General features: G+C 41.2%; 1 protein-coding gene across 2 annotated transcripts; it reads right to left on the bottom strand.

Moving 5' to 3' along the window:
• Window positions 1–30,406: 30,406 nt before the first annotated feature.
• LOC106834828 (metalloproteinase inhibitor 1-like) lies at window positions 30,407–67,838 on the bottom strand. 2 transcript variants are annotated; one of them, XM_044761580.2, is made up of 6 exons: window positions 67,624–67,838; window positions 32,938–33,060; window positions 32,689–32,762; window positions 32,143–32,257; window positions 31,753–31,874; window positions 30,407–31,480 (listed from the first exon to the last, which is right to left on the bottom strand). In XM_044761580.2, the coding sequence occupies exons 1-6, from the start codon at window positions 67,799–67,801 to the stop codon at window positions 31,463–31,465; spliced, it is 630 nt and encodes a 209-aa protein (XP_044617515.1). In that variant the 5' UTR covers window positions 67,802–67,838; the 3' UTR covers window positions 30,407–31,462. The 2 variants fall into 2 exon arrangements, with proteins under 2 accessions (XP_044617515.1, XP_044617513.1); XM_044761578.2 differs by having other exon boundaries at window positions 30,407–31,413.
• Window positions 67,839–72,089: the final 4,251 nt, after the last annotated feature.

Genomic DNA, 72,089 nt, shown 5'->3' with positions numbered 1-72,089 from the left:
TTTGTCACATCCTACCAAATCCTTTCCTAACCCAGGGCCTCCCAAGGGCTCCCCACAGTCAATACCCAGGAAAAAGTCCTAATATATCCCAGCCAGGGACATGCTGAGCCTACCAGTAAAGTAAGAACAATATCTCAATATAATGGTAGCGCCTAGATGTCACGAACTGGCAAGAGCCTCGGAGTGGACACAGGACCAGAATCTGAGGTTGCTGGCCAAGTGGTACATATTGAGGATTACATTTGGGTGGGGGTCCCGAAGGATATAGGATTTAACACCATGACAGGAACTGCATTAGATGGTGTGGACATGTTTCCACACGGAATGACTAAAGTACTTAAGGGAGAAATGCCAGAATCACTATGGTGGACAGTAGAAGTAGGAAGTATAGACCCATAGAAGTAGGCATGTTAGAGTGGATAAACTCCATAAGACCAGGTAATTTCTTCCCCCATGCATCTGAGGGTTGTTATGAGGCCTTGAAGTGCTTTTGAGCAATACCTGAGACTTTTCTGACCTGCTCTCCTATGCTGACTTCCAAGTCAGATGAAACAGAGATGAACAACTTGCATCAGCTGTTCAGGTAGCCCCCACGCTGGTTTGAACAGACACCTACAATAAGATCTCCTCTGTTCCTTCCTGATTCAGGCACCAGGGTGCCTCTCTGGGAATGCAGGTTGCTACTGCTTTAAAACCACTGCATGGCTGGGGAGGGGTGGAACAAGGCAAGCGAAATCACCGAAGAACTTTTCTATGATTTTGAAGTCACATTTTTTTCTTGATTCAGCATTTGCTTGCTTGCTATAAGTTGTTGATTGTTTTGCAGAGTTCCGATAAAATGGGTTCTGACATAGTCTGCTTGTTTTGTGATGTGTCTGTGAGGAGATGAGAGCTTGGAGCTGGCTATGCTGCCATTTTGCTGACATTACTTCTCTGGATATAGGTTTTTAAATACCATTCTCTGGTTTAAAAAAATATAGGCTTTGCAAACTGGTGCAGAAGCCAACCTGAAATTGCTCCCAACAGGCAAAGTTGGAACAATTTGAGCAAATACCCAAATAATAATAGTACTGGATTATAACTCAAGAAACAAAATAAATATCCACGAGTCCACAATAATATAGATGAATAATCGAATAAATAAATAGATAGGGGAAAAGGGGTGGATCTTCCTTACAGAACAACTTGAATTAATTCCAATTACCTTCTCTCCCCTGGAATGTGGGCTGGATTCAGTGACTCACTTCCAAATGAGGAAGGGAACGTGAAAAGTGGCTTTACAGTGGTTGACATCACCAGAGAGATGTGCAGAGATAATGCATCCCTGATGTGATTTGAGAAGGGCACTTGTTTGTGGTACTTTTTTCCATAAAAGCCATAACCTCAGCCTAATAATGAGAATACAGGAGACAAACAAAAATTGAGAGACATGGTACAAAATACATGAACAATACTCTTCAAATTTTCTAAGCTATGGAAAACAAAGAAGGACTAAGAGACTGTCACAGATCAGGGGGAGGCATAAGAGATATGGTGACTAAATGCCGTGATATTCTATATTAGATTCTGGCACAGCAAAAGGACATCAGTAGAGAAACTGATAAAATCTGAATAGAGTCTGGCATTCAGTTAATGATACTGTACCCAAGCTAATTTTTCGGTTTTGACAAATGTACCCTGGTTATGTAAGATGTTCTCATTAAGGAAAACCAGGTGAAGGGTATAAAAAATTCTATGTATCATCTTAGAATATTTTCTGCAAATCTAAATTTATTCTAAAATCAAAAATTGAATAGAATAAAAAATAGAGAATACACTGTTTCTGACGGACTCTGGAAAAGTTCAATGTTGATAAATTATGTTAAAAGGATCAGTTCAATCAGCTCCCCCGAACATTCGTTGTTCACACCTCATTTATGCTGTAAATCCTCTTCAGTTCCAACTTGCATCTTATAGTGTTTTCACAGTGTTTAGGTGCTTTGTTTTGCTTTCGGAAATGTTTTAAAGTAGTCAAATTTATTAATGACTGCCTTCATATATTGTACCTTATGTATCTTGAAGTCCTAAAGATTCTCCTTTGCGTCATCATGAAAGTTTAGAAGTTTTGTGCTGTGGGAACTAGAACAGCCTCCCCTCTCTCACCCAGTGATTCTTGCTTCAGCAAAGCATCTAGCGAGGCTTCAGAGAATGTCAGGTGGAGTTTGACCCTGGGTCTCTCCGGATCCACTTCTTCATCTAGGCTCTGCTTTGCTTTGGATGGAGTGAGGAGATAGGAATTTTGGAAGGAGAAGGGTTAGGGTCAGGCTTGAGGTTGCTGTATGAATAAGAGCTAAAAGGTGAATAAAGAATTCAGAGGATCAAGGGTATTTGTCATCAGGGTGGCGTTTGTCACCCTGAGATTTATTTTATTTTTGTAAATTTTATTGATGCATATACTACTGGCAGAAAGTGAACAAAAATTAAGTGTGCAACTAAATAAACTTTCATAAAGTTATCCCAGCTTGTCACCACATCAAGGAACCGAACACTATAACCCAAGCAGTCCTTGGGTTCAGAGTTGTAAACGGACTGGCTGGAGGAGTCTTTGGAGTGAAAGTGAAGTGGGCTAGGGGAGCTTCTGCATTCAGAGTTGTTATTTGTGGACTGGATGGAAGAAGGGTCATTGGATTTAGAATTGGGTGGGTTGGTGTGATCATTGGATGGGATGGTGGACTGGTGTCCAGAGGGGTTATCAGATGGGGAGGAATTGTTGGAATTCAGGTTGTAAGCGGGCAGGTATGTATCAGGATTCATCACTGGAGGGGGACCATTAGGCTACACCTCAACTTGCCTCAGTGAACAGTGATCAGATTCTGAGGGGCCACACATGGAAGATATGGACTGGCTTTCTTCCCATATACTATAGTCACAGTCTCTTTGTTTCCACACACACTCTGTGAAACCAGGTTGAAGGCAGGGGCATACAGACAGCAGAGGCAGGGTTGAACCTAGGGATGGAGGGAGATACAGGACTTGTTGCCACTCTTTTCCCACCTCTAGTTCACAAGCCCCATCCTGAAAAGACAAGGGCAACAGGGGTCTAAATACAAGTAGAGGCTAAGGGGGGACAGTGAGAGGTGCCAGGGAACAGGAAGGAAGCAGAGGGGAGGCCAGGGAACAGGAAGGAAGTGGGGGGGGGCGGGGAACAGGAAGGAGGCAGGGAGGAGGCCAGGAAACAGGAAGGAAGCAGGAGAGGAGGGCAGGAACAGGAAAGAGGCAGTGGGGACACCAGAAAACAGGAAGAGGGTGAGGGAGCAGAGGTCATTGAGAGAGGGAGACAACAGGGAGGAAGATCTAGGAACAAGGAAATGGGACAAGGACCAGTGCCTGGGCTGCAGAGAAAAAATACTGAGGACGACACTCACTTGACAGCTGCATCCCATTCTCTATGCGGCCTGGAAACCTAATCTCTGCTCTGTGGTGAGCCAGTACCAGAAATAAACCAGATGACATCTTGTGAAGTGCAGTTTCCCCCTCCTCAGATAGCCTGCAGTGATCAGAGAGCATGGCCTGAGAGTCAGCAGAGTGTGTATGGATGTCCCTGGGAAGGACATGCTATGGACCCTAGGTAGTCAGCTCCAGAGGATCTGGAAACCCTGAGGCTGGTCCAGTCAGCCATGAATGATGGTCCAGCATTTGCCCAGATCGTGGAGAGGGGGCCCTTGGTCCTTGTTGGTGTAGAGTTTCAAAAGTAGAGTGCTCCTTTCAGGGGAAGTAGCAAGGTTGAGGGCCTGTCCATGGACGGGGCGCTCACCTGTGATGAGTAATTGTGATTGTTGAGTAGGCCTCAGTTCATGACCACAGTCCTCACAATGGATGGGCAAAAGGGATATTGGATCTCTGGAGTTCCAAGGGAGTGTTGAGTACGTTGTGGAGAGAAGAAATGGGGATGGAATCTTATGTCTTCACTATAAGTTGTTAGATACCAGGGACCATCAAACTCCCTCAGAAGGAGCAATTTGGAGAGATTTTTTTTTATAAGAGTGGAAATGGAAAAGGAAAAGGTATTGGATTTACCTCAGTGACGGTGATTTTGAAACCTCATTTATTTTTGGTGTTGTTCCAGTGCTAGTACATCAGCACCCAAGACTAAGAGGAGGAAGAAATGGATCAGGCGGCACACGGAGTTCATGGACTTAAGATTCCCTGCATCCCAAGTCTCCTGGAGACTGTTCAGATGCTACAGCTCTCTTACCGCTGCATTTTCAGATGTCCTCCCTCCCTGGTGAGTGTTGCTAGGCAACCTGCCCTTGAACTTCTCAGGCGTAAGTGGCTGGTACAAGGAGGGCAAGGAGAGACCAAAGAAAAAGGCAGACCACTCCAGATCGGTAGGTGGCAAGTTTGATCAGTAAGGGAACTTACTTGCGAGGCGTGTCTTGGGTGGTTGCAAGACAAGTAGATTTCCGCACCTGCCCACCAGAATCTTAAGAATATATATAGGCCTTAACTATGTTCATTCATTTACTTAGTCCAGGTAGTCTTAACACCACACTTCTTTCTCAAGGCTGTATCCTTGCAGCAGCTTCTGGGAGCAAGGAAGTCAAGCAGACTGCCCATTCCAAGGACAGGGGACGGGGTGGCGAGCCTCCAACTGCCTGGGTCCTGCTCATGGGTCCAACTGTTGGTCACATCCTCTTGATGACCTCCCCCAAAAGTGAGGACCTGTGTGGTATCCCCCAGATTCACCAACATCTGGCTGGATCAAATACTGGAAATTTGCTAAAAGAACAGATTTCAGGTGATCTCATCACAAAACAACATGGTAGCTATGTGAGATGATATGTTAATCAGCTTGACTGTAGTAATCATTACACCACATGGATGTAGAGCAAATCATCATGTTGTACATCTTAAATAAATATAATTTTTATTAAAAAAAGTCAGGGTGACTGTGGACAAAGCTTACACACTAGCATCCCCTGAGGGTGAGCCTGGAGGCTGCCATGAGTGGTGCTTTAGCCTAAGATTGCTCCCTACTTTCTTCCCTCCCTATCTTGCTTCTACAACTCTCTTGTTGGTTGTATCAGGAGCATATCCTTCACAAATAATGATAATTTGAATCTTTATCTTAAAATCTAATTTTAGAGAGTCTCAGATACAATGTACCTTTCCATTCATTCAAGTTGGTTTTTGTGTCTTCTGAGAATGTTTATAGTTCACATGTGTTTTGGAACTTCTTATTTGTCAATATTTTTAAAACTTTTTGAAAATTACGTGCACGTTTTAGTGCTTGACCACTTGGAAGGTAAATTGCAGACATTAAGCTATTTCACCCCTGAATATATGCATCTCCTGAGAACTAGGATATTTTCATACACAGCCAAGAAATTGCAAGTTGATCCAATAAGCTTACTTAATATATAATCAGTTTTCAAAACTTTTTATCAATCCAGTAATGACTTTACAGATGGATTTTTTTTTTTCGAGGAAGATTAGCCCTGAGCTAATATCCACTTCCAATCCTCCTCTTCTTTTGCTGAGGAAGATTGGCGCTGAGCTAACAACTGTGCCCATGTTCCTCTACTTTATATGTGGGACGCCTGCCACAGCATGGCTTGATGAGTAGTGCCATGTCTGCACCCGGGATCCCAACTGGCAAACACCCCAGCCGCCAAAGCAGAGCACGTGAACTTAACCACTGTGCCACTGGGCTGGCCCCCTACAGATAGATTTTTTTTTTTTAAATCTGGGCGATCCACTCAATCATCACCCATTGTATTTAGTTATCACACCTCTTTAGACTTCTTTACTATGAAACAGTTCCTCAGTTCTTCTTTTTATTTCATTACTTCCACATTTTGGAACAGTTCAGTCAGCTTATTGTGTAGAAACTTCCTCCCTTTTGGTTTGTCTGATATCTCTTGTGATTAAACTCAGATTATGCATATTTTTAATAATCAAAAACATTAATTAGGTAATGTGTGTCCTTGTGCTGGTCCTTTTGGGGTTACATTTTGTGCCTAGTCATTCATTTACTTATTTATTTATTTACTTGTGATTGCTAACAGGGTATTTTCACTCCATTCTATCTTCTACTGGTTTATATAGGTATGTATCAAGCGTATTGATTTTTGTTTGTTGATTCTATGATTTGCTATTTTAACAAATACTATGGTTGTTTGTAGTGACTTCTGATTATTCTTTTGGGTTTTCCACAATTATAATCTTATTCTTTGTTTTAGTTTATGGTGTGGGGCACAGCCAATCCCTCTTTCAGGGCTGAGGCATTTGGGAACGATGGGTGCTAACATCTTACATCTGAGTCAGTCTCAAGGAATTGCCCCTATTTGATAGAACTGCATCAGTCACGTGTATGTCTGCTTCCTGCAGGCAGCCTGTCTCTAATGACTGGTCGAGGTGGGGATATAAAAGCCCACAGACAATACATTACTGAAACTATATGCCCCATTCCTTCCTCACAGGCCCATACTCACTACCTAAAACCCAGACTCACTTGTCCTACAGACCCAAATTCTGACAGTAAAGACCTTCCATCGCCCACGTACTGACTCTACAGCCTCCCATTACTGACCCTAGAGACCCCATCACTATATCCAGAGCTGATATATCAGCAAACTCACAGACTAGCATCACTACTACAGGAACCCAACCTCACTAACATAACGCCCCACACCCTGAGCCTCCAGACTCCATATCACAGACACCTCGTCTAAACATCCCTTACCCCCTAGGCTGTGTACCATAGACAAAATGGATTCCGCATCTCAAATATTTCAACCTTTAATTCTAGACATTACTTGCAGAGACCATGTCATTAACTACAGGGAAACTCCACTTCTGATTCCATAGCCTTTCCATCACTCAGCCTCCAGCCTCACTCACTGACCCACAGCCTCTGGCTACTGAACCCACAGACACTCATCACTGATCCCACACACGTCCATCAGTGTCTTCGTGCACCACCATCAGCAACCCCAAAAGCCCTATCACTGACTCCACAAACCCATTTCCACACCCCACAGTTCAAGTGAGCTTTGTGGGCAAGGCCCCAGGTGGGCCAAGAAAGAAAAGAGGCATCAAAGACCCCACCATCTTTGCTCAAAGACTGTTGTCCTTCTCAAAAATGACCAGTAGATGGCAGAAAACCCCATGATTTTGATATGTAGACACGCTCCAAAGATTATAAAGCTTTGGGAGTCTAGAGTTTTTCTGAGGAAACCAGCTCACCTGCCTGGTAAATACTGAGAATTAGGGATTGTTGTGATATCAACAAATTTTCAATCAAGATATTGTCTTCTCAGCCCACTTCAGCCCACCACTTAAAACACAACTTACCCCGCTCCCGTGTGACGACTCCAAATTTGTACCTGTCTGAAGAGTTTTATGGTGAATCTCAATGATCTCATTAAAAGCCATTAACAGGAAATAATCTTTGAAAGCTTTATAAGAGTCTTGAGTGTGGTATTGCATGTTTCCCTGAGTTGCTAGAGTTTTGTTACTACAGTTTTCTGCATTACCATAGAGATTATTTAGCAACACAAAGTGAAGAATATGTAATGGCCACAGTGGTGCATGTAATATTTTTCAACAAGGGAAGAGGTCATCTGTCTCTGAAATTAAGATGATGGAGGCAGCCCTATATTTTCAGTAATAATAATGAGCTGATATTTATTCAGCACCTCCTATGTGCTGGGCACCGTACTAAGCACTTTATATTGGCAAATTTAATCCTAACAATAACCCTATGAAGTGATGGCTATTTAACATTTTTTACTAAGAAAAATGTTCGCTGATGCCCAGGGAATTCAAGCAATTTGCTCAAAGTCCTCCAATTAGAAAGATGCTCAGGCCCATTGTTTTCAATCTATTCATGCTACATGCAATTAACAATAAGGGGTTAGTATTGTTGGGGCTTTATGAATTCAGATGAAAAGGTATCCTTCTCTTGATCCTGTGAAACATGTGTTAAAATCTTCTCCTTACTAGATCTGGGAATCAGTTTTAGCTGTGTTACCATGAGTGAGTGTGACCATAAATGAGTTCCTAAGGGGCCATTGTGACAATATCTAGGCTGATGTTAGCAGAATATTTAAACCAGGACTGTCCTGCTGGCTCCAGGTTACATGATCCTTTTTAGAGCAATGGAGTGTTGTTGGTTTTTTTTGTTGTGAGGAAGATTGGCCTCTAGCTAACATCTGTGTCAGTCTTCCTCCGTTTTATGTGGGATGCTACCACAGTGTGGCTGGATGAGTGGTGCTAGGTCCGTGGCCAGGGTCCGAACCTGAGAACACTGGGCTGCCGAAGTGGAGTGCAAGAACTTAACCACTACAACACCAGGCTGGCTCCCAGTGGAGTGTTTAAATTACACATCCCAGCTGCTGCCAGGATCCAATTCAAGTCTATCCTCTCCCTCCCTCGCAGGCAAAACTTCACTCAATTCTTCCAAACCGAGGCGGTTCTCTGGTGGTACAGCTTGATGCTCAAGAGCTCTGTGCAACAACTCACCTTCAGCACCCTTGGGGCATGGTGAGTTTTCTCAGAGAGGTAGTGTGTTGTGTCACAGTCTTGTGTCTGGAAAACAGCCTCCCTACTCACTGGCCCGTTTCCTGAAACTCGCTATGGGGGTTAGGATTCTGGGCTGAAAGTAAGAGAAACGAACTCTAGGGAGCTCATTAAAAAGGGAGTTAAGAAATCAGAGTGTACCTCATGGAATGCAGGATGGAAAACAGCTGGACCTCAGGAGGGGTGGAATCAGAAACTGGAAAGATTCTGAGATCTCTTTCTCTGCCCTCTGCCTATACGGCTCTCTGCATATCTTTGTTATATGTGTATGTATATATATACATTTCTCTGTCCACTTATCTCTCTGTGTCTTTGTTACTTATTTCTCAGCCCCCGGCTTTTCTTGTTTCAAAATAAAAATCCTGGCCACACAAAGCTCTCGAATTCCCATGTTTTGTGTCCAGCCACACAGGAAAATCTCCCTTATTGGCCCCGATTCCAAATTCCTCAGCAAATAACCTGATGAGCTCAGTTCTGAGACTTGCCTCTTACATCATCTGTGGGCAGAGCGGGATCACGTGGTACAAACATGGCTTCTGGGAGCCTGTCCCTACGGTGTGTGGGAGAGGAGCGCTGCATTGAGGATGCAGATCGACAAGGCTGCAACAGACAGAGAGAGGCTTCTCTTTGTAGTTTTGCTCTGAGTAGACCCTGCACGGAACAGGAAAGGGGGAGTGGATGGTGTATGAGGCCCCATCTGGGGCACTTGATAGGTGCCTGCGGACGATTGCTGTATGATCACAGTCTCTCTGGTCGGAGAACACTCTCGCCTGAGATTGCCATTCCGTGACTTCTGACAGTGTTGCTCGTCTTCCTCTTTTAGGAACTTCTCCCTCACCCGTGTGGCCCTTTTGGCCCATGAATCACGCAGTCCCACTCCTCCCTGGACACACGAGTAGAAGGCCTGGGCCAAGCCAGTCCCATTAGAGTACCCCAGGGCAGACCATGTAATGAGGATTTTAGGCTGGTTACTTTTAAAACTGCAGATGAGAAGCAGGCTCCGAGGAGCAGAGTTTGCTTGCCCTTTGTTGGGAACATTTACATTTGTAAGGAAACTCTCCGTGTCTCCCCCTCTGCACCAGGAGGAAGGCAGGATGGCCTTATCTCTGGAAACTCTTAATGCAGAAGGCAAGGACTTAAGTTGGTTACTGCCTGGCAACCTCAAGTAACTGAGTTAGGGTGGTGGCTTCTGGCCTTTACTTACTCCGATTTGATCCTTATCTAAAAGTTTTGGGACCACCCAATGGCCAGACCCCACCTGCACTGATACCATTTTAACTTTTTTACATGTTCTTTCCTTTGTCTTATAAAGAGATGGCTCACATACCTATGCCTTAAATTTAGCCTTACTCTTCACCCATGTTGGCAGCAGAAGCAGCAGCAGCATCTCCTCCTGCCCGTGGGTCCTGTCCCCATGCAGCAGCTCTGCCTGCCCACGGGTCCTGTCCCCATGCTGGCAGCAGTACTGGGGGGAGCAGCAGCAGCTCCTCCTGCCGTGAGCCCTGTCCCCACGCAGCAGCCTGACTGCCCATGGGTCCTGTCCCCATGCTATTCCACACTATTCTCTAAATAAAAGAGCACTACCGCCAGATCTTGAGAGTCCAAGAAATCTTTCTTTCGACTCCTCGGCTCACCGACCCCGCATCACATGGTGATTGGTCAGTGAAGGGCACATGACACAATGAGCATTCTCCTTGGAACTTTTTATGCCTGAGAACAAAAAAGCTGCCTTTTCTGAGTGGGGTTGCTGAGTTGGCAGATCCTGGGAGCCTGTCTGAGGAACAATGCCAGGAGAGTCAGGCAGAGCTGTGAGGTGGGAAGACAGACCAAGAGCCCTACAGGTACTGAGTCTTTGGGCCAAGCCAGGCCTGAAGCCAGGGGGCAGGTCTGTGTTCCCTAATAAGGAGAGCTTGTAAGTCCCTCCTCTTAAGCTTAAGTGACTTTGAGCTAGTTTTCTGTCACCAACAATCTGATGTACTGGCTTATATGCCTCAACCCACAATAGACTCTGAGGGTCCCCACAGGCCCTATTTAATTATTTCCTTAATGGTTGATCATTTTGTCTGTAAAGATCTTCAAATGAGATCGTCTAATTAATTGGCAACAGACCCCCAGAAGATCACCATTCATCACCCTTGAAAACAGCCTCACTATCTAGTGCTGGGATTAATATATTTAGTGTTGCATCATGAATGAATTCATAGGTGTAGCGATGTTATCTTGTTACTATCTGTTTTTTCTTAGGTGAAAAATTTAGGGAGGAGATAATGAGATAATTTTTATGAAAGCTAACTGTCTGACTTTAGGGGAAAGTCCACCAAAATTTTTTTGACCTTAATATTAGGCATTCCTAAAGCCTCAATACAGATCTGTATGCAGAATGGAGGGATAGTTATGTCCAGGCAGAAATGTTGTGGTGTCAAGAGCATACCCAGGTCACTTAAAGTAGTGCAAATGATCTGATCCCTATCATTTGTTTGCCATGTCCACCTGCCTGACGAACCATGGTGGCATCAACCAAATGCTGTAGAGATCCTTAATTCCCCTCAGCCTGCAAAACCAGAAGCTGAGCTTGGAGTATGTGAAAGAGAGAAATTTGGAGCATGCTTATAAGAAAATCTAGAAATTACCAAATACATCATTTTCAACATATATGTGCCAAGCATCACGAAGGCGAAGACATCTCCATCTTCTGTCAGTAGCATTGTGAATTGGTTATCTCATAGGCAAGTACCTAATTTGAGTCACATTCTCAACAAACATCCTAAAAGACTGGAAGGTGAGACCCCTACACTCCAGTGGTCACATTTTAAGATTAATTGTTTGCATTGAGTTAGTGGGTTCTAGATGAAAAGATTCAACAAAAGATGAGGACAAATCTGTAATGGTCAGCATATAATTTTGTTGCATTATTTTATAGTAGTTATAGTTACGGCCACATAAATTTAGTATAACAGAGGTTTACAAAGGAATTGTAATTCAAATACAATGCATTATATTACATATTAAGTAAATTTTACTTTGAAAACAGAAAAAATATATTTCTAAAGTATACTTAGAGGTGGAATATGTTTCTCATTGCATCATATCAAGAGGGTACATGATATCAGCATAAATTATCACTGCTGATATTAGCGTTGACCACTTGGTTAAGACGCTTTCTTCAATGGTTCTCTATTAAAAAGTCACTATTTTCTCCTTTCCATTTTTTATTCTTTGGGATATGGTAAGTCCCCCCCATACTTAAGGTGAAGGAAATGAATTTCTACCTCTCAGAAGGCAAGTATCTACACATACTGTTTGGAATTCTTTTGTAAGAAAGATTTGTTCCTTTGCCCCATTTATTTATTTATTCAATATTTTATTAATATTGGTATGGATGGATGAATATTCATTTTATTCTTTGAGTCATAATTCAATTCTATATATATTTATTTTGCTGGGAAAATTGTCCCATATTTTAATTGTTTCAATTGTTATATATTTTGCTGGGAAAATTGTTCCAGCCTTAACTCTTGGGATTTTTTTCATATTGCTTCATGTGTCCTTTTAACATACACAGGATCAGCTTGTGTTTTACCTGTCCCAGCCCTATACTCAGCCCTTTCTACAAAGGGCCCTGGTTTCTTTTAATGGGTAATGGTGTTTAGAAACCAATATCTGGGCACTAGGTGTGCTCGTTGCTATCAGAGTGTCAATGCTTCTAGGTCTGTTTAGGAGACAGAGCCAGGAAGCAAATAAATAAATATGTATTTTATATATATGTATATTTGATATATATATTTACATATATATTTGCTAATCTTTGTATATAAGCATATCCATAATTACTTCTACATCTGATTATCTGAATATATATTAAAATAAACATGATTCACACTGCACTGGTATCTCTGACTAATCTATCACCACAGGGTACAATGTAGCATTTTCCCCCCTTGCTTATGCAAGGGGATTGGATGAGTTCATTAGTGGCACTGAGAGACCCTGGAATGGGGCATGGGGACAATCACCTGATTCTTGACCTGTGTGTGGCCTCCTCCTGAGGCAAAAGGCTGGGTGTTTGTCATGGCCTAAAAAAGATTATATGTCATATGCTGGGGTATGTTGTATATTACAGGCCCCTGATCTCCAAGTAAGGTCCTTCTACACGCCTGTCTGGACTTGGACATTTTCAGAGGATGGGGAGAAACTAGGTCATGGCCTCACCCTGGTCAGTGGCCAGCATGAGATGAGGATGTAGGGGCGTGGCTCTGTCCAAGAAAATTTACGGTCAACTTTGAAGGACAATGGGGAATAATGATTATGAGGACTAATCTCTGAGCAATGTTGTGACCTCCTACAGAGTTCTTTACTATCTCAGGACCTTTCCAGTGCTGCAGGGGATCATAGCAACATTCTTGCTAGGTTTTAAGCCTAAAGAAACTAAATTCCAAATGGGTGACTGGGGGCATATGTGATCTGCTGATTCTCATAATCATTATACCAGATTGCTTGTGCTTTGGACTGTCAGGCCAGAGGGGAGTATGTTATTGGGCATGAAGGCAAGGGGCTTAGGAACCCTGGGCCCTTGCAGGAACAGATCGCTGCCTGCATACCTTGCTGATTGTCCTTGAGATATTCCCCAAGGGAATGACCTGGGATGGGCTGGTGTGCTTCAGGGGATGAAGAATAGAACCTGTGGACTCTGGCCTGCGTGTCCCTGCAGGCATGAGTTTCTGCTATTGTACATGCTTGTGATTCTTTACCTGCAAATAAATATGTGGTGATCCGAGGGACCTCACCTCAGTCCTTGAGGCTGATGGTCCCCTGTCCATTGAATAATATAGATTGTGTTCTGTCCATTAATTCTGTCTGCCCATTCGGCTGGCTGCCTAGCTGGTCTCAGCAGCAAGTGGCGCACAACGTGAGGCACGAAGGAAGGGTCGCCAAAGAATGACAGTGGAGTTTCAGCGGTGCGGAACCTGGAAGCGGTGTGAGGCCTCAGAAAATTCCCCGTGTGGGTAAGTGCTTCCAGAAGTATTAACAGGGTAAATGGGTAATTTTGAAAGTACAGAACGGTATCGCCCTTATATCTGCTTACTCAGGCAATTGCTGAGGACAGGGGTGGCTATGGTCAGTAAAAATAAATTGAGATGTTGCAAATCATTGAGAAGCATTGTACTTGGTTTCCTACTCTAGGTACGTTAGATTTACAACTATGGGAAAAGGTGGGAACTGAATTAAAGAAAGAACGTCAGAAGGGCATTCCGATGCCTGTGACTATATGAAACACTTGGTTGTTAATTCCTTCCGTACTAGAGCCCATGACTCCTCAGAGGAAAGACAGACAGAGAAGATGGAGGCTCCTTTGCTGATGACGTAAAGAGTCCTGAATATGCAGTCCCTGAAGGGACAGCTACTAAGAGGAAGGAGCACATGTGGCTGACGGCACCTGAGCCTGATGATATGTTTCCACCGCCCCCTCTGGTCCCATTCCTTCCCTGACTCCGGTTCCGGAGTTTGTTGGCAGCGCCATAGCTAAGCGTCCTCCGGCTTCCGCACTTTCACCCTTACAAATGGGGATTAGACCAGCAGTAAAGGAGGGAGATGTGGAAGCTCTTCACATGGCATTCCCTGTAATGGTTCATGAGAGAGCGGCCCCTGGTGTTGATCCTCAAAATCCCCACGGCATGTATGAAGCTGTTCATGATCCTTTTCCTTTGAAGATCTTAAAAGAGTTAAACCATGCAGTTCAGAATTATGGAGTTAACTCTCCCTTCACAGTCGGGGTAGTTCAGGGGATTGCTAAGGGCAATGGACTGATGCCTGCGGACTGGTCAACTTTGACAAAGACTGTCTTAGCCCCTGGGGAGGTTTTACAATTTCGTAGGTGGTGGCAAGATCATGCTGAGACAGCAGCCGCCAGACAGATCCCGATCTCTTTAGAACGACTGATGGGCATCGGACCTTAGGCTGAAGTACAAAATCAGCTAAGGATGGAGGATCAGGCTGGAGAACAATTAAAACGCTGATGCCTGAGATCCTGGGAAAAGGTTGAGACGAAAAGTTCTGCCACGGTCTCATTTCAGAGAATCAAGGGCCTAAAGAACCACACACAGAATGTATTCCTAGACTACAAGAAGCTATTAAACGACAGATAACTGATGGAGAGGCAGCAGACACTATTTTACAATTATTGGCTTATGAGAATGCTAATTCTGATTGTAAGAAGCTACTGGGGCCATTTAAGGGAAAAGGTAATTTGACTGATTATATAAAAATGTGCCAGGGAGTGGGAACTGAGACTTTTAAGGCGGAGATGTTAGCACAAGCCATGGCAGGGCTGTGAGTGGGCGAATTTCCCGGAGTATGTTTTAGTTGTGGGAAATTGGGCCACACTCGAAAGGAATGCAGGATAAAAAGGCAGAAAAGTGATAATGGCTCTAACCGAAAAATAAGGAAAACACCTGCCGTTCCTGGGCTGTGTCCTTGTTGCTAGAAAGGGAATCACCGGGCTAGTCAATGCCAATCTAAATCTCATAAGAATAGGAATGTACTATGGGGAAACTACCGGAGGGGCGGGCTCCCAGCCCCGACAAACAAGGGGGCCTTCCCTGCTTAGAAGCAGGAAAACAGCAACAATTACAACGCCGTGCCTTGGATTTATCCCCAGCCACGAGCAGAAGTGCCACAGTAGACCTAACCAGCAGTAAGAATTGTATGGTCACTCCCGCTGAAACTCCTACTCTGATTAACACTGGGATGTATGGTCCCTTACTTAAAGGCACGGTTGGGCTACTTTTAGGGAGGTCAGGATTGACTTCACAAGGGGTTAGGTTGCATACTGGGGTTATAGATAGTGATTATCAAGGGGGAATAAAGGTTATGGTGTCTACACCAATTCCCTGGTAGATAAAAAAGGGAGATCACATTGCTCAACTTTTAATCTTGCCCTATATTGCTCTAGGAAACTCACAACAAACTAGAGGGCAACAAGGATTTGGCAGTATGCGACAAGTGGGGGTTTTCCTTATTGAAAAAATTTTAGAATTTTCACCAAGCTGCAAAATTAACATCAATGGAAAAACATTTGATGGGTTAACTGATACTGGGGCAGATGTCTCTATCATCAGCTCTAAACACTGGCCTTATCGCTGGCCTACCATTCCTCCCCTGATTTCAGGTATCGGCCTTGGGGAAGCACAGGCGTTGCGGCAGAGTTCAAATGTATTACATTGCACGCGGCCGGATGGACAAAAGGCTACCTTACAGCCTTATGTCGCTGATCTTCCCATTAATCTAAGGGGATGAGACTTGTTAGAACAATGGAAAACAGAAATATATATTCCTCCTCAGGTATTCTATAAGGAGCAGTCACAAAAAATTATGGAAAAACAACACTATGTCCCGGGTTTAGGAGTAGGAAAGCAATTACAGGGAGAAGTAAGCCCTGTAGTCCCTAGCGGGAAACAGAATAAACATGGATTTGGATACTTGCCTTTTTAATGGAGGCCACTGCTCATATAAAGCTTCCCCCACCGATGCCTATAGCATTGGCGTGGAAATCTGACAAACCTGTGTGGGTGGAGCAATGGCCTTTACAAAAGGAGAAATTGGAAGCTCTTAGAGAATTAGTTAACGAACAACTGGAAAAGGGGCAGATCAAGGAGATGTTTAGCCCGTGGAATTCTCCTGTTTTTGCAATTAAAAAGAAAACAGAAAAAATGGAGAATGTTAACCAATTTGAGAGCTATTAATGTTACTATAATTCCTATGGGTGCCTTACAACCTCGATTACTGAGTCCTAACATGATACCAAAGGACTGGAAAATTTTAGTCATAGATCTGAAAGATTGTTTCTTTACCATCCCTCTACATGAAAAGGATCAAATGTGCTTTGCTTTCTCTGTGCCCTCCATCAATTTGGCTGAGCCATACAAGAGGTTTCATTGGACTGTCCTACCACAAGGGATGTTGAATAGCCCACTGTATGTCAAAATTATGTTGCTAAAGCTATAGACCCCATGAGGGCAAAATACCCACAAGCGTATATTATTCATTATATGGATGACATCCTTTGTGCAGCCCCAGACACTAATTTATTGTCTACTGTCTTCCAAGAATTACAACTTCATTTGAATCACGCGGGGCTAAAAATAGCCCCAGAAAAAGTTCAACTCACCGAACCTTATCTCTATTTAGGCACAATAGTAGAAAAAACCACTATCAGATCTCAAAAGGTTCAAATTCGGAGGGACTCGATCACTACTTTAAATGATTTACAAAAATTGCTTGGTGACATTAACTGGCTAAGACCAAAATTAGGAATACCTACATATGCTTTATCACATTTATTCTCTCTTCTGAGAGGAAATTCTGATTTATATAGCCCTAGAAGCTTGACAAAAGAAGCAAATCAAGAATTAGAACTAATTGAGCGATATGTTCAAACTGCCCAAATGCATAGAGTCAACCTTCATATTCCAATTTCATTACATGTTATTTCTATACCCATTTACCAGCAGGAATTCTAATGCAGCAAAATAATTTAATAAAATGGATATTCTTACCTAATAATATGTCTAAATCCGTTACCCCATACCTAGATCTTATTGCTGAAGTAATAAGTCGGGGATGAGAAAAAACTAAACAACTTTCTGGAAATGACCTAGATACTGTTTGCTTGTTGTTATCCCACGAAGAAGTATCACAATGTTTTCAAAATCATATGAAATGGCAATTGGCTTTTGCTGATTATGTGGGAAAAAATAGATTATCATTTTCCCAAAATACCTGTATTACAATTTTTACAAAGTACTCAGTGGATCGTTCCAGAGATCACAAAATTGACTCCTATATCTGATGCCAACATTATATTTACAGATGGCTCTAGTAATCATAAGGCTAGTTACACTGCAGCATATACCTGTGTGATAGATACCCCTGGATTATCAGCTCAGCAGGCTGAGTTAAAAGCGATCACTCATGCTTTGCAAAATATCCAGGAACCTATTAATATTTTATCTGATTCCCAATATGCTGTTCAAGTAACACGTTTGATTGAAACAGCACTTATCAAAGAAAATCTTCCCGATTCCTTATATGTTCTTTTCAATGATCTACAAACAACCATTCGTAACCGGCACCACATATTTTACATAACCCATATCAAAGCCCATGCTTCTCTTCCAGGACCTCTCACAGAGGGAAACGCCCGAGCAGATGCATTACTATTCCCAATTTTTTCTAACGCTCAACATCTTCATGCTTTAACTCACTGTAATGCTAAAGGTTTAAAGATGCAATGTGACTTATTATGGGCCCAAGCTAATCAAATTGTACGAACTTGTCCCACTTGTCAAGAAGTAAACATAGTCCCTGAAACTCATACAGGAGTTAATCCTAGAGGTTTAAAACCTAATGACCTCTGGCAAATGGATGTTACTCATATTACCTCCTTTGGGAAGATGTCATTTGTAGATGTACTGTAATGATACTTTTTCTCATTATATTTGGGCAACTGCCACCATGGGAAAGACTGCCAAACATGTGATTATGCACCTCCGTAGTTGTATGGCAGTAATGGGCCGACCTAAAGCCATAAAGACAGATAACGGTCCGGCCTATACCAGCGTCTCTCTTGCTAGATTCTTAACAGATTGGGGTATCCGCCATTCTACAGGCATTCCATACAATCCTCAGGGACAGGCCATTGTAGAACGAGCAAATCGAACTCTGAAAGCCATGCTACAAGAACAAAAAGGGGGAGATGGCACTATCTCCCCTCCACAAAGAATTTATAAAGCATTATTCACTTTGAATTTTTTGCAACCATATGAGGAAGGGACCCCAGTAGAAAAGCATTATGTACAAGAGCAGAAGAAGAAAAACAAACCATCTATCTGGTGGTTCGATCCTGGGAGTAATACAGGGAATTGGGGGTCATTAATAACATGGGGACAAGGTTTTGCTTGCGTTTTGCCAGGAGATTTAGAAAAAACGATCTGGGTTCCTTCTAGACATCTTAAGCCATATCATGAGCACCCCGCCAAGAAAACGTCGATTCGCGTGGGACGTCGAACCACCGGTGATGAGTTTTCAGGGTCTAAGCCTGAAGACTACCAAAACCACATTCCTGCTGCCTCAGACGCATCGTGCATCAATTCCAACCTGGGCACAAATAGATTGACTCAACAAACAGAGAGGGTGTTAGAACAAGAGAAGAAACCTGTCACTCCATATAACTTGGCTCTGGTGATGTTCGCCCTTGGTGTTAGTGGCCATAAGTATACCCAGGGCCATAGCCCAGTCGAATAACAGTACTTACACATATTGGGCTTATATTCCTAATCCCCCATTGATCAGAGAATTGAACTGGGGAGAAAATTCTGTCCCTGTATATCTTAATGATTCATCCTGGGTCTCGGGGCCCGAGGATGTCTGTCTACCTATATTTGAAACGGAAGAAGCCACCTCGTATGAAATAAGTGATTTTGGTTTCAACCCTTGGGCTGTTTGCAAAGGAAGAGGAAGAGGTTGTTTAAATTTCACTACACAGGCTTGGCTATCTACTTACATGCTCGATAGAAATCATAGCAAAGCACAATTGCATATGTTATCGGGCTACAGTTTCCACTATTCTATTGCCCCTCAAAACAATCTTACAGCTCCAAATCGTCCAGTGTGTGCTGGCCAAAGATTATGGGTGGATAAAATTGATTGAATACATTGAGATATTTGTCGCGGGACAGCGGGGGTAATTTTGATTAATGGTTCCTGTGGAACAGTATGGGACTGGTCCCACAAGGGGTATGCAGTCTCAAATTGCTCCCACACAGACTCCGCCTGCAATCCCTATAAAAGGTTAAGATGGCAAATTTCAGGGTCTAAGCACATGACTATTACAACACATAGTGTATATCCCATTTTATGGTGTGGGGAAGGATTTTCTCCTCTGCAACCTCAATTTAATATGGGTTGATCACAGATTGACTTATGGAAACTAGCCTTCAGTCTAAGGCGATTCAGAATTTGGGATGGAAACTATGAGAACACAAAATTGTCTTTCAACACATCCACCAATTGGACTTTTTACATCAAAGCCTGTGTCCGAGATCCATATGTATTGGCCATAGGCACAGTATCTATTAATGAAGCAGCTAAAACTGTGGATTGTAAGGATTGCAAATTATACACTTGTCTCAATAGCTCCTTATATGATGAGTCTTACTCATATATGCTATTGAGGCGACATTTGGGCGTTTGGCTTCCAGTAGGTCAAAATAGGCCATGGGAGGGATCTCCTGATACCCACGCCTTACTACAAATAATTCAGAAAATCTTAAAAAGATCTAAAAGATTTATAGGATTATTAATCACTGCTATACTAGGCATTATAGCAATAGCATCCACTGCTGCTGTTGCTGGGGTGGCACTGCATCAAACAATTCAAACCACTACCTTTGTTCAACAATGGCACAAAAATGCCTGTGAAGCATGGAACAGTCAGATAAGAATTGATCAGGGAATCAATGAATGGCTAGTGGATCTGGGAAATGCTGCATTAATATTGGGAGATGAAGTCCATAACTTAAAAAAGCTAGTCAGACTGCAATGTGAGTGGAATGTTACTGAGTTCTGTATCACACCACATCCTTATAATGATAGCAAGCATGCCTGGAGCACTAGAAGGCGGCACTTAAAGGGCCACCTCAAGGACAATCTCACATTAGATATAGATTTATTGCAAGCTAAAGTAAAACATATGCAAGATGCTAAGTTATCATCGCTACCTGAATCTGAACTATTTCATGGTATACATACTGGCTTGTCAAAGATGCTTCCTACTGATTGGATAAAAACCATTGGCAGTGGCCTTATTGGAACTGTTATATCAGGATGTATATTTTTCATTATTTTCTGCTTAGTCCTCAGATGCATGAGATAAACCTTCTGAGAAGTGACTAAGAGAGAAACTGCCCAGACCACCTACCTCCTCTTACAAAAACAAAAAGGGGGAAATGCTGAAGAAGATCATAGCAGCATTCTTGCTAGGTTTTAAGCCTAAGGAAAACTAAATTCCAAATGGGTGACTGGGGGGGATATGTGATCTGCTGATTCTCATAATCATTATACCATATTGCTTGTGCTTTGGACTGTCAGGCCGGAAGGGAATATGTTATCGGGTATGAAGGCAAGGGGCTTAGGAACGCCGGACCCTTGCAGGAACAGAATGCGGCCTGCATACCTTGCTGATTGTCCTTAAGATGCTCCCCAAGGGAATGACCTGGGATGGGCTGGTGTGCTTCAGGGGATGAAGAATAGAACCTTTGGACTCTGGCCTGCGTGTCCCTGCAGGCATGAGTTTCTGCTATTGTACATGCTTGTGATTCTTTACCTGCAAATAAATATGTGGTGATCCGAGGGACCTCACCTCAGTCCTTGAGGCTGATGGTCCTCTGTCCATTGAATAATATAGATTGTGTTCTGTCTATTAATCCGTCTGCCCCTTCGGCTGGCTGCCTAGCTGGTCTCAGCAGCATTCCAGGGCTAAGTCATAAAAATATTGGCATTTTATTTAGGAGTATTGGTTTCCCTTTAGGAAATGGGGACAATTTCAGTACATCACTAATCTGGATTAACGTAACATTATAACCATGATTAATACTGCCCTGACGAATCCTGTTCTTCTCTCTTAATCTATATGAAATTGCGATAGTTATGATGCATCATTGATATTATATTTTGCATTTCTATTAATAGTATGATTGAAATTTGTCCTGCGATTAGGAATGAAGAGAAACTTGTAAACTAGAGGGATAAATCCATATTGTTATGCGTATTGTGAAGTTTGAAAAAGAGATAGATCCTTATTTATTAAAGCAGTGTTCATTATTGCTAAAATGTCAGTAATAATAATTACTAACCATATAGTATACAATACAAATCCAAACGTATTGAGTGTTTACTTGGTTTTCGGTAATATTCCAAGTGTATTCCATGTATTAAATGGTTAATTTTGGCAGTAGCCCTGTAAGAGAAGTTCTATAATTATTTACATTTCACAGTTGAAGAATCTGAGGCAAAGAGCTGTTCAATGACTTGTCCTCAGGTACCACAGCCAGGAATTAATACAGCTTGGATTATAAGCTGAGCACCTTGAGTCCAGGTTCTATTGAGTTAACCTCTATGTTTCTCAGGGTGATTAAAAGAATACTTATCACAAGTCACTAATATTATTTATTCACATTCTGCCCATATTATAATATTATATCATTAAAGACAGAGGAACTGCAAGAAGGTCTTTTCCTAAATCCTTCCTTGTCCCTCTGGCTCTCCCCTGGCTCCCACCTTCTTGGCAGTCTGCATCCTCCTGATGCTCATCACTATTCCTGGGTGGGCCTGCTTTTGTGCACTATTCCACCACTGGATTGCTTACATAGAAGTTGGCGAGTCCGTTAAGAATGCAGAGTCCAGAGGCCGGCCCCATGGCCGAGTGGTTAAGTTCGCACAGTCTGCTTCGGAGGCCCAGGGTTTCGCGGTTTTGGATCCTGAGTGGAGACCTATAGCCTCTCATCAAGCCATGCTGAGATGGCATCCTGCATAGCAGAACTAGAAGGACCTGCAACTAGTATATGTACAGCTATGTACTGGAGGACTTTGGGGAGAAGAAGAAGAAGACAAAAAAGATTGGTAACAGATGTTAGCTCAGGGCCAATTTTTTTGGGAAAAAAAAGAACGCAGAGTGCCTCACCATGGCATTTCACCCTTTGGTTCAAGGGATGGGAATTCTCCCTGCTCTGGTGGTTGAGTGGGGGATCCTGGGTGTGGGGATCTGCAGTGGGGGTGCATATTTTGTCTTTTTGTGACTAGGCTGGAGGCACATGGTGGAATCTTGAATACCTAAACACAAGGGGTCTCATGCATACTCTTTCCACCCGCTTAATCCTTATTGCTTTGTTTTAGGGCCTGGCCATTTCAACAGGAAAACGTAGCTCTATGAAATCACATTGCCAGGGTAACCCTACCAACTCATCCCCATAGAAGAAGATTCTCCATCCTGCTAGGACTGAGAGAATGTTCAGGGTGTCTGGAATCCAACAGGTCCTGGTTAAACACCAACACCCCAGCCTCCCATTCCACATATACTGCTGAGCGCCATAGCATCGTTCCTCTTTCCTCCACAGATGATCAAGCAGGTGATCTCTGACATCCCTAGCCCTTTGCCTTCTCTGATCCCCTGCACGGAACCCTCAGTTTTGGCCAACAGACCGGAAACACAGTCATTGGCTCTCCTTAGTAACTCAGGACACTGTGCTCCCAGGACTGCCCATCCATGGCTGATTTGGTTCCCTGCCACGATATCCTGAGGCTGTAGGGCTGGATTCACTCAAACTGCAGAGCAGATGCAGTGTGCTGACCTGCCAAGTTTGAATTCTGTCTTCATGAACAGTTTTTAATAACAATATATTAAAATTGAAGAGATGCAGGTGAAATATGGAAAAGGTACAAATAGGAGGAGAGAGAAGGCGTCTTGATATCCACAAGACAGAAAGTCCTTCCACCATGAATCACCCACCTTTCATCCCAGGATCTGTTGCTTCCACTCTCCCACTGTACCCTGCCCCCTCCCCCTCTTCCCTTTCCCCCCCTCCTCCTCTCTATCCCCCTTGCCTTTCCCCTGTTCCTTGTTTTCTCTGTTTTTGCCCTTTCCTTCTATGTGATGAGCCTCTTGATCTTTTCCCTATCATTGCAACCTGATCCTACTTGCTACTGTTTGCTGCACCTGCTGTCTTTTTGTTCCCTCCGTCTGCTCTATTTTCTTTCTCTCTCTTTACAGGACTCTCTTCTAGTGCTTCACCTCCTGCTCCACTTTTTTCTGTAGTCTACCTGTGACAGGGCACAGAATAAAGAGATGCTAAACTTTGCTCTGCTTTCTGTGCTCTCCAGAGAGACGTCCATAGACATAGCAGTCATAGCTGACTCATACTCATACAATCATACAGGTAAGATGGCTCCTGCTCTGTATTTATGTACAGTTTACCAACCCAGACACCTGGCTGCACTCTGTGAACAGTCATTCTGAAATACCTCAAAAAGACCCTCACAGATTCCACGCCAACCTCCTCATATCTACTCACACTTACGTATTTTGTGTTCTTCTTGATCTGGATTCTGGTGAGAGGAGTACTCTGAGTTGTCAAATTTCATAGAGCTATGTCCTTATGAAACATACACATTTATCGACAGAGTTGTTTGTAATTGATAAATTTAAAAGACTCTCAAGGACCATAGCGAGAATTTTTATATTCATCTTAAGTGTAAGAGGAAGCCACCAATGTATTTGGCTAGTGAGAGCAAGGCTGAACATTTCCCCCCAACCCCACCCTCCACCAAAAAAAAATTGTCTTCAGTATTGACAATGCAACTCGTGGGAAAAGCCTTTTGAAACTGGCAAAGTGTCTATAGGAGGGAAGAAGCTCTTGGGTAGTAAGTGTTGGGACACAGCATTCTAAACAACCCTCATCCCAGACCTTGGAGCAAAAATTCAAAGAGAAGTGAGTCCTCACTACCAAGAATGTGAACTTGAAGCCTACAGTATCACCCCTTGTCCAGGCTCATTTCCTCTGCCTTTGATCTTTCTAGTAAGATGAGTTTCCTTCCCCGCCTAATCTTGGAGCCCTCACTGTCCCTTGCAGGGACTTGGAAGTAGTAACTTATCGTGGGGAGTTACTGTGTAAGTCTGCACTGGGCTCTAGTTTGGAGCTCACAACAAAGGCAAACAGGGAGCAAAATCCATTGAAGGAGAAAGTGTGGATTTAGGATAAGGTGAATAGAGTTTTTAAGAGCCACCCTGGGTAAACTAAAGATGGGCAAGATAAAGCACTAAAGGAAAAAGAGAAAAAACAGCCGCCACTATTGGGAATAAAGAGGAGGCTTAGAGTATTGTAAAACGATTAAAACTCTATCTGCGTGTTCCTGAAAGCCATTGTTCGTAGCTTTGTCAACTGAGATAAGAGTGCATTTTATTTTTGTTAGCATTTCATGTAATCTTCACTTCACTGACATTAGGCCTACAATCACAGGTGTTCTGGAGTAAACTGAAGCCATTGCTAAAGGGCTAGGGTAGGACGAGGCCTAGGGTAATTTATGCTTTGATCGGAACAACAGGACATTATTTGTTTGTTTCGCCATTAAATCTCCTCTTGTTTGTACATCAAACATGTCCTACTGAGAACATTCTACACTTGAAATTGTGGAGGGAAATGGTATAAAATACACTATGTTGCACACATCCTAAAAAATAAGTGAAAAAAAGTGTGCCAAAATATAATATACAGCCCATTTCTAAGTTTCCCCAGGGTCTGCCATCACTCTCTGATTGCTGTTCATATAGGAAAAGAGGTCGAAGTGAAAGGCGATATGGGACCAAGGCCAGGTACAATGGTCTGAGCAGCAGTAAGCTCAAATGCATGAATGAGTCTTTGAATGTCCTGAGCTCAGACCAGCATGAACCTCGGGTATCTAGAATCCGTTGCTCTGGGCCACAGATACTTGGGATGGGGACATTTGGGCTGATGCACTCAAAAATCTTAAGACACCAGATTCCCAGCAACCTTATGATCCCACAGAATTGGTCTACTCTTCCTTATTAAGAGTTAGCATTTTCCCTTTGCTTGAAGAAGACACAGAGGCCACACCAGCGCTGAGCTGATACCTATACCTGGAACTGAACGCAGAAGAGGATTGGTTCACAGGTGAGATGACCCTGGTAAACACCAGGGTAAGTTTATATGATGAAGATTTCACCAGTCCTTTCTTAGTAGGACTCAATGCTGTCTTTGTAACTGTACCTTGGAGCAAAGAGAGTAAGTAAGCATTTTAAAGACTGTAGGACACAGGTCAGAATTGCCTTTGATATTTGAAGCACCCAAGGATCATCCGGAATCCTTGTTTGATTGGGATCGTATGCGATCCAGGGAATTAATGGAGTCCTGGTCCTAAAGCAGATCACACTGTGTCTACTACATTTACAGACACATCCTGTGGTTTGGATCATGGTCTCCAAACGTATAACTGGGATAGCTGTAAATGGTGATTGGCATAACCACTACATTGACGTTTTTCCTCTCTAAAGGATATCTTAATGATTAAGACCAAGTGGAAGCCTCTGAAATTGACCCCCTGGCCAAGGTAATAAAACAACATCATAATTTGGGTAGAAAATCAGAAATCAGAAATTTAGAAATTAGAAAATTAGAAATCAGTGATACTATCATCATCCTAAAGAAAGAATGAGGGACCGGCCCAGTGGTGTAGTGGTTTAGTTTGCACATTCCGCTTCAGCAGCCTGGGGTTCACCAGTTCATATCCTGGGTGTGGACCTCCATACTGCTCATCAAGCCATACTGTGGCAGCATCCCACATAGAAGAACTAGAAGGGCGTACAGCTAGGATATTTAACTATGTTCTGGGGATTTGGGGAGAAAAAGGGAAATAAAAAGAGGGAAGACCAGCAACAGATGTTAGCTCGAGGCCAATCTTCCTCACCAAGAAAAAAGAAAGAAAGAAAGAAAGAAAGAATAAGTTAAAGTCCCCAGTATATTTGCATTTAAATTCCCAATATGATTCTTAAAAATACAGTTCATGGGAGGCTGCTGCACCGTGGTAGAGACAGACCCAGTGCTATGTGGCCAGAAGTGGGTGTGGTCAAACCTCCAAGTCATAGGTTCAAGCCAGCTCAACAAAAATTTATCAAAAGATGCAAGTTCCGCACCCAGGATTGAGTGTGAACAGATGTTGAGGGCAAAAAAAAAGCTGCTTGAGCAGGTAGCCCAGAACCATCTCATATGGTAGTATTGCGCCAAAGCTTTTGTCTTCACTCACAACTTTTGACCACCTCATGGACAAAGGCAAACCCAGACTGCTTAATAGATGGGTTGGCTTGGTATGTTGAAACAGGATGAATATGGTTGGCTGCCATACGATACGCCAACTCAAGGGTGATCTTGAAAGAAAGGAGTGAGAGAAAAGTTCTCCCAATATAGGCAGGATAAGGAAGTTCTCCTGGTCATATGGTTTCTGCGGAAAGAGAAGTGACCTGAAGTTAAAAGATATATGTATTGATTCACTAGGGCTATCATAACACAGTACCACAGACTGGGTGACTTAAACCACCAAAATGTATATTTTCTCACAATTGTGGAGGCTAAAAGTTAAGATCAAGCTGTTGGCAGAGTTGGTTTCTTCTGAGGGCCTCTCTCCTTGGCTTGTAGATGATGGTCTTCTCCTTGTGTCTTCACGTGGTCTTCTCTCTGAGTGAGTCTGTGTGCTAATGTCCTGGGTTTTTTTAAATAAAGATACCAGTCATATTGGATTAGGGCCCACCCTAAAGACCTCATTTTACCTTGATTAGCTCTTTAAAGACTTTATCTCTAAAGACAGTCACATTCTGAGGGACTGGGGGTTATGACACTAACATATGAATTTGGGGGGTACACCATTCTGCCTATAACTATATATGAACTCATAGGCGGTGGCAAACGGATGTTCCGGTCCATTTCCATCTGCAGTTGATTGCAGGTCCAGATGGCATCACACGAAGAGGAAAATCCACCCAGCCAACCCATGGAATCATGAGAAGTAATAAAATGATGGTTGCCAATGTAATCAAATTTATAAGGGAAATAGACACACAATGCAGCACGCACATTTCAATCACATAGTCTAAAGACTTTTCATGAATAAATACACCATGTAACAATACCTCAATCAAGATGTAGAGCGACAACATAAATACTGCAATTCTCTCAGACCCCCAGGAGTTCATCATTTTTCTAAGCCAGCTTCAGACAAACATGGACGTAATTTCTATCACTATAGATTAATTTTGCATATTCTGAAATTTCATATAAATATGTTAACACAGGTTAAATGTTTTCTTTCTCTCAGTGAATACTTTTAAGATTCATTCATGTTGTTGCCTGTACTGTTAGTTCCTTCTCTTTCTTGCTGGTTACTGTGACATTGTATGAATAAATCAAAATTTTGTTTGTTCCTTCAGTTACTGATAGAAAATTATTTTTTCCCAGGATTTTGGCCATTATGAATAAAGCTGTTATATACATTCATTACAGCTGTCTTTCTTGTCATATATTTTCATTATTTGTGTAAATAGTAAGGCCGTCGATCATATGATAATTGAATCATTAACTACATAAGAAATTGTTGGACTTTTTCAAATTGGTTGCAATATTTTATCCTCCCGAGAACAATTTAGAAGCCTTTCAGTTACTTCAAATCCTTGTCAACACTTGGTATTGTCAGTCTTTTTAGTTTTAGTCATTGTAGTGAATATGAAGTGGTATCTTACAGAAGTTTTATTTATATTTTTCCAATAGTAAGTATTTGTGGTCTGTTGACCATTCATATATCACGTTTTATGTAGCATCTATCCCAATATTTTTCCCATTTATATTTTTTATTTTTCCTTTTATTCTTGAGTGGTAAGAGGTTTTTAATTTCTTTCTTTTTTTCTTTTAATAAATTCAGGAGACAGTACGTTTGTCAGATGTGTGTTTTGCACATAACTCCCCTCTCTGGGGCTTTCTCTTTTATTTTTAGCTTTTGAAGAGTGGGAGTTTTAAACTTTAATGAGGCATAGTTAGCCACTTGGTCTTTTATAATTTTTACTGTTTGTGCCCTAAGAAACTATTGTCTATGCAACTGATAAATTTCATTTCATTTAGGTTCTCACCAGAGAAAGCTAGGAAATATTTTACCTGTGTATACACAAATATTTATAAATACTTTTGTAACTCTGTGTGTGTGTAGCCCTGTAGCCACAGAAAACCTCCCTGTGCCCATATGGTTACCCAAGTCTCTGCCAGGTATGCCATCTGTCCTACAGGTGTTCTCTGTCCCAGATCCTCCTCTGATTCCAAGGTTGGTATTTGGACTCTAGGGAGGGGGAGATCTGGACAATTTATACATGGATTTTTCAGCCTACTCTATGCCTATTAACCACAACTATGCCCACTCAGCTTCAGGATTCTTTGTAGGAGCTCTATCTTATTCTGAGGATTTTAAATAGGAAGACCTGCTTATGGGAAGATTGAAATCGGGGATCTGCATAAGTTAGATGGAGATCGTAGAGGTGTAAATATCAGGCAGTGCCTTTATTCCTGACACTGCATGTAAGTCCGCTCAGATTCTGGGACTGTGCCAGGAGCACCATCTCCCCTGCAGGGCTTCCCCTCCAGAAAGGACCCAGGTACTCTTGGGTACCTTTGGGGCTTGAGGGTAGGGACCATGTGCATTTGAGTTTTAACAAATGGATTTATGTAAAACGACATGAATTTGGTACTCTGGTTGGTAAATTTATTTTCACAGACAATTCTGAGACTACTTTACCTGTTTACTAGGGTTGAACAAACAAGTACATAAGTTATATAAAATGGGAGTCAGGTTCTTATTGTCAGAGAAAAAGGATACAAATAATCAAGGGTCAAGGACTAGAATGAACCCTGTATTACATGTTGGAGACAGCATGGACTCATGTTTATTTTAATATATATGAGAGAGAGAGAAAAAGGTATAACTATGTGTATATACATGAATTAGTATACACACATATATTTCCAACTCTGTCTACTGAGAGGGCCTAGAAGCCATAACACTCCAGTAGCAATGAATAACCCAGTGCCCAGATATGGGTTTCTAAGTTCCACTGTCCAATTCAAAAAAATGGGAGGGGTCTAGCCCAGTGGTGTAGCGGTTAAGTTCACATGCTCTGCTTTGGTGGCCTGGGGTTCGCAGGTTCAGATCCTGGGCACGGACCTACGCATCACTTATCAAGTCAGGCTGTGGCAGGCATTCCACATATAAAATAGAGGAAGTTGGGCACAGATGTTAGCTCAGGGCCAGCCTTCCTCAGCAAAAAGAGGAGGCTTGGTGGTGGATGTTAGCTCAGGGTTAACCTTCCTCAACCCTCAACCAAAAAAAAAAAAAAAAAAAAAAGAAGGGGGTATGGCCAATAGAGTATAGAAAAGGAAAAATCGTGGCTTTACAGTGGAGAAACCTGGCAGACACCACCTTAACCAAGGTATCAATGTTAACACCACCACTGACATAATGTCAATACTATGTACTTGTGATATGGTGCAATGAGAAAAGTACTTCCTCTTTGTGGTATTCTTACCCCAAATTAATATCCCCAGTCTAATCATGGAAATACACCAAACAAACCAAAATTGAGGGACAGTCTATGGAACACCTGACCAGAACTCTGTAAAATTGCCAAGTCGTCAAAAACAAAATTAAACTAAGAAGTTGTCACAGACCAGACAAGGCTGAGGAGACAAGACAACTAATTTCTGCAGTGTCCTGGATTGGATTCTGGAACTGAAAAAAGGAAAAGCTGTAGAATTCTGAACAGAATTTAGCTAATAATATTATAGTCATATTAATTTCTTAGTTTTGATGAATGTGCTGTTGTTACATCAGATGCTATCATTAGGGCAAACTAGGTGAAGGGTATATATGAATCCTCTCTACCATCTTGGCACCTTTTTTTGTAAATCTAATATTATTCAAAAAATTTTAAAAAATAAGTAAAACAAAGAAAGAAAGAAGAGACTATTTTTGGAAGGGCCCTAGATTCTTTTTTTTTTTTGGTGGAGAAGATTGGCCCTGAGCGAACATCCTTGCCAATCTTACTTTATTTTGTATGTGGGATGCCTGCCACAGCGTGGCTTGATGAGCCATGTGTAGGTCCACGCCTGAGACCCGAATCCACAAACCCTGGCCTGCCAAAGCAGAGTGCACAATCTTAACCACTATGCCGCTGGGCCAGCCCCCTAAGTGGATAAATTATGTTCATAGGAACAGTTCAGTCAATTCCCCAAAACAATCATTGGTCAGACCTTATTTTTACCAGAAAGCTGTAAATCCTCTACGATTCCAATCTATGTCCACATGTTATATTTTTATAGTATTTATGGTGCTGTTATTTTTGGAAAGCTGTGTTATTTTAAAAAGTTGTCAAATTTATCAATATTTTCCTTCATGTTTGGTACCTTGTGTGATTTGAAATCCTAAAGATATTCCCCTTTGTGTTCTTATAAAAATTGAAAAGTTTTATATTTTATTCTCAGGACTTTAACATGACGAGGAATGATTTTTATATTTGCAAAGAAGTCTTGATTCTGTGGGAACAAAGAATATCCTTTCCCCCTCACCCAGTGGTTTTTGGTTCTACAAATTATCTGGGGAAGGCCCAGGGCATGTCTGGTGGAGTCTGACCCAAGTCTCTCTGCATTTATTCCTTTGTCTGGACCCAGGGCTCTTGGTTTTAGTAAGATGAGGAAATGTCAGAAGCCTTGGATTGGGAAGGTTTCAGGTCAGGCATGCTGTTGCTGGATGAATAAAAGGTAAGAGATAATTGTAGAATTGAGATGATAAAGGAAATTTGTCCCCAGGGTGGGCTTCGTCAGCTTGGGATTTATTTTTGTAAATTTTATTGATGCATGCACTACTTGCAGAAAGTAAAACTTACGCGAGTAACTCACTGAATACATACAAAGCTAACTCAATTCTGTTAACATTAGCCAGGTCAAGGAAAAGACTACTAAAATCCTAAATTATTTTTATAGCACCAGGGACTGAAGAAGAAGGTGGAAATGGGGTCTGTTGTGGGTAGTTGTTCGGGACACGGGCCCATTCACAGTGACCAGATGCGGAGGGGATACACATGGAAAACATGGACTGGTTTCCCGCCCATATACTGTAGTCACAGTCTCTTTGTTTCCACACACACTCTGTCAAATCAGGTTCAGGACAGGGGCGCCAGCAGCCGATGCAGGGTTGAACCTAGGGGTGGAGGTAGATACAGGACTTGTTGCCACTGCCTTCACACCTCCTATTCACAAACCCCATCCTGAAAAGACAAGGGCAGCAGGGGTCTGAATACAGGTAGAGGCTAAGGGGGATAGTGAGATGGGCCAGGGAACAGGAAGGAAGCAGAGGGAAAGAGAGACCAGGAAACAGAAAGGAAGCGTGGGGGGCGGGGAGGCCAGGGAACAGGAGGAAGGTGAGGGAGCAGAGGTCATTGAGAGAGGGAGATAACAGGCAGGAAGATCTGGGAACAAGAAAATGGGACAAGGATCCATGCCTGGGCCACAGAGAAAAAATACTGAGGAGAACACTCACTTGACATCTGCATCCCATGCTGTATGCTGCCTGGAAACCTAATCTCTGCTCTGTGGTGAGCCGGTACCAGAAATAAACCAGATGACATCTTGTGAAGTGCAGTTTCCCCCTCCTCAGATAGCCTGCAGTGATCAGAGAGCATGGCCTGAGAGTCAGCAGAGTGTGTATGGATGCCCTTGGGAAGGACATGCTATGGGCCCTAGGTAGTCAGCCCCAGAGGATCTGGAAACCCTGAGGCTGGTCCAGTCAGCCATGAATGATGGTCCAGCATTTGCCCAGATCATGAAGAGGGGACCCTTGGTCCTTGTTGCTATAGAGTTGCAGAAGTAGAGTGCTCCATTCACGGGGAGTAGCAAGGTTGAGGGATTGTATGTGGACAGGGGTGCTCACCTGCAATGAGTAATTGTGATTGGAAATTAGTCCTCAGTTCATAACCACAGTCCTCAAATTTCAGGGGTGAGTAGATGTTCTGGATTCTCAGATTTTTCCCGGGAGCCTTGAGTATCTATGATAGGAGGGAAAGAGAGGCTAGGACCTTAGATTTTTTTTTTTTCTAAATATTGGCACCTGAGCTAACAAGTGTTGCCAATCTCTCTGTTTTTTTTCTGCTTTATCTCCCCAAATTCCCCCAGTACATAGTTGTATATCTTAGTTGCACGTCCTGCTAGTTGTGTCATGTGGGATGCTGCCTCAACGTGGCCTGACGAGCAGTGCCATGTCCGTGCCCAGGATCCAAACCAGCGAAACCGTGGGCCACCACAGCCGAGTGCGCGGACTTAACCAAAGCTCGGCCACGGGGCCGGCCCCCAGGACATTAGATTTTCATAGGAGTTGCTGGGCTCCAGTAAACCATCTCATTCCCTTAGCAAGAGCAGATTGGAGAGTCTTGTTTGTTTTGAGGGAAGGAGCTAAGAAGGAAGGAGGTGTTGGGTTTACCTGAGTGACATTGACTTGCAATCCTCGTTTTGTCTTGGTGTCTTTTCCTGGTCCTAATATATCAGCTATTACGACTGAGAGGAAGAAAAAATGGGTCAGAGACCCATAGGTTCATTGATTTAAGATGCCCTCATCCTAGTCTCTTAGAGACAATGTTCAGATCATCATGACTCTCCCACCTCTGCATTTCTACACCCCCTGGGGAGACCCCCCTTGGTGGAGACTCCTCTGGTGTCTCACCAGACTCACCCACATCTGATGTGCAGTAAAATGTCTGAGGGTGCTGAAGTTTACAAATACAAGCACTGCAAGGTGTTGACAGAGCCAGGAGCAAAGGAAAGGCCAGCAGGAATGAGGGATCCATGGTGGGCCCTGGGGGACACCAAGCATAAATCAAAGTATGAACTTTTTCTAGCCCAGCTCCCCCATCCACTTGTAGACAGAAACTGGGCTGGCTGGCTTTGGAGGTCTGTCTACCTCCTTTAATGTCAAGGGACCTAAAAGATTGGGCCCAGCTTCCACAATCTTGTGGATCAGATACACAAAGTCTGTGCCCCACGTCTCAAATGCCTTACCTCTGTCAATCTGAGCTGAGACGTACCACAGCTTCTGCAGAACATCCAGCACCATGAAAAATAAATAGTTGTCTGCATTTCCTTTTCACCCTAGGGCATGTCCATCGGAGGGTACAATCTGATTACTGGGTGTACTAGTCACTTGAACTCGTTTTTCTCTTATTCGCATTTCCATTTCATCCTTCAGGCATATCAACCAGGTAGGTGTGGTCTGATTATTGGGTGTGCTTGTCACTTGGAGTCCTTCTCTGTATGGTTACCCAAAGAGCCACCAACTCCACCCACTCCTGGACAGTATTATGGGCAGAACTGTGTTCCCTAAAATTCACACGTTGATGTCCTAACCCTGGGTCCCTCAGAATGCGACTGTTTTCGGAGAGAGGGTCTTGAAAGAGGGAATTAAGGTAAACTGAGGTCATTAGGGTGGGCCCTAATCCAATATGACTGGTGTCCTTATAAGAAGAGGAGATTAGGACACAGACAGGCACAGAGGGAAGACCACGTGAAGGTACAAGGAGAAGGCAGCCATCTGTAAGCTAAGGAGATACCATCAGAAGAAAACAATCCTGCTGACACCTTGATCTCAGACTTCTAGCCTCCAGAACTCTAAGGAAATACATTTCTGTTGTTCGAGCCACCCAGACTGTGGTACTTTGTTGTGACAACCCTAGAAAACTGACTCCTTTGTTTTATTTTTAAAAGTATATTCAGCGCCTTTATACAATTTAAATTTGCATTAGGATTTTGAGAAAACAAAATCACCTCCAACACCAAATCTACTAAACAAGATTTATCCAGGCACTCAACTTCTATGCCTTCCCCACAGCTCCATTCTCTGCTCCACCCTCTACAGGCTTCCATTTATTATATTATGGTTTACCCTCCCTTATTCTTTTAACTGAACCATCTATAAGCACAGACATAAGCACATTCATCCTCTGTCTTCGGTATAGTTGAACTACACTATATATCTCTTTTGCCATCTTGCCATTTTTATTTTATGGAGTATCTTAAGATGACAACATAGTAATATATACTCTTCATTTTTTATTCAGTTGTATAATTCTCCATGTTGGTATTCTCTGGATTATCCAACTAGTTCCTATTTATTGGTCTTTTTGATGGTTTTTCACTGTTTGCCCTTACAGATAGTACTTCAATGAATAGGCATGTGAATACATCTTTTCTTATATTTGAAAATGTGTCTTTAGAAGTGATTTCTAGAAATAGGATTGGGTTAAGGGCCATTTGCATTTTATTTTTTCTGCGACTAGTCCATATCTTGCCCTATTTTTTCTATAGAGTTGATTGACTTTTCCTCTGTTTTTAGGATTTACGTATTAAACATATTAACTTTTCACGGTATGATTGCAAATATTTTTCTCATATAACATTTTACTCCTCTTGAATTAAAAAATTTTTTTTGAATGTAATCAGTTTAACAGTGCTTTGATTTACTGATTCTATAGTTATCGAAGGTTTCCCATACTAACAAGGATAGTGGATTGTACCCATGGTTTCATCGATCAGTTGCATAATTTCACTTTCTATATTTAGATCTCTAGCCCATTTGGAATTTCTCTTAATATCAGTATAATGCACAGAGAAAATTTTGTCTTTGTCTTTATGGATATCCATTTAACCCAATACTTCTACTACAAAGATATCTTTTCACTACTTAATCAAGACGTCACCATTGTCATATGCTAAATTTCCATCCGCATTTGAGACTATACCATGATTTTCTGTTCTATTCAATTTGCCTGTGTCTATTCCTTCATCAATACCACATTACAGAGACTTTAAAACAGAATTGAGTATATTCTAGATGTTTTAATATTCTTCTAGAGAAGAATTTTTTTTTCATTTTTTGCTTTTTTCAATGGCTAGAGGATACCCCTATCTTTTTGCCTCCATGTGCCTTTATTTTCCATCTTCAAAGCCAGCAATGGCTAGTTCAGTTTTTCTCACGTCACAGTACACTGGCTCTACTGCCTTCTTCTTCCACATTTAAAAGATCTCTGTGAGTACGCTGGCTCCTCTCTGATAAGTGAGGATAATCTCGTTAGTTTTAAGTCGGCTGATTCACAAACTTAATTCCATCTGCAACATTAATTCCCCCTTAACATTTACAGGTTCCAAGGATGAGGATGTGGTTATCTTTGGAGGGACATTATTTTGAGTACCATAGGGGTGAACACACACAGACAGACAGACAGACACATACACACACACACACAGGTTCTTCCTATCCCAGGACATAGAAATTCGGAGCTCCACCAGACACACTCCATCCCTTTCCCCTTTGTGAGGCATTTCATTAGAATACTATCCTCAGGCAAAATGAGCCACATTGCTGTATTTCAAGAAAGGGATAGTCACTTAATTGTTCTATTTTTCAACTTTATTGCATAAAATAGTCACTATTTTCTCTTAGTCTGGCTTGGTTTTTTTTCCTCTCACAGTGTCTTTTAAATAACTGAAGTATTTTCTTTTAATTAAGTGAAAGTCATTTTTAAAACACTTCCTGCTTTTTGTGTCCAGTGTAGGAATTCTTGCCTATGCCAAGGTTGCCAAAATGTTCTGTTTTCTTCTAGACGTTGTAGGCATAAACTTTTACACTTATGTCTATGATCCATTTTGAGTTAATTTTTGTGTTTGGCCTGGGGACAGAATCAAAGTTAATTATTTCACATAGAACATCAACTTTGTTCTGGCATAATTTCTCGAAAAGACCCATTTTCTTCATTGTATCACCTTGGCATCTTTGTTGAAAATCAACTCATCCTATGTGTGTGGGTTGTTTCTGGATATTTTCTGCCATGATCTACATATCTATTTTCACGCTAATACCCTATTTTGTTACTATAGCAATGATATACTTGAAACTTGGTAGTGCGATTCTTTCAAATGTTTCCTTTTTCAAAGCTAGTTTGGCTATTTCCATTGCATGTAAAGCCCATTGCATATATATTTCACATACTGCTGGTCAATATCTATGAAAATGCCTGCGTGGCTTTGACTGGGATTGATTTGAATCTAGAAATGATTTTAAGGAAAACTGACGCCAGTATTGAGTCTTCTGACCCATGAGCATTTCATATCTCTCCATTTATCATACCATTTTAAATTTCTCTCTGCAATGTTTGGTATTTACAGTGTTATGAATCGGGCACATATTTTGTTAAATTTGTTGTTAACTAGTTCTTATTTTTATGCTTCTGTAGCAGGTATTAATTTTTAATTTCAATTTGTAATTATTCCTGTCATATAGAAATACAAGTGAATTTTGCATATAGCTCTTGTCTCTGCAACCTAGCTAAATTCACTTATCAGTTATAGTATATTTTCTTCAGATTTCTAAGAAATTTTACATATAAGATTATGTCATCTGTGAGTAAAGACAGTTTTTCTTATTTGTTTCTAATCGCTATGACTTTTATTTCTTTGAAGTGCTGTATAGACTGACTGGAACTTTTGTTACAATGAAGAATAGATTCGATGAGAGTAGAACCATGTACCCTGTTGCTAACCTTAAGGGGAAATGACTGTCTTTCACAATTTAGTATGATGTTAGTTGTAGGGCATTATTATACATTGTTTAATAAGTTAATGTTCTCTTCTATTGCTGTGTTGCTGTGAGATAGTATCAAGAATGATCATTGAAGTTTGCCAGATTCTTTTTCTGCATCTACTTATATAATTAAACAGGTTTTCTTTAACCATTTATTTGGTTAATGTGGTGGGTTGACATTATTTGGTTTTCCTAAAGATAAACCAACTTTGCTTTTGGTACCTAAATCCCAATCCTTCACATACTGCTACATTTAACTTGCTAATGTTTTCTTATGGAATTTGTGTGCATATTCATGAGAAATATTCATGTTAGGGGTGTTTTTTTGCATTTTCTTTTATTTCTGTGTCAGGATAATTTTTCAATGACAAAATAATTTAAGAAAAGATTTATTTCTCCGTTATTTTCTTAAAGAGTTTGTGAATGAATGTATTGTTTCTTCCTTAAGCGCTTGTTAGAATTAACCAGTGAAGCAAAGTTTATTTGTATTGTAAGAAAAATTCAGTATACAAAGTCAATTTCTTTAATTGATACAGTGTTACTGAAATTTTCTACTTTTTCTTGCATGTATTTTAGAATTTTTTATTTTTCAAGAAATTTGTCCAATTCACCTAAGCTTTCAAATTTATTAGCATAAAGTTCTTTACAATATTCCCTTTTTCTACTTTTACGTATGTAAGATCTGTAGTGATGTTCTTTTATCACTTAAGATAATGGTAATCTGCACATTTTCTAATTTTTCCTTGATTAATATACCTACTGGGTCATCAATTTGATTGCCCTTTTAAAAAAACAATCTTTTGGTTTAGTTGATATTCTCTATTTTTCTTTTGCTTTCCATTCACATTTATTGTTTTTCTCCTCTTGAGTTTTAATATAATATATATATTTTTTCCAACATCTTAAGGTAAAAGCTTAGGTTATTGATATTAGACCTTTCTTCTTTTTCTAATATAGGCATTTAAAGCCATAAATTATACTCTCAGCACTCTTCTTCTCTTTCCCACAAATTTTGAAATGTTCTGGTTTAGTTTTATTCAATTCAAAAATATATTCTAATTCCCTCTATGATTTCCTCTTTGACCCATGGCTTATTTGAAAGTGTCTTGTTTAATTCCTAAATATCTGGAAATTTCCAAATAACTTCTGTTATACATTTAATCCTCTGTGGTCTGAAAACACAGTCTGTCTGACTTGAATCCTTTTAATTAATCAAGATTTATTTTACGTCACGTCATATCATCTATATTGGAGAATGTTCCATTTCTAATTGAAAAGTATTTGTATTCTGCTGTTGTCTGGTGGAATGATCTGTGATTCTTCAGTAGGTCATGTTAGTTGATAGTATGGTTCATGTTTTCTAAATATTCAGTAATTTTCTGTTTATTTGTAAGATACTGAGGGGAGAAGCTGAAATATCTGATATATATATAATTAATAGAATATTATAGAATATGATTTAGCAAAATCATGTTAGTAGCTTGAAATTGGCAATGAGATGATGAAAGTATTTATTCCATGGAAACCGGCAAATGCTAAAGAACAGGGTTCTCCACGAGTTCTGGTTATGAACTGTGTACTACCACAGCACCGGACAACTCCTACAGAAAGGAAGAAGAGACCCCACTTCTGATCTCCCCAACTCACCTAGAAACAGTGCTCCTTCTTGCTTGGTGAGTGTGTGTATAAGACTTGGCAGATGGGGACAGGGACAAGATCTTTCATTGCAGGGGAGAGAGCAGCAGCATTGAGAAGCATTTACTGAGGATTCACTATGTTGCCCACCAGCGATATTAACAATCATAGAGGAAGGCTGGCTTTTTGCTTCTTCAACTCTCTAGCATCTTTCAGTTCTCATTATGGTAATGTGTTTGCCTAGTGTTTTAAGTATTACTCCTGACACATCTAATAGTCATTGATCCTTGATCCACCTATCATAGCAAATATTATCTAACCATGGTCTATCCTTGCTTGTCCCCATCTACCATGTATCTTGGAGCAAAGATGGACAGGGACATTGTGTCACACTGGCTGGGCAATACACACCAACTTGTCACTGTAACATCTAATGTTTCATCCACTAGTTTGAGTACCAAGAACTTAGTTTCACCATGAAATTGCTTTATGATAAGGAAGTCTTTTTGATTCAATTCTTTTCTAAAAAATTAGAATGGTGTGCTAAGTGGCTTTTAGTTCTTACAGGGGAACTTTTTTTTTTAATAACTTTTATAACTATTGAATATAGAGCAACACTAAATCCCTTAACATTTAGTAAAGCTGCTTTTGAACAGCTAAGCTCAACTTTGAGCTGGAAAACTTGGAATTTGACCACTTTGCTATGTTTCACCTAAAGAAGGGCAATTAATCTGAGTAAAGGCAAAAGTATTGATTAATACATTAAAAGGTGGAGAGTTTTACATTGTGTAAATTGAGTGACAAAGAAAGTTTGATAGAGTGAGCAAAACAAAACTATGAGGGAGTGATGAGGAAGGAAGTTTTGAATTTATTTTTAATTTTTATTTTTACGTTTGCTTTGTTGAGCACACGAATAGCATCCATACATCAGTGGTTGGTTGAAGTGTTAATTATTGTGTGCCTAATATAAGCCAGGCTCCGAGGAAACTGGGAACAAAGTCGGTCTTTGCCCTCAAGGATTCCAAGGTAATAGGAAGGTTGTGTTGGTGATGGTAGGTGGCTAGGAAGTGTATCACAATAGTGTGACAAGTGCATTAAGACCCATGACGGCACCTTATCAGGTCTTGAGGTGGGATAGAGCATGAGATGAATTTAGTCTAGGCTTTAAATTTAGGGAAATATGGGAAGAGTAGTAGTAGAACAAGACTTTTAATAGTTACTCACTATGTTTTGGTGGAATCACATCTAGAACGGGAGCTAAAATTGACTTGGCTGGTGACAAAGAACCTATCTCTCCACTGTTGTTTCATATATCCATAAGATAAAAAGAGCAAGTGAAAAAAATTTAAGATCTTGTTTCTTTGTAAATTTTTTTTATATTATCAAAGACATGAAAAGAAATCAAAGACACAGAAAGTGAAAAGATTCTGTGGGTCAAAAGATAATATAGACACCATGACCATAACAGTCAAGAATGAGCTTAAGTATTAATAATTAACATTCAAAACTTAGAAATAAAGCAAAAGATGGCAGCATGTCCTTTTAAAGTCACACTAGGTCGTCCTTTAGAAGGTCTCATCCAAGAACTATTTAATTATCTAAGACAATGCACATGTATTTTACTTAGTTCTTTATTATTTGATGGGAGCATTGATGGTATGGTTTTATAAGTTAAGTTTTAGATTTCTGTCTGATCAGAGGTTTAAACTCCAAAGGTTTTTGTTTCTGGACTCAAAGAACATTAACCAGTTTTGTATCTAGCAACAAACTCATTTTGGCTTTCTCTTGTTCCTTGAATTTTACTTTGAACCAGGTGTGTCATCTGATTGAGTCCCTCATTTACTAATAAGTTGCATTAAATCGTTGGCGTGTCCTTATTTTGTGTTTATATGAGGGTCATGTTTTTAATTTTTCTAAATTATCCTTCAACAAAAGTCGTTACTTTCCTAGTGTAGTCCAACAGGAAATACTGATGTTTTTAGACATTATTTGACGATAGACCACTCACAGCCTCTATGTTAGAGTAACCTGAAAGTCAAATGTGCTGTTGGCTTACAAACTGGGTCAAAAATCTAAGATTCCCAATGGATTCTACCCCAAAGATGCGGCCCTAGAAATACAATGGTCCACCATCACATCAAGATCAAATCTTACTGTTGAGTGAAAAATCCATTATTTTTGTTCTAGCACTGTTTTTATATGTACACACAAAAAATTTTGAAAGGATAATCACCATATCTCAGAGCAGGAAGGTATGAAATTATAAAGGACTTCCATTTCCCACTTTATACAAATGTATCATTTAAATATTTGAAAATGAGCATATATTTGCTTTAATAAAACAATAAAAATTAAAATGATAAAAATATCCCACACTAAAAAAATGGCAATTTCATATGACTTATGATATTAATTCTTCCTACTGTAACCCTTTGCAATCATCATGGATAATTTGGAACAGAATAGCCCACTTAAATGTTTTCTTCCACCGGATGAATATTTAAAGCTCTATAATACCACTGTCAGCAGCAACGTGCCCCGCCCCCCCCCCAATCCATTGAACCAATACAGTGTATCATGTTTAGGAGATGTTTGATACATATTATCTCATTCAATCCTCAGCACTCTTTTTGAAGGGATACAATTACCCTATTTTAAAGACAGGTAAACTGAAACTTAGAAAGGTTGAATTATTTAGTCAAGTCAAACTGGAATTTGCATCTCAGACTTCGCAGCACCAAGTTCCGTGCCTCATCCACTATTCCACACCATCTCTGCTCCACCATAGTGTTCATATTGAAATGCAAAAACATGAGCAGTTTTCCAGAATGCAAGGCCACAATCAGCTCATTATTTCTTTGGATAAATCTAATCTGGTCACTAAAAACTCAGAAGGTGTAAATTGCATAACAATGATGGGTGAGCGCCTCTGATTTCACAGGTCTCTGGGTACCTGATCTTTTTCCCTGTGGAAGTAATGAGGCCAGTCAGCATCATCATTCTTCAAAGAATTAGAAAACAAGAAGGAGCACAAAATCATTTCCAAGTCACCTGCTGCCTGTTAAATAAGATTTGAATGGATTTTCTAATGTTTCAAAGTACTTCCTTGCAGACGGCTAAGAAATTCATAAAACCAGCCATGAGAGTTATATTGCCTGTAAGTGTAAACAGTTATGATAGAGGAGTAACTGCCTACACCCAGAGAGCCTTTTAAGAGGAGGCCGATAAGAGTTTACACATCTCAGAGAGAGGGAAAAGGGCCCCTTTGATCATTCTCATGCAAATCCCCAACAGCTGACAGAAAGCTTCTTTAGGTTGTGCCATATTTTCTTTTTAAAATGCATATGGAACAACCAGCTTAGAGGCGATGCTTTCCATTTGAAGACTTTTTTTTTTTTTTTTTTAAATTGGGGACAATTATGGGAGCTAGACTCTTCCTCTTCTTAAATAGAAATTTTCTCTCTACCTTTTCCTCTGGAAAATTCCTTTAGAGGGAAAGACAGCAAAACAATGCAATTAGCTTCTGGGTTTGTTCATCAGAAGAGCTCAAAGTCCCCTCTTCTATCTCCCCATCCTGTCTGTAATCAGAAATAAGAAGCACAAAACGTCAGCACCAGCTGCCTCATTTCCTATTCCCTGGATTTCAATAGAGACATACCAAGTCATCTCCTGACTCAGCGGAAGGAGGGGGAGAGCTGCAGTTCAGAGCCCCTTTTTGGTTTAATTTTTTGTGACCTATTTCTCCAAGCACAATCCCTCTACTTCTCTGATCCCTGTGATGGGTCATTGGTTATTAGGTGAGGTGGGATCCTTATTGGTTTCTTCACTCTGGCCTCTCTCCAGTTATTTGGAACAGTGATATAATCCTGCACGGTATAGTGGTACTCCCCAAGCGGATAGGGAGGCAGGAACACCTTTGCTTAAGCCCCTCTCTCAGCCTAAAATGCCCCACTTTCCTTCTTCCACCTATTTCTTCAAGGTACAGCTTGACCACTACCTCTTCCTCTGACAGACTCTCATTCCCACCAGCACGCATCGCAGAACTTTTCAGAACTATTCACAATAGCCCAGACATGGAAGCGACCCAAGTGCCCATCAACTGATGAATGGATAAAGAAGATGTGGTATATATACGCAATGGAATACTACTCAGCCATTAAAAAGACAAAATTGTCGCATTTGCAGCAACATGGATGGACCTTGAGGATATGATATTAAGCTAAATAAGCCAGACAGAGAAAGACAAATACTGCATGATTTCACTCATACCTGGAAGATAAACAAACACATGGACAAAGAGAACAGATTAGTGGTTAGCAGAGGGGAAGGGGGTCGGGGGTCGGGCCAAAGGGGTAGAGAGGCACACATATATATGGTGAAGGAAAAAAATTAGACTATTGGTGGTGAGCACAATGCAGTCTATACAGAAACTGATAAATAATAATGTACACCTGAAATTACACAATGTTATAAACCATTATGACTTCAACAAAATAATGGGAAAAAATACAGAACTTTTGACAAACTTAGCCATCAAGTTTAAGAGACTGGGGCTTAATTGTTCTTTAATTATTTTTGGATAATTCAGCTTTCGTTTGCTTATTTCTTCATTGATTGAACATGTAGTCCCTGGGGTTTTCTGGGAGATGGATTGAAGATGAGGAACACACAGTCCGTGCCCCTGTAAGGACTGCCAGCTTCTTGGGAATGGCAGACAAGCCAATGAGGTCTGCAGCTCAGTATGATAATTCTCCTCAAATTCAACTTGTTCCGACCTGAACCTTGTCTCCTTCGCTCAAACTCATGTTTTCTCTTCGTTGATAGCAATAGCAGTCAGTCCCAAAGTGACTCAAGTCTGCCTCCTTGGGGTCACCCTTGCCTCTGCCTTCTCCCCGTGCTCAGGTCCAGTTATTAATAACCAAGTCAGCACCCCCGGAACCTGATGAGCACTGCTGGGCCCTCACCCACACTGTCCATTCTGCCAGAATATTCTCCTTTAGTCTGGTGAAATCAGAAGAAAAGAGTCTATGAGGACTAATAGAAATATATGGAAAGTTTGCATGGGGCCAATATGAGTTATGGATTTTATTATTTTTTTCTAAAGGTGGAAAACTCAATCCAAACTGCCTTAAATACACTTTATTGGCTAATAGTAGAGAAAGGGAAGGACTAGCTTCAGGTGAGACTTGATCCAGGCCTCCAATGATGTGACCAGGACTCAGTTCCCTTCTCTACTTCTTTCTCTTCTTCCTTAGTGCTCACACCAAGTTCTAGTAGTCTCTCCTCTCTGGTACCAGGATGGTTCCAGCAGCTTCTTTGGCTGCATATGTCCTGCTTACCTCCAGAAGGGACTAGAGAGAGTCTACTTCTTGGAACTCTCCAGGAATTTCATTGACTCAGGTTGGATCATGTGTCTACCCCTGAACCAACCACTATGGCCAGGAGAAGGGTCATTTGGAGTGGCCTAAGGCAATAAAGAGTCACTCTGGCCCTGGAAGTGAGATCAAGACTACTCAAGCCATAGCAGGGAGTAATTTTTCCAAAGAAAATTCAGGGTGTTGCAGCTGGGAGGAGGGGGTGAGGATACTGAGGAAGCAATAAAAGAAAATGTCCCTTGTAGGGCACATCAAGGAATGGGTTGATAGCATGATACAGGTTTGGAGTGAGTGATGGCAGCAATGGGAAGCCAGTGGGATCTTTAGGTAGTCGATTATTTTCAGATTCCTCTCTCTTAATTATTGGATAGAATAACAATGAAGAGAAAGGAGAGATTTTAGAAGCAAGCAGAATGTTAAAGAATATATGGCAGTCCTTTTGGAGAGGGATTAAGCCAGTGCTGTGTCATGGAAAATTCTAGATCAAATAAAGCCAACACACGCATAAATAACTGTGTGTTATTGTTGTTATTAAAGCTATTCTAGCATTCCTCAATGAATATCTGAGTGTTGGGAACAAACTACTTGCTCACTACTCTTTGCATTTTTCTCATGGGCATTGGAGTAAAGGAACCAATGATTCATACATTCTGTACAAGGCAATTAAGAGGACAGAGCTTCTCCAAGAGAAAGATGATGTCAAAAACATTATACTCAGCCACCTTATCACTGTGTTGTCCTAGGGAATAGCAATTAGTTAATTGTCTAAATGTTCTAGTTTCTCCTCAATTTAGTTTTATTAATGAAGGAAGTATAGACTTGCTTCTTTAAACAAAAATTTACAATCTGAGGGACACTAGAACACGAGAATATCAGAGCCAGCAGTGTGACTCATCTTATAGATGAGAAAACAGGTCGGGAGCGAGAAGTGACAGGTCTGAGACCACTCAGAATTGGTGGCTAAACTAGCGGTCTTTAAATAGCTAGTCTGGGGCTTAATCCTCCCTGCAGATTCCCCTTTGGTTTTCTTCCCACCTCCTGTAAGATCTCAGGGTCAGCCCCTGCAAAGTGTAAGATGAAGAAGATGCCTGGGAGCCAGTGAGGTTCTTTCTTTTTCTAAACGGCCTGATTAAGGTATAATTGATATACAACACGTGCACATATTTAATGCATAAAATTGGATAACTTTGGGCATATGTGTACACCTATGAAACCGTGATTCCACTAAAACAGTCAAACTCATAGAAACCAGTGAGATTTTCGTGTATGGTCCAGGATGGGACAATGCCTTCCTTGCTCACATAAAGAGTGTTGTCCTCAAAAATGACCACTAGATGGCAGAAAAAAGCCATGTACCTGAGAGGGAGGCATCTCTTCCTAAGCTTTTGGAGCTCTCAGTACCTCGGAGACTAGCTCACCTGCTTGGTGAGTACAGAGAATTAGGCATTGTTGCACTATCAGCCCACTCCCATGTCCATCCTCCACATCCGTACCTCTCTCAAGAGTCCGATGGTTAATCTCATCCTTCTTTTCATTGAAACATATTAGGAGGAAATAATCTACTTTGAAGACTATTTTACAAAAGGCTTGAATGACCATTAGGTAGTTTTTCACATTTCCTACCAGAATTTTTTGCATTACAGTAGAGATCATTTGACAACCCAGTGTGATGAATCTCTAATTGTCAGAGTGGCATCTGAAATATTTTTGGACAAGGGAGAGATCATCTGCCTCTGAAATCGAGTCGGTGGAGGCAGTTGGGTACTTCTAGTCATAACAATGAGAGCTTATATTTGTTCAGCACTTACATGTGCCAGGCACCATACTAAGCACTTTATATTGGTAAATTTATTCAATATTTACAATAATCACATGAAGTCATGCATATTAAATCTGTTTTGCAGAAATGTACACAGAGACCCACAGAGTTTAAGTAATTTGCTCTAGGTCATATAATTAGAAAAATGTAAGTGATTTTTAAAAATTTATACTAGATGGAATTAATAATATGGTGCTTGATGTTATCATGATTAGGGCTTTATGAATTCTGATACAAAGTAATTGTCCCTTTGGCCATGTATTAAAATCTCCTCCTCATCACTGGACCACTGGAAAGAGTGGATCTGGGGAACAGTTTTAGCTGTGTCGCCCTGAGTAAGGATGAGCATAAATTCTTAAGGGGACATTGTGACAGTACCCAGGCTGATGTTAGCAGAATATTTTAAACCAGGACTGTCCTTCTGGCTCCAGGTTCCATGGCCTTCTTTACTGTGATGGAGTGTTTAAATCACACATCCCAGCGGCTTCGAGACGCCAGCTCAGGTCTACCCTCCATCTCATCTGCAGGCAAAGCACAGCCAATCTGATGTATTTCTCTGGTGTGTAACTTGATGTTCAAGAACTTCATGCGACACGTCAGCACCCTTGGGACAAGGGAGTTTTGTCAGTGATGGGGTATGTGGTGCCTAGAAAACAGCCTCTCTACTCACTGGCCCATTTCCTAAAACTCTCTGTAGTTATTAGGATTCTGGTAGAAAGTAAGAGAATCCAGTTCCAGCCAGCTCATTTAAAAGGTGGCATGTGTGGTACAGCGTGGTGACCACAGTTAATAATACTGTACTGCATATTTGAAAGTTGCTAAGAGAGTAGGTCTTAAAAGTTCTCATCACAAGAAAAAAAATTGTCACTATGTATGGCGGTGGATGTTAATTACACTCGTGATAATTTCACAATATCTACAAATACTGAATCATTACATTGTACACCTGCAACTAATATAATGTTATATGTCAATTATACCTCAATAAAAATATTAAAAAATAAATGATATTGTGTCTCTTTCAGATGTTACAAAAAAGGAGGCTATAAAATCGATTAAGATGTACCGAATGGCAGCTGGACTTTGAGGGATGGAATCAGAAACTGGAAAGATCCTGAGATCTCTTTCTCTGTCTACCTCCTGCCCCCACTTATTCTTCTGTCTGCACATCTTCATTATTGATTTCTTAGCCCCGAACTTTTCCTGCTTCCTAGTAAAAATCCTGGCCACCCACAGCTCTAAAATCCCCATGTTATGTGTTCTGTCACACAAGAAAAATCTGACGTTTTGGCCCCAATTCCAAGATCCTCACAAAAATATATGAGGGGCTCATTCTGGGACCATATTATGCAAAGACCTTAATTTTTCTTTGTCTCAGGCCATTGCACGCTTTAGAACTTTGTTGTTTCGCTTTCCCATCCTAAGGGGGCTGTTCTTGCTCACTTTCAGATAAGGCTGTATTAGCTCTGCTAATATAACCTGTTAATTTCAAAGGACTTTATAACTTGGCTGTAATTAACATTCTCAGAATTGGGAAAAATCTGTGTCTTTTGAGATAGAAGAGTTATTTTCTTTTTCCTTTTAACTTTTATTTTTTTTCCCCCTGAAATATCAGAATGCTATTTTTCCAGGTGCCATGTGGCTCTTTGAGAACACACAGGCTGCTTTAGTTGTTTTTAATGAACATTATCATCAGCTGCTCAGCTGTGAGGATGTTTGTTTTTTTTTAAATTTTCAGGAGTGACGGAGAGCCCCTTGGAAGATGTGCACTCTGAATGTTGTGGTCTGAATCATTGATGCCATCCTGGGTACCACCACTCCTCAGTTCTCTAAGCATATGAGCAGGTACAGCCTTGGGTAAAATTGTCGAATGTTTGCCATATATGTTTGCACCCCAGCTACCTTTCTCCCCTGCATGTCCACCCTGGTGTGACGGGAGGTTGACCTGTGGCGCTTGTCTGGTTGCCTAAGAATTAATAAGTGGAACCAAAAATTGAGGAAAAAGAGGCGTTATAGACTAAACAACTAGAGTCAGATCTTAGATCGTCACAGAAGTCTCCACGCTGTCTCTGCTGCCTCAGTCATCATGCCAGTCACTTCCCCGCCAACCCAATAGAAACAGAGGATTAGGAAGAGGGGTGGGGGGGTCTACACTCTTCCCACCGTAATTTGCCACCTACACTCCAGCCTTTTAGAGATTCCCCGAGACCGTCCTTTTTGAAAGACACAGGCTTTAGGAAGACAGATGGGCAATCTCTTTTCCTAGTTGGGTGTGTCTGCTCGTACAGGAAACTGGCTTGAAGAGCAGGAAAGAGAACTGACACAGGCAGCAGGAAGAAGATAAAGGGCAGTGGAATCCCAGTAATTTTGGAGTGTCAAGGTCTTGGGAGTGGCCCAGGGATCAAGAAGAGTCAACTGAAGAATAAACTGATCTTGAGCCTCCTTGCTGGCTTTACCTTACAATCCATGGTTATTATAAATTCCCTTCCTTATACCATAAACAAATGTCAATTCCAGGTGGATTTTAGGTATAAATATGGGAGATAAAACAAATATGATTCTAGAACATAATTTAGGAGAATATCCTCATGACTCGGGGTCTGGCAACGATCTCTTCAACAGGACACACCCACACACTCACACGCACTGTGTCAATGCTGTGCAGAGCCAGGTGTTCACAAAGTTTATTTTCTACTCACACAATCCTGTGAGGTAAGAACAACTCCCCACTTCTGAGTCTCAGGAAATTGAAATTCCATATCTGACTGGCTGCAGGCTCTGCACACCTGATGGGTGTGTGATGAGAAGTCTGACTGGAGTTCACATCCAAGCTCTCATCTCAACACACAAGTTGGCTGCGATAATATTTGTGGTTAAAATTAGGGCTCTTTTCAAACAGGAGTGTTAAATACTCTCAAATTAAGAGAAAAAAAATCTAATATTCATTAAGCACCTGTCACACCAGGGACTAAGCTGGCTCCTTTATACACATCACTTTGCTGAATCCGTACAATAGTCCTATGAGGCAAATATAATCATGCCCATTTTTATAGTTGATGAAACTGATTGATAGAGAAGCTAAATATCCTACACTAGGTCACAAAGGCAGCAACTGGAGTAGCCAGGATTTGATCCAGACGGCTCCCTTCATTTGCTACCCATGAAGCAAAAACGCTAGGGGTCATTTGGCTTAGGAACTTTTCAGGACATGTGCTACCCACTGCTGGCCTGCATTACGGGATAATCTCAGTTTTCCTTCCATGGAACCACGGGGTTTCCAAGTTTCTCCTTTTCAACAGTCAGTCAAGTGGTTATTTTCCAACTAAGTTGGGAGAGGCTTGAGGCTGGATTCATTTGGCTTTGGGAAATCTTTGCTGAATGATTTTAAATGGCACGTCTAGCTACAGGACTATGGATGTTCTGTGCTTGATATGTCAGAGTAGTGATCAGTCTTCCTTTAGAAACATTTAAATTTTCACACTCATAGAGTTGGAATAAATGTGGAAGAGTACCATGGGGTATAGTATAGTATTTATTTTTTTATTTCAGGAAATATTTCTTTATTAAAAAAATTAAAAATAAAAGGTTCAGAAGCAGAGAGAATATCACTGATGAAGATCATTTATCCTATTCTTTGATTCGAACCTTTACATGTTTTGCCTTTCCTATTCCCCTCCAAGATTATACACAAACTTGTCTGTGAAATCTGTTTTTTGTTCATTCCCACCCACCCCTCTCCTGCCTCAGTAAGCATCAGAGACACAAGACAAGCAATAGTTAGTATGCTTGCTATTGGTGGCATGAAGATGGAGATGGCCACGCGAAAATCGTGAGAAGGAAATGAATTCTGTCACCTTCTCCTCCCCTGTAATCAAGAATTGTGCAAAGGGCATTTCCCTTAGAACTGCAAGTTGACTTGGCGGGCAGCACTTGCCATCTCTGTGGGATAGTCTCATAGACAATATCACAAACCAGCCTCAGAGAGAGATGCTGGTATAGCAGGTGGAACCAGAAATGTCCAGCCTTGGAATTCATAAAGCCATCCATGATCTTATTAGGAAATAACCATATATTATAATAGATTAAACCCACCCATGACACTTTTAGGAAACAACTGTATCACATTATCTCATGTTTTAAACTATTTTAGGTGTTTGGCTGAAAGTCATGAGTGAGTGCAGCTCCTTTGAGAAGTGGTTTATTCTGGATGGAAAGTCAGAGAATAATAAAGTTATGCAGTTGCTGAAATATTTATTTAGAAGGATGGAATTGAATCATGAGAAGTTTAGCAATTGGGACTGCAGAGTTGGGGGACAGTGGAAACCTATAGGATCAATAAAGTTCTTTCTTCTCTAGCTCACCTCAGGAGGAAAGCTGGCAGGTTGAACTGAGAGGCAAAGTATGTTCAGATCTTACCTGTGAGGAGGGGCAGCCAAGTCACAGAATGCCTGAAGGGGACAGTGTCCCTGGATCCAGAAACCTCAGGCAGCAGCCCCAGGGAGACTATGCCAAGGTGATGGTGTTTGTGACAGATAGAGTACATGGCTTCCTAACATCAGACGGCTTCAGTCTGATGGGTGGGAACTGGAGCTGAGTTTCAAAGAGTGGTACCTAACATGCCACTTGTCAGTTTAGTGTACCTGTCCTTGAGGAGGGGTCTCTTTCTTTAACTCTTGTGTCACATGATATTTAAGGCTCACACAAGAAAGAGGTTATGTTTGGTCAAAGTTAAGGGTTTTGGGGGTTTTTTTGAGTAAAAAAGTTAATTTCATTGAACAGCAGCAACAACAGCAACGAAACAGGAATGTTTGATGGAATTAACTAGAGTCTGAAATTAGATATTGTAGGTCTATGAGACCTTGATTTGCCACTTCTTAGCTGGATGACCTTAGTCAGATTGCTTAATTATTTCGGTTTTCAGCCTTCTCATCTGTAAAATTGGAAAAATGATATCTAACTTTCAGGGTTGTTGTGAAAGACGAATGAAATAATAAATGAAAACCCTAGTTCAGTGCCTGAAACTTAGTATGCATTCAGTAAACAATTTCGTATAAATGAAAATTACTTCAGTCTCTTGGTTACACACATCGAGGGAGTTATATTTACCCTTGAGTCCTTCCTTTCTGGTTGCCACCAACCTTTCTAACAAATATAGAACTTACAGGTGTAGAGTTCATAAAGAAACAACCAATTTCTTGATAACTTATTTTGCAAATGCAAAGTATTTTCCTAATAGCAAATTCACTACTCACAGCTATGAAACTTATGTTAAGTTTTATGCAGCCTCCTATTCTCTTCCCGTCATAAAATGCTAGAGAGAGTTGTACTGAGGAACAATTAGAATGAGTGGCAGATCATAACCAAGTCTTTCAAGTCCCCAAATACGACGAAAGTTGGGAATCTTTGCAGAGGAAACAAAGCCCTTCTTTACTTCAACCAACCAGATGAAACCACCATTCTTCTTCTCGAATAACAAAAAGAGTTGAAGTTGCATGTATGTCATGAGAAAATAGATGCTTCTTGGAGGATAAAATTTAAGAAGTACTTTAGAGATAATTCACAGATGTGTAGGTTTAGGTACAACATCAAAACTCGGCTTCATAAGGGACGGCTTGAGTGAGAACTCATTCTAGTAGTGTTTAAAAGATCAAAGGTTGGGGAGATCCAGGCCATCCCATTCCTCTTAACTCCCTTGTCCCAGAGCTCAGCTCCTGGCGTGGAGGTGAGATCTGCAAGGCACTGGAGAGATTCGGCTCTGCTCAGTCGAGCTAGCCTGGGACCAGGTTAACTGTAGGTTGGCACAAACGCAAAGCTGATGGCTGTATTTCAACCAATTTATTTTTTATTCTGTCCTGTTCCTGTTGACATTAATATTTGCAGCCAGGGATAAAGGTTTTTAAATACTTTTTTTTTTTTTTTAAATACTTTTTACAGCATTTCACTGTTTTGCAGAATCAGAATAACAGAAGGCTGTGGCTACACAGAATGGAAAATTACTCTACGTAGCTCAAATGCAAAAGGAAGTTATTTCAAGACTACTGGGTAGCTCATCAGTTTGCAGGAAGAATTGAAAAGCAATCAGGCACAGTATCAAGGCAGCTCCAAGAATCCAGTAGCAGGAGCGATTGGTATATAAAAACGGCTTAGTTTCATCTCCATTCCCATAGCATATCATTCCATTTGAGACTCAAGTTCTCGGAAAGGGAGTTGGATTGTCCTGAATGTCCAGTGGAGAAGGGAAGAGCATAGGGCACTGTGATTGACACAACCAATGGCATTGATCAGGTTTGCAAAGAAAAACTAGAGCACTGTTACTGAAAGAACGACCCAAGTATTCTGGGCAGGCAATTCCTGTCTCCACCAGTCACGTCACACTGGCAGGTAATGATTTTACCTGGAGTAAAGCTTTCCCAGTAAATCAGTTGCTAATGATGAGTGAAGTGTAACAGCAGCTAATTATCTGACACCTCACTCCTATTAGAGTTCAGCAATGGCAGGCCATGGTGCCAAAGATAATTTTACAAAGAAGAGAAAAAGAGGAAAGAGCAAAGAAGAGGAAAAGGGAAGGAAAGGAAGAAGGAAGAAGAAAAAGTGGCTAAAATCACAGCCACCATATCCCAGTGAGGACTAGGGTGGTAGAATAAATACCTTTGGTTTTTACACCTTCCCTGTGTGCAATGCATTTCACATTGTTCCCTCCTCATGCCATGTGGTGGCTGGAAGAGCATGCAGATACAGCCTAACCCCAGAAAAAAAAAAATCTTTCTTCAAGATCAGCACCATCTAACTGAGATATAATGCCAGCCATGTAATTTAACATTTTCCAGTAAGGCACAGTAAAAGTAAAAAGTAACAGGTGAAATTAATTCTAATAATATATTTTATTTAAATCATTATATCCAAAATACTATAAGTTCAACATATAATCAATGCAAAATGCGAATGAGATATGTTACCTTTTCTCATACTAAATCTTTCTCATACGAAATCTGGGGTATAAATTACACTTACAGCACATCTCTGCTCGGACTAGCCACATTTCCACAGCCACACGGGGTTAGTGGCTCCCACACTGGACACAGAGGCTTCTAAGATTCTAACATTCTGGCTTTACTCTGAAACATCAAAGTGATTGTACAGTTGTGTCCAGGATGTGTGTGAGGGTGGGGTATTTCGGTTTTCTTTCATTTTAGGCAAAAGTAAAGGCAAACACACTTTATTTCCATTCCATGTTACCAAGTTAAGATGATTTCTTCATGTTTCTGATTCACAGTGGTAATATTTTTCTAGTTCCTCTTCTGAGAAGTCACTGTTCTGCAAAACTTCAACGATGCTTACTTGGAGAGAAAAGAGAGGACCCCTCTACAGATGAGGCACGTGAGTCCTGCTGAGACTAAATAACTTGCCCAAAGACTGCAGGCTGGATGGTTGCAGAGCTGGGATGGGAGCTGAATTCGCTTCATCCACCGTGTGGCCCTGAGCCTCGTCCTGCATCAGATCAGTTGGAGTTTGAATAGGCCAATTTCTGCAAGTCCCCACTTCTTTGCTACAGACCTTGGTGTGTAGATTACTGGCCCCTGAGCCTCCAGGTGGGGATGGAGCTGGTCAAAGGGTAGCCGCTGGGCTCTGTGAAGGTGAGGATCCAGACTTGGGATAAGAAGGAGGTGCCTCAACTTCTTAGTGTGCTTACATGCATGACTTTAGAATTTGTGTGGTCCAGTGACTAAATGTTTGATGATGTGCACGTTTTAAAGCTCCATCCTCTTGGTGAACAGGGAAGCTATCTGTGGGGCACGGAGGAACTTGGAGAATGACTGTTTTTATTGGACTCACTTGCCTTCTTAATAGCTTCCTGCCAACTCACAGGCTGGTGTGGAGCATTTGTAATTTTTTTAACAGTACTTTTTTATCATTATAATAACAGTATATGCTTAGAAAAAATAGGTCTACATCTCAAACACAAATAAATAAATAAAAATCACCTGTATTCCCAGGAGTCCCAAAAGAAAACAAAGCTCCAAACTTTGAATTTTGATATATTTCCTTCGGGTGTTTTAAAAAAATATATGACTACAACATTTATACAGTTTGTTGTTTTAACAACGCGATTACACTGTACAATTTGTTTTTAACCTACTTATTTCTACCCTTTTCTTCATTGAGTCCTGTGAGTAGATTTAGGTTTCTGGTCGTTCTCCTGGGTCACCATAGTTGATTTAAACAAGTCCTTTCTCATGGGCTTCATGATCCAGCTGAGGCTGTGCCCTGTGCCCCGGACCTCCATGGGGGGAAGGCACAGAACAGCCACTCTAACTCCCACTGGATTCCTTGAGGAGTCTCAGGATTGAGTATTCCAATAGGTTAATTGTTCAGAATGTGTGGAAGCTTTCTGGATAGTTGCAAATGTAGCTGGAAGTATGTTTAAGGGCTTCTGGATTTAAAAGAAGGGTGTTTACCATTCTGGGGCTCCAGAGGGGGTGTTGGAAGGAAACAATGAATTCAACACACGTGAATGAATGCATGCTCTCACTTCAGTTTGTAGTGGGCAGACACGGTTACATGAAACCTAGGACCCTGCTGTCTAGCCAGCCATGCCTTGTCCCCTCCACCCAACAACACACACCAGCCATTCCAAGAGACAGTGAGACTAAGCTTTCCCTTCTTCCTTTATCTTCCTTTCCCTTCTTCCTTTATCTCCTTTATCTTTGGGGATATAGAACCCAGATGGGCCTCGGGAAGAGGAGTTGGCTGTCCTGGCGATAAGAGTCAGGGCAGAGGGTAGTGATCTTGACGCTGGTCTGCCCGTGTGAGTTGATGTTCCCATTTGCCAGGCACATTTGGTGGGAACACAGAGTTCACCTTCTGCTGAGGGAGAGCCCTTAGTTTCCTTCTCCCAAGAATCAGGAAGCAATTGATTATATTTTCACACTAACAAGCACCAAGAAGCTGTAAACATTTCATTTACTAGTTCTTTACAGGTACATTTGTTGACCTACTCCTGTTATTCATCATAACACGTTGTGCTGATGACTGCAGCAGAAAAGCAGGGGAGACAGCGTCTTCAGCTTGCTCACATAAACAACGGTGTCTCTGGCTTTTTTTCTTTAAAAAAGAAAGTGTACTGTCTACAAACACAGAAGATGACAAGAGTGTACGCATAGATAATTGCATGAATTTAGCTCTCCATTTGTCTAGGGAAATAAGCTCTATTTCAAAGAAGATTAAAAAGATGCTTTCTCAAAGTACTTTTCTCCTGTTGATCACCTTCTGATTGTTGACAGTTAAGGTTTGCCAATTTCTTTTTCCCAGAAACATTGTGCTCATGTCAGGGTTCTCTCCAGCCGTGTTCCTGCAGAGGTATTGATCGTTCTTTCCCTCAATAAAAGAACAGCCAAGCCCACCTTCAGGGAGACCACTCTGGCTCTAGGACGATCAAGCATTCTGCCATTTACACTCTGTAGCTCTGGGCAAATCACACCACCTTCCTGAGCCAGACTCCTCACCTGCAAGATGGGGATGATGCTATCCACCTCACGGGGGGGTGTGGTATGGATGCAACGAGACCATGATTGTTTATGCTCCTGAGAAGCGAATGGCTTATAAAAGCACCCAATAAGTGTTATTGTCCTCCTCTCCCTCAGAATAGAACAATAGTAACAATTCCTACCATTGAGCACGTGATGTGTGCCAGGCCTCTAGCCTGCAAGTTTTAGTTTAATCCTTGGAACATCGGAACAATCAGATGAGGTGAGCATTACAGACTCATTTTGCAGACGAGGAAAATGAGACATTTAGGGATTCGACTCTGGTCCCTTCACTATAAATGACAGAGCCAGAATTTGAAGCCAGATGCATGTAACTTCAGAATGGATCATCTCAAACACTAGAGTTCTTCCTAATCCTGTTGTCTGATACATCCTAAACACGCTGGTTCAGAGGTGTGCGCGTGTGTGTCTGTTTATGTTTTACCATTTAGGAGAAAATATGAGTGCACGCTAGGCAGTCAAGAATCCTCCTCTTTTCCCATAAGGAGACACAGCCTGTTTCCCACATGTCTGCACTCGAGAGCAGGTGGAAACCAAGTCCTGTCTCAAGTTCCCTTCTGCCTGGTGGAGGACTCCCTTCCAGAGTAGAGGGACACACAGGGCCAGATTCCTGGGCTCCTGCCCTTCGGAGACACCTGACCACTCAGTCTCTTGTTATCCAAACTCAGAAGCTCACTGGAGAGGTTGCATCACCCCCTGCAAGCAGCATCTACCCCCGCCAACGTAGAGAGGTGCTGAACCAGCCCTGGGAGACGGACCTTCCTCACCTTATCCACACACACTGCCTGCGAGTTGTCCCTTTCTCTGAAAATAGCCTATTTATTTTCATTATTAATACATGGTGCTTCCCTGCTACAAAAATGCTCTGTGTACCTTTTCTTTGAATCCATGAATTTCTTTGTGGGCCAAATCCTAGAGTATAAGCTGGGGATTCAGTGGTGACCAAAACAGATTATGAGAGGAGGGCCACATCCTCTGGTCAGGAGAACAGACATTACACAAAATATTCTAAATAAGTATTTGCAAGAGATCTGTGTGCAGTTAAGAGAAGTACAGAATGCTATGCAAACACCAGACCAGGGGGCTAAAAGGACCTGGGATATCGGAGTTGAGGGGTGTTAGTTTCCCCTTGCTGCTGTAACAATTTACAGTACCCTTGATGAGTTAAAACAAATCTTAGTTTTGAAAGTCGGAAGTCTGAAATGTGTCTTGCAGGGCTAAAATCAAGGTGTTGTCTGGGCTGTGTTCCTCGTGGACGTTCAAACGGAGAATCTACTTCCTTATCTTTTCCAGCTTCTGGAGGTTTCCCTCATTCCTTGGCTTGTGGCCTCCAGCTAGTAATCACATCACTCCAGCTTGCTTCCCTCATCATCACATTTCCTTCTTTGACTCTCCTGCCTTCTGCTTTCCTTTATAAGAATCCTTGTGATTACATTGGGGCCACCTACATAATCCAGGATAATATTCCCATATGAAGATCCTTAACTTACTCACATCTGCAAAGTCCTTTTTGCCATGTAAGGTGACACATTCAGAGGTGTCAGAGATTAGGATGCGGACACCTTCGAGGAGGCCATTGTTCTGCCTACCACGTGGAATAAAAGAGGAGGTGAGAAAGAGTCATCAGGAAGAGACAGTGTTTGGAAGAATACATGAGAAAGAGCAGGAGGGAAGTAGGTGTAGTGGACAGCAACGACACACCACTCAGAGAGAGAGTCTTATGGAAAGGTCCAGAAGTGGGAAGAGCATTGGCTGCCTGGAACTGAAAGGGTCCTGGACAGGTATTGAGGAGAAGAGAAGGGAGAACAGATGAGATCACAGCCGCTGGCAATGGCCCGCACATGAAAGAGTTGACTGTGTTGTGAGAGGACTGAAGAAGGAGAATTTTGGCAGGGAAATGATGAATCTATACCTGTGCTTTAAAACATAACTTTGGTGGTTCCCTGGGGGATCATATTAGAGAGGGCAAGAATGACTTCTGGGAGGCCATGGCAATGAGAGGGAAGAGACGCTGGTTGCTGGTCTAGAATGGTGCAGATTCAGATGTTAAAGAGGTAGAGTCCACTGAGGTGGGTGATAGACGCCACTGGCGGGGTGAAGGTGAGGTGTCAGGGGTGACCTCAAGGCTTCTGGTGTGAACATCTGGGTGACTGGCAGTAACGGCGTGAAGACAAGATGCTTTGAAGGAGTGAAAGGTGTGTTCTAAGAGTTCATGAATTAGAGCTTGAGTTACCTGTATGACACTCAAGTTGAGCTGTTGAGTAGGCACACTGATATGGAATAAAAGCCAAGGCTGGACCTCTTTTAGAGACATCTATCCAGGCAGTATGACACGCTGCAAGGAGCTTGGAAGCAAAGGCACCTGAGTCCAGTTTTTATAACACTATATATGGACAGTTCAAGCCATATAAATCCTCAGAGCCTCAGTTTCCTCATCTTTAAAACTGGTAGTAAAATTTCTTGTCCTACTGATAACACCAGATTATTCTTGAGAAGCAAATTATAAAATAAACATGAAGTTCTTTGTGACCTTTAGATGTTTTAAAAATGTTATTTTTATGTTTTTGATAGGAATAATTATTACAATACCTAAATTATGAGGGGGCACATTACTATTATTGATTACAAAATAATCTTAATCACATTTAATATTTTCTCCACCTCCTCTACACATGGACTAAATAATTTCACTTCCTACATCTTCTTTGAGATCCCATCTTCTAATCATTTGACCATTTCTGTAGACAGAGCTGGTCCTGGACAAAACTGCCAGGAGAGCAGGGGGAGTGGAGGTCGTATGATGCGGTAGGGGGCAGAGGTGACAGGAGATTGCTTGGGGGTTAAAAGAACAGTCCTTGAATGTCTATTATCTGTGTGCATCTCATGACTGCTTTACAAGATGCGTGTTCTTTACCCATCTTGCTGATAAGGAAGCAGAGTTTTTAGGGTAGTTATTGACCTTGTCAAGGCCACTCTGTTGGTAGGTGGCACAGCCATCAGCATCTGGAGGTTATGTTCTCCCACGAGTCCCAGAAGCTTCCCGTGAACAGGAAGAGTGGGGCTCTGGTGTCTTTTTCCCTCCTGGGGGTGCTCATTGAGCTGACAATTTTCTGGTTTAATAAAGGGAATCTGATACTCACTGAAGTGTTTTGACTTAGCTGGAGTTCCCCATCCCAGAGCAGAGCAACTTGAAAATGGAAACTCTCATGGAACCTCTCTCTTTCGTTGTTGTTCTTTAATACTCTGAAACTTCTAGTATGTATGCGATACAAATTTTAAAACTGAATTAAATGAGGGGCTGGCCCCATGGTGCAGCGGTTAAGTTTGCACATGCCACTTTGGCAGCCCGCGGTTCGCCGGTTCGGATCCCAGGTGCGGACCTATGCACCACTTGGCAAGCCATGCTGTGGCAGGCGCTTCACATATAAAGTAGAGGAAGATGGGCACGGATATTAGCTCAGGGCCAGTCTTCCTCAGCAAAAAGACTCAGGGCTAATCTTCCTCAAAAAAAAAAAGAAAAAGAAAAAAAGAAAACTGAACTAAATTACCCCTCTCAGTGTCACTTCTATTATAAAAAATGGCTCAGAAATGGCAATGGCCCCCTTTGGCAGTATTTCAGACAGAGAGAAAGTCTAGAGGAACAATTAACGGTATGCATTCTGGAGTCCAAAGGGGCACCCTCAAGTCTGGCCCCTTTCTCCACTGACTCGTAATTTTCGCTGAGCTGGAGCTCTTCTCCGGAAGGCACTTCTCCAAGTTCTGCACCTGGCTCTGCTCTAATTCTTGGTGAGCACAACAAGGCCCGAGCTCTCTAGCCTGCCAGAATACAGGGTAATATTTCCTATTTACTTTCTCTCCTCAGAAAAACGGTTCAGGGCACGGAATTTAAAAATGTAGCAGGGGCTGGCCTGGTGGCATAGTGGTTAAGTTTGCATGCTCTGTTTTGGTGGTCTGGGGTTGGCTGGTTTGGATCCTGGGCGTGGACCTAGCACCGGTTCTCAAACCATGATGAGGCAGTGTTCCACTTAGAAGGATGTACAACTAGGATATACAACTATGTACTGGGGCTTTGGGGAGAAAAAAGAGGAAGACTGGCAACAGATGTTAGCTCAGAGGCAATCTTCCTCACCAAAAAAAGCATACTTAAAAAAAAACTAAAACATTTTTAAAAAATGTAGCAAACACATACATTTTTATATGTAGCAGCAGAGTCTGGGATAATTGCCCTTCTATAGCAATTAGACTTCTTACTTGTTCCTGTCAATCTCCATTAATACCTTACACTTTGTCCTGATTTCTGATGTGCCATTTTCCTGTATAGGTATGATAAGATGTTGACACTCGCTTTGCATTTGAGAGGAAGTTGTTACTGCAGTACTTGTAGCTTAGGAAGATATAGGAAAATAAGTCATCTTTGCATGATTTATTCCCAGCAAAATGCCCCTGCTAATTCAAGTTCATATTAAATTTATGCCATTCAGCGAAAGGAGAATTTAGGCAAATAAGTGCTCATTAAAATTTATTTAGAGGGAATATTTTCCACTAGGGTATTTCATTATTTAAGAAGAAAATAGAAGCCTATGCAGTAACGCATAATCCCACACCAATGTGGCATTTCAGATAAATTACATTTGGATAAAGATGAACATGTTTGGGTCTGGAAGGCTGATTGATTCTAGCAGGTGCTGTAGTTGCATAATTCTAAGCCAGGTTGAAAGAAGTTGCTAAAAAACGAGGATGAGCCCAGAGAAATTCACCAAGTAGCCAATAAAAAGTTACACCACACTGGTCTAATTTTTGTTCATTTTGGAACTGAGGTTTTGGGCTTCAGTATTGGTGGAGCAGGCCTGTGTGCATTACTGTGAATCTTGGGTGGGTAAGGGGCCAGACAGATAATATAAGGGGTGAACAGGAATCAGGAGCACCCTGAAAAATATAGACCTTGCCTCAAGGCACAACATTCCATTATTTTTAAGGCAAAGGAAGGATGACCTGGGCCAGATTTGGGATTCAGGCTACGAGTCAGCAGCCACGGAATTTAGGTAACCACACATCCCTCTTAAAGGCTTGCATTTTCCACTCACACCTTTGGCTTGATAACCTTCTTTCACGCAGCCTCACAGCAAGTTCTTAAGATGCCCACCTTCTCCATGAAGGCCCTTTGCCCAGACACTCTGGTGATTTAACTTTCTCCCCATCTCTCCATCCAGGTCTCTTCAATGAGCCCCCTTTTCTGCCTCCACATCTTCTTCAAGTGGTGTCCTCTGCACACAGCTGCCATGATGACTCTCTCTTGTCATTATTCTGTCTGTCATCTCCGTCATTCCCACTACTCTTGGAATCCAACAGGTCTCACAAACCGCCTCCTTACCTCTCAGGGGGCATGTGGATACATCTGCCTTGCCTACCAACTGCGACTCCAGCTCCTTTGTCACCCCCCAGACCCCATGACTGTATCCTGCTGAGCCAGGAGAAAGAATGAGCAGAACACAGGAAGGAAGAGCACTGCGTGACCACCCACAGCTGTGGGACCTGGGTCAAGGAAGTCCATTAACTGTTTCAAGCCTCAACTTCATCATCTACAAAGTGGGCATAAAAAATACCTTACAGAGAAATTTTAGAGATGAAATGAGATACTGTATAGGAAAAGGCAAGCGAGTTGCTATCAATTTAACAAACATGAATTAGGCAACATTTTACATGCTGCATCCTACACAGTGTTTCCTGGTTCTTGTTTTCATTATGCTCATAGTCTGCTGTCTGGAATGTGATTGGCAGTCAATTAATGTTAAGTGAGAGTGGCACCACCAAACAACAAACATTTTCTTTATTCTATGCATTAAGTTAAATGCTTAACTTCTTTACTCAAAGGTGTATATGATCAACATTCATTTAAATTTCTAAGTGGGTTGCCTGTCATAGTTGAGAATTTTTGAATGACAAGGGCCAAATCACACTCTCATCTCATACGAAGAAGCATTTGATAAAAGCTTCTGATGGATTTCAAACTTACAGCATTTAGCATATATTAGGAGCAAGCCTCATATATCCCATTCATGGAGGGATGTCCAACATGACTAAGATATGAAATATGTGCTTAACCCGCTGAAATAGACAGCTGCTAATAAGTTAAAAATTGGTATGATTCTCCCACATGTTATTTCACAAGTTAACTAACTGCTGACTAACTTGAACTTTAACAAGAATAATCGCCAAAACTTGTAACACCTATAAGGTAAAATGAATTTTAGTTCTAGACAGACCACTAGTACTTCCCTTTTTCTTGTTTTACCTTTTCTTTTTTAACATCATTTATTGTGGTTACTTGAACAGCTCTTATCCTCAGGGAAACAAAACTGAAAGCAAGTTTCAGATATGCACTTTTCAGAAATATCAAAATAAATCAGAAAAGAGGAAATCAAGATATTTAATTTTTCCTAAGATATTTCTGGAAAACCTAGAGCTCTAGGTCTCATGCTTCTAGTTGACTACACCTTGTATTTACATGTTGCCACCCTACAAAGGGCCCAGTTTTGCATTCTCATGTTCTCTCACTGGAGTCAGGCTTGGGGAAATAATGGGGATATTCCAGGATGTGTCCTGCATGGAAGGTCAGTGCCACATTTTCAGTCGTGGAGCTGAGAAATGCCTGGACCTTAGAGAATCTTCAGACACCTAGATCTTCAAGTACCTACATTCCCCTAACCAACATATGTTTAGGTTAATTTTAAAGCCTTAACTTTAGAACTCAGATTGAGTTTTATTCTCACGTGAGATGCTCATAAAAGTTCAAGTGTTACTTATTTTATTCTATTGCAATTGTCATTTTCAATTCGGCTGCAGAACTTGACATTCATCCTCATTACCATTCAACTTAGTTCATCTCATTGTAAACGCAGACACCATGGAGAATTAACACAGGTGACCACGTTTTTGTTTGTAATGAACTTTTACTTCCCTTCTATCCTGAGATTTTCTAAGATTAAATCTTTTTTATGGCTATCTGTTTGGAAAAGAAAATACAGATTTTGGCATCGTTCTACATAGAAGTATAAAGAAACTGTAACTTCTGTAACTTAGCAGTGATTAAATTAAACAGCACCATTCCCCCATCATCAATCACGTATGTTTCAAATTCACTTAAATAGTGACTAGCAAATTTAACTACTTATAGAGGACAGAAATAAAGAAGGAATATTATCATTTCCTCTGAAAAAAATTACAATTTTTAAAATACATGAACAACTGGGACATTCTGTTAAGACTCCATAAAGTCAATGCCATATGGGTAAGGACATACGTGTTAGGACAAAACTGTAGTAGACTCAAAAACGTAACAAAATCTAAAAGTGGGTCTCACCAGGAACAAAGAGATCTGTTGCTACTTTAGCTGCCACCTAGGACAAAAGTCAGCACTCTTTGGAGGAAGATAACATAATACAGAGTCTCATTCACAATGTCCAGCATGCAATAAAAAAGTCACCATACATGAAAAGAAGACAAGTGCCCGATAATAGTTAAAATAATCAATAGAAACAGACCGAGAGATGATTCAAAGTTGGCAGGAAAGGCCTTCAAAAAACTAGATGATATATGAAATAAAAGAGAAGAAAAGATAAAATGAATACGTAAAATTGAATATTTCAATGGAGAACTGTGATCTATAAAAAGAATCAAATGAATGTTCTAGAAATAACGAAATATGGTATTTGAAGTAAGGAACTCATCAAATGAGTTTAACTGCAGAATGAACACAACAAAAGACAAGATTAGTAAATTTGAAGAAATATCAAAGCAAAAGTCAATGTGCATGAAACACGAAGAGCAAAGAAAAACAATAACGACGACGACAAGGACCCAGAAATGAGCAAAAAGGAAATGTGGGACATTGTCAACAAGTCTACTGTTTGTGTCACTGCAAAACCAGAAAGAGAAGAGAAAAGATGTAAAGAAGTTATATTTGAATAGATAAGAGCCAAGACTTTTCCAAATCTGATGACCGACATTACTCTACTGATCAGGAACCTCAATTAACAGCAGGCCAAATAACTGCTAGAACACCACACCTGGGTATATTATATTTAAACTGCCGGACACCAAAGATAAAAACCTTAACAGTACATAGCTGAGCTAGGTGTGCATTTTGTGGTTACTATGGTTACCTTTTGTTCCACAGGGGAGGAGGATGCGGGTGGAGGTTTACGCGTCTGTACCACCCTGTCCTCCCTCTTTCTTGCTAAGTACCCAGTGATGTTCATAAAGAATAACCCATGAGTTGATGCAAGCTCCTTTTGTGTCTGAATCTCCCAGAGGATCCATACTCTCACACTTGCCTGTCCTTGGTCTTTTCGCAAGTTAAAATTTTTAGCTGAAATGTTACCTGCTTGTTTGGCTTGTGTGGCTTGGCTTGATGGAGAAATTAGAATGATCTCCTTATTCGAGGCAAAATTCTGTTTGTATAAAGCCTTTCTCTGATTCTGAGAAGCCCAGCTTATGATGGCGGAGGGAATATTTGGCCAACCTCAGCCCTGGGGTTAGTTCCTTTGATCCAAACTCACTCTCTGCACCGAGCTCCAATGCTAGGCAATTACTGTATTTGGATGGTTCCTTTTTGGGGAGCAAAGGGCTGTGGCTCAAAGCTATAGATTAATTAGTAAAACTGAGTATTTTATCACTTATCAAATCTTATACTTTTTAAGATTAAGTGTGAAAATCTAGCAAGTTCCTTATGGAATTTCATAATCTGTGGATACATGCAGAGCAGAACGGATCTTCCTAGACCCTTAATGGACCATGTGCACTCAGTATAAATTGTCCAAAGCCACAACTCACTGGCTGAAACATGGCAAGTGATCTTTCTGGAGCAAGTGCAGTTATAAGCTTTATTTTGAGGTGCAAACTCTAGAAAAATTAATTTAAAAATATCAAAAGGGGGAAAGTAATTATCATGGGGAGGAGGGACTCTTTTGCCACCTTACCAGAACCTATTGGTTGCTTATGCAGTACCCATTACCCCAATTTTGTTTTTTTAAAGGTTCCAGGTTTTACTGAGGTACCTACCTTCCTTGGCATGGTGAGATTGTTCATTAAGCCTGTCATCGTACTAATTCCCCTTGCCAGAGACTAGTTTAGGAACAGACATGGGAAAAATTGTGACCAGGGAGGTGTGTGTGTATGGGGGAGAGGACTGTGGGGTGGTTTCTTTGTTTTTTGAAGGAGACACTGTGAAAGGAGCCTTTCTCTTCTTTCATTGGATTTTGTTGGGTCTCTATATGACACCTGGGACAGTGGCAGCCAATCTACGTCCTAGCAGACTAGTAAGAGAGAAAGAACCTAGCTCCTTGATGCTGCTGCTGAGACAATGAAATACAAATAAACCAATCATCTAAATAACTAAGCAGTATAAATAGCTAAATAATGAAATGATAGTACAGATAACTTAAAAGTATGTGCCAACATTCTAATTTAATTTTAATTAATAGGCATCTTAATTTCCTCTAATAGTAAAATGAAAATATATCCTTAGTGGAAAAGACATAAAATACAAAAGTATATGAACTTAAACATGGACCTCTCCTTACCATAATCTCCCTCTCCTGTGCCCAGTCCCATCCTCCTTCTCAGACGTAACTACTGGCCATTGTCGGGTACGTATTCTTCTCGTTCCTTTACTCTGCATATGAGTACTAATGTATGTTAACACATGCACATACAGTTTTATTCTACATGGAATCGTAGTGTATGTATGTGTCTTCAAAGTGATTTTTTCACTTAATTTTAATGCCTTTAGCTTGTATTTCCAAGTCACCACATCTAGTGTATCTTTACGTATATAAAAAGTAATTCAGTAAGACAGCCTCCTAGAAGAGGGCATGCTGCGTCAGTGGCTAACCCTACTTAAATTTTGGCTGATACCACCCAATTGCTATCTAAACCAGCTTTAGCAAGTTATGCTCTCACCAAAAGTGTATGAGAAAAAGCAATTTACATTTTCTGGAAAACTTTTCTGAGGGCAAAAGACAAACTAATAAGCTGTTTTGTGACAGGTATCAGATTTTACATTTCTATACCGTTTGACACAGCAATTCCACTTCTAGAAATTAATCCTATGGAAACAATTACACGAAGGTAGACAAAGATATGTTGTAAGGATGGCAGGTAAAGCCATACTTATAATCTTGAAGAAGTGGAGACCGCTAACTGTCTCGCAAAAGGCAATTTGTTAAACGAATTATGATACGAGAGACTATGTACTCGAGAAGTCTACTATGTCAAATAGCCACCCAGCTCAGGGAATACATGTTCAAAGATCATGAACCCTAAAATCTAATGCTTTTAGTCCTAGCTATCTTTGGACAGCTCCATAAACATTTACCCCACTGGTAAGGGGTTAAGATTTCATAAATGAGGCAACAGAACATAGGATTCAAATTTATATTCTCAAATGTTTTATTGTGATTTTTTTTTTCCCAAGGAAGATTAGCTCTGAGCTAGCATCTGTTGCCAATCTTCCTCTTTTTTTGCTTGAGGAAGATTAGCCCTGAGCTAGCACCTGTGCCAATCTTTGTTCACTTTATATGTGGGATGCTGCCACAGCATGGCTGATGAGTGGGATAGGTCCACGCCTGGGATCGGAACTCGTGCTGCCCAAGTGGAGCGTGCCAAACTTAACCATTATCAGGGGGCCAGCCCCTGTAATTTTTTAGAAAGACCAAAAATACACAAACTACTTGACTTCAGGACTTAAAAGATGAGTATCAAAATAAACCAATAAAAATTAGGAAGAAACATGAATTCAAATGAAACCTATGAAAATTTAAAGTAGATGTGGAGGAAGAAATGTTTGACAGGATACGTGAAATTGTAGCAGACACTTCCAGTCCTACCCAATATCCATTCCTGTTCTCTCATTTTTTAACAGAACTTTGATTTTTTTTTTTTTTTTCAAATGGAAATCTACTTGGGCTGCATTCCTAGCGCTCCCCTGCCCTACGGTGTGGCTCTATGACTAAGTTCTGGCAGATGATATATAAACAGAAGTGCAGTCAGGAACTTCTGGGAAGGCTAATAAAGGGAGGTGAATTATTGGTGAAGTGATCTTTTCATCTTTCCCTTCTTCTGCCTGCTGCTGGCCGGCAACAGGAATCTGATCATTAGAGCTCCAACAGTTACTGTGAATGATACAGATCACAAGGATGGACGCCAGGTGTTGGGTATTGGAGAATGAAGACTAAGACTGGGTCCCTGATGATGCCAGGGTGCTGACACACGAGTCCCAGGCTGTGCACCTCTGCACCACTTTTACATGAGAGAGAAATGAACTTTTGTCTTGTTTAAGACACTGTTCCTCATTTTTTTGTAATGCACTACATATTCTATGTTATATGATACACATTTTGTTCTCTAAAAAGAATAAAAAATAAAAAAGGAAATCTGTGGCAAATGTATTAAGAGAGAGAGAGAATAAATATACAATTTTAATAATGAGATAGAATCTTCAATTACAGAAAAGCTGCAGATTTATATTAAACCATCTTGTATAAACTCACAGTAATAAATTTGGAAAACCTGAGAGAAACAGCTAACTTGTTATGAAAACATAAAATACCCCATTTGATCCAAAATGAGATAGAAAATTTGAACAGATCAATAACCATAGCTGAATTCGGTGACAGGCTCAGATGACTTTACTGCTGAGTTTAATCTAAATTCATACATCATGTAATTCCTGTCATTTAAATAATTCCAGTCCACAGAAAAAGATGATAGACCCCTATTTCACTGTATAAAGTATAGTAAAGATAGCTCAGGAGAGAAAATACGATGAATTCCAATTATGAGTACGGATGCAGATATTTCAAATAAACTATTATAAGTCTGCATCCAGCTATCCATTTATAAAATGATGACATAAACAAATGGGATTAATTTCAGTATTGCAAGGACTTCAGAAATAGGAACTTTATCAACATATTTCATTATAATAACAAACTAAAGGATATCAAAAGATGTTGAAAACTATTCAATAAAATATACAGCTATTGTGAATAACTACAAAGAAGGCAGAATTGGAAGGAAGCTACTTAAATAAATGCTATTTACTAAAAATAGCAAACTATTTTAAAGGGTATAGTATTAAGGCCATTTACTAATGAAAACTGGAATCGGTACTAATCACTTCACATATTTACTCATGAAATCTTCACACCAGCCCTTTGAGGAAGAGACTAGTCATAGCCCCATTTTAAAGATGGAGAAAGTGAGGCAGAAAGAGGTTAAGGTCATTTACTCAATCAGGTTGGCAGTCAGCCAGGGTTTGTACTCAGGCAGCCTGGTTGCAGAACTTCCTCCCCCGCCCCCTGCATCCAAGCCCTTTTATTTGGTGCCCTGCATGCAGGCCTACATCACCCACCGACTTCTGGGCCTGTAGCTTCACTCCCGAGTCCGCGAGGCAGGTGCCGTCCCGCTGCCGCATGACGACGTCGCGGTCCCTGACCTTGTCCCGGTTCACGGGCTACCACATCCCTCCGAATCACTTTCTCCACGCACTCAAGGGCGACCACGGCCCCAGAGGGCCCACCACAGCGCATGCGCAGTGCGGCTCAGGCAATGGGTCGCTGCGCACAGTTGGCACTCACTGCGCGGGATTCCCACGCAGCCCACGCAGCCGACGACCGGCGTGAAGCGCATGCGCATCATGTCCGGACATGCGCAGCGGCTACCATCCCCCCTCCCCCCCCGCCCCAGCTTCTGCAGCTTGATGGCCTGGGCCGAGGGGTCAGTGACGGCGTCCAAAGCTGGGCAGTGCTTTGTTCTTGTCCTTGCTTGCGGGTCGGCCATCATCTGGGCGGTCCCCCGAGGTAGTCTTGGACATGACAGGGTTGAGGGGCCTGCTGATGGACGTCTCAGGATGGCCACCTCCTTCTCCAGGAAGTCCTGCACCTGGTCCTGCACCGTGGCCGCTGCAGCTCTTGCTGCTCCTCACGCGGCGCACCCTGCTGCTTCTCGCAGTCCTTCATCTGCCACGCAGTCTGTCTCCTTCTTCTGGTGCAGAATGGACTCCAGGATGGCCTCATGCTCATACAGGTAGCCATCTGGGGTGATGACAGGGTCGTGGCAGGGTTGCGTGGAAAGGCAGCTGCAGTCGAAGTCCTTGACAGCATCCAGGCTCAGTCGAATGTTCTGGGTGTCGTGGCCTGAGGCTGCTGTGTCCTTCTTCTCTCATGCCAAGTGTAGACTGTCCCTGCGGTGCAGTTTTTGCCTTGCTGCATCATCCTTAAAAACGACTCCCCGTTCCTTTGTGGCTTCTTCAGCTGTGCCCCTACACCGGAAAGGGACGAGAATTTTGTCTCATATTAACTTAAGCTCTCTTTTGATTGGTGTTTTCATGCTATATCTTTTCCCCACCCTTTTACTGTTAACCCGTGTATTCTTTATATTGAAAGTTGGTTTTTTGTGCGTAACAAATAGTTAGTTCTTGCTTTTTATCTTGTTTGACAACCTGTGTCTTTTATTTGCAGGGTTTGGACAGTTTACTTTTAATGTTATTATTGATAGGGTTGGATTTAAATCTACCATCTTCCTAGTTGTTTTCTGTTTGTCCCTTCAGTTCTTGCCTCCTTTTTCCCTCTTTTCCTGCCTTCCTTTGGGTTGAGGTGTTTTTTTTTTTTTTTTAATGCCATTGTTCTGATAAGCTCACCAGTTATCCAGATGAACGAACTCTTATCCTTGTAAGAGTTGTTGTCCAAATTTGCAGACTAGTTGCCTAGATAAAGTGAATTGCAAGACTTTCCTGAAGATAATAGTGAAGTTGTTTATTAGGTTGCAATCTTATCTTTCTGCAAAAGGCTTTCCTGGAACAAATATGTTATGTTGACTCAGGTCATCTCAGCTCTCAAAACAAATAGCTAAGTTTAACTTATCCACAGGGTAGGAGAATGGATAAAGTATGACCTGGTCACACACTTGAATATTATACAGCATTGAAAATTGATATAGCGATATGAATTAAGATGAACATGATGAATCTCAAAAACAGTGAAAAAAGCAAGTCGTTAATGAATACATATAGTATGAAATGATTCACATAAATTCAAGAACAGGTAAGTAGTAAGACTACAAGTAAAAACAGAGGAATGATGAAAACAAAACTCAGAACAGATCCTTGCCCCTTATTCCACAAGATAAATAAGGGAAGGATGTGATCCAGGAGAGTTACAGTGACAGCATCAGTGGTACTGCCCATTTATTAAGGTGAGTGGACTGTTCATGGTTCTTCAGTTTAAGCTCTGGATGCATTGTTTAAGCTCTGGATGCATTACATATTTTTTATTTTTAAAAATATTCATTAAGGCAAAATGCTATATTTGTATAGGACTCAAAACACACCCTGTCATCCTCTTCTCTTCAAGTATCACCTGGCGTCCAATCACCAGTATATTTGGGACGTTTTCAAATTGCCTCCACACTCCAGCCCTCAGTTTTATCTCTGCAAGGTAAGGAGAAGCTCTTTTTATGACCACTAAAGTTCCCTGCAGAAATAAAATGCTTCTATTTTGTATCTATGTTTCAACCTGCCAAAAAAAATAAAAACGAACTGGAATCAGAATCTATCATTACTTTTATTTTGATCTTTTTTTGGAGCAGCAGCTAATGCAATATGAACAAGAAATGAAATATTTACAATAAATGTTGGAGAAAAGAGGCATGTTGATGATATGATTTGTAAAGTTAAAAAAAACCATGAAACTTTACTGTAAACTATGAAAATTAAGAGAATTTGATAAAGTTGTGAAAAAAATATACAAAATGCTAAGTGCTGAGTGTTCCTTATATGATAAGTGCTAAGAAGAAAAAAGTGAGATGTTGTGTTAGAGATTGTGAAGAGGCTACTTAATTTAGAGTGATCAAAGAAGGTATCTCTGAAGAGATGACATTTCAGCAAGATCTTAAATGACTAAATTTAACTTGACCTGAGGTGGAGGACAAGTGTCAAATGCCAAACTTTGAGGTACTTCTGCTGAGTGGTGCATGGGTTTAAAGAAGGAAGTGTTCGATTTAAAGGACCTCAAGGACACAAAGCTGTTTTCAGGGGGAAAGTTGGGAAATATTGGCTGGAGTTCCAGGAAGGAGCTTACTGTGCGTAGTCAGAGACAGACAGCATCTTTCCCAGCTTCCCAGCCATTCTGCTGTTAGTGGGGGCTGGTTGATGGTGAGCCAGGCCAGGAGATGGGAATGGCTCTTTACAAATCTCAGATTTGTCCTCACTTTGAGGGAAGAACAAACTCCCCTACCTAAGCCTGCTGCTTTTGGATATGTTGGAAACATTCTTTTCCTATAAGGGAGATGAAAAATTCCAATAGCCAAAGACTACCAGGGGCAAACATTTTCTCCAACAAAGTAGGTTTATTGACTTACTGCAATGAGGGAGGGCATGCTAGGCGAACAGTAAAGTGTCTCTTGGTAAGAAAGAGCAGGGAGGGTTTTTTTTAACTGAGGCTTGTGCTTGTGTTAAATGACTTTTAGGAAGGGGTAGGGGCAGCAAGAATCATCTTTGAATTGTTTGCTATCATGGAGAGGTGGAAGTTACAATGCTGGACTGGGACATCTTTTGTAAGAAATTGGTAGCACTCAAGGAAGAAGGTCATTATGATATTCTACAGTTGCAGCATGACCTTTGGAGAAACATTCTTTAATGTTAACTTTGCGGTTGGCTTTATTGTGTCTGTTATCACAATCTGGTTAATGGCAGGCCTGATACTTAATACCTCAGAGAAAAAGTATAGAATGCCCCTTACGTTTTTAGGAAATCAGGGCTGTTGATCGATAGTGTTTTTAGCCCCATTGTGCTTGAGCTGCAGAATAAACCCACAGAATAGCCACAGCCTGGTTTAACTTAGACTTGACTATCTTCCATCCAGGTCAGATCGCCCCTCGTTAGGAATAGAGGCTGAATTGGAATGGCCTGTTTTGCTGAACTACAAATCGAATCTAAGTACTTTTTTCTTATTGAACCAAAAAAATGTTTTCCCAAAAATATTAACTAAGGAAAAACAACCTAACAAGCCAGTTCAAATGAAAATTTAACCAATCTAACTTAAAAAAGTTTTATTATTGTAAAAACACATAACATCACCTTTGCCATCTTAATCGTTTTTAAGTGTATAGTTCAGTAGTGTGGAGTATATACACGTTATTATGCAACCGATCTCTGGAACTTTTTCATTTTGCACCACTGAGACTCTATGTGCATTAAATACTGCTTCCTCTTCCCCTCCCCCTTCCCTTGGGAACTGCCTTTCTATTTTCTGTTTCTGTGATTTTGACTATTTTAGACATTTCATATGCATGGAATCATATAGTATTTATCCTTTTGCACCCAACTTGTTTCATTTAGCATAAATGTCCTCAAGGTTTATCGATGTTGTAACCTGATAGGATTTCCTTATTTTTTAAGGGTACATAATATCCAGTTGTATGTGTATGCCACATGTTCTTTATCCATTCATCTGTTGATGGACATTTGGGTTGCTTCCACCTCTTGGCTATTGTGAATAAAACTGTGATGAACATGGATGTGCAAATATCTCTTCAAGGTCTTGCCTTGAGTTCATTTAGATGTGTACCCAGAAGTGGGATTGCTGGATCATGTGGCAATTGTATTTTTAGTTTTCTGAGGAACCAACATTCTGTTTTCCATAGTGGCTACACCGTTTTACATTTCCATCCACAGTGCACAAGGGTTCCAACTTCTCCACATCCTCGCCAACATTTATTTTTGGTTCTTTTGATGCTGGCACTCCTGATGGGTGTGAGGTGATATCTCATTGTGGTTTTGATTTACATTTTCCTAATATTGGTGATGTTGGGCATCTTTTC

Source organism: Equus asinus, chromosome 28 (genome assembly GCF_041296235.1).
Source record: "Equus asinus isolate D_3611 breed Donkey chromosome 28, EquAss-T2T_v2, whole genome shotgun sequence".
Taxonomy (NCBI): Eukaryota; Metazoa; Chordata; class Mammalia; order Perissodactyla; family Equidae; genus Equus; species Equus asinus.
Note: the sequence above shows the minus strand (reverse complement) of the source record. Positions and strands in the feature narration are given on the sequence as shown.

Excerpts from the sequence above, each read along its gene's own strand:
- LOC106834828 (XM_044761578.2), bottom strand. The coding sequence starts at position 67,801 with ATGCGCTGTGGTGGGCCCTCTGGGGCCGTGGTCGCCCTTGAGTGCGTG. Across the intron at positions 33,061-67,623 it reads AGCTACAGGCCCAGAAGTCG|GGCCCACCATGGATCCCTCA; the intron begins GTGGGTGATGTA and ends GGTGTCCCCCAG. Across the intron at positions 31,875-32,142 it reads ATCACAATTACTCATTGCAG|GCTATCTGAGGAGGGGGAAA; the intron begins GTGAGCACCCCT and ends TGATCACTGCAG.